At 34.8% G+C, this 72,089-nt stretch overlaps 3 protein-coding genes and 1 long non-coding RNA gene across 4 annotated transcripts; all 4 read left to right on the top strand.

The window, feature by feature from the left end:
- Positions 1–27,551: 27,551 nt before the first annotated feature.
- LOC145064166 (uncharacterized) lies at positions 27,552–28,298 on the top strand. The gene has a single exon (XM_079011671.1). It carries the CDS (start codon positions 27,552–27,554, stop codon positions 28,296–28,298), a length of 747 nt encoding a protein of 248 aa, XP_078867797.1.
- A 17,946-nt stretch (positions 28,299–46,244) lies between these two features.
- On the top strand, positions 46,245–51,958 carry LOC145063447 (PA-domain containing subtilase family protein). The gene is made up of 11 exons (XM_079011054.1): positions 46,245–46,777; positions 47,058–47,248; positions 47,350–47,494; positions 47,636–48,030; positions 48,264–48,359; positions 48,679–48,751; positions 49,104–49,389; positions 49,480–49,802; positions 49,917–50,184; positions 50,273–50,554; positions 51,153–51,958. The coding sequence occupies exons 2-11, from the start codon at positions 47,073–47,075 to the stop codon at positions 51,557–51,559; spliced, it is 2,451 nt and encodes an 816-aa protein (XP_078867180.1). The 5' UTR covers positions 46,245–46,777; positions 47,058–47,072; the 3' UTR covers positions 51,560–51,958.
- A 1,007-nt stretch (positions 51,959–52,965) lies between these two features.
- On the top strand, positions 52,966–55,236 carry LOC145064964 (Thioredoxin superfamily protein). Its single transcript, XM_079012322.1, has 7 exons — positions 52,966–53,075; positions 53,742–53,804; positions 54,032–54,151; positions 54,254–54,332; positions 54,405–54,491; positions 54,643–54,702; positions 54,978–55,236. The coding sequence occupies exons 2-7, from the start codon at positions 53,749–53,751 to the stop codon at positions 55,053–55,055; spliced, it is 480 nt and encodes a 159-aa protein (XP_078868448.1). The 5' UTR covers positions 52,966–53,075; positions 53,742–53,748; the 3' UTR covers positions 55,056–55,236.
- A 5,810-nt stretch (positions 55,237–61,046) lies between these two features.
- Positions 61,047–63,528, top strand: LOC145062667 (uncharacterized). Its single transcript, XR_013687655.1, has 2 exons — positions 61,047–61,325; positions 62,934–63,528. It is a non-coding gene; the product is annotated as an uncharacterized LOC145062667 (long non-coding RNA).
- Positions 63,529–72,089: the final 8,561 nt, after the last annotated feature.

A 72,089-nucleotide genomic window follows, 5' to 3' on the forward strand; every position in this document is an offset into this window, starting at 1 on the left:
TAGATATGGATATGTCTACTTTATCAAGCATAAGTCAGAGACTTTCGAGAGGTTTAAGGAATTTAAACAGGAAGTCGAGAATCAATTGGGCAGGAATATTAAGATGCTTCGATCCGATCGTGGTGGTGAGTATCTTAGTTCAGAGTTCCTCGACTATCTAAGGGAATGTGGGATAGTCTCACAATTGACACCTCCCAGGACACCACAGTTGAATGGTGTGGCTGAGAGGCGTAATCGAACCTTGTTGGATATGGTTCGTTCCATGATGAGTCGAGCTTCGCTACCAATCTCATTCTGGGGGTATGCCTTAGAGACTGCCGCCCATATTCTTAATCTAGTCCCTACAAAGAAAGTTGCCAAAACTCCTCACGAGATGTGGACTGGTAAAGTACCTAAACTAGACCACATCAAGATTTGGGGTTGCGAGGCTTTCGTGAGACGCGAGACTCATGATAAGCTCGAACCTCGAAGCGAGAGGTGTATTTTCATCGGTTACCCACAGCGATCCTTTGGTTACCTCTTCTACAGACCTAGTGACAATGTGGTCTTTGTAGCAAGAAGAGGAGTCTTTCGAGAAAGAGAGTTTATAAGCCAAGGAGACAGTGGGAGGCAAATTGATCTTGAAGAAATTCAAGAATCAAGCGGTGAAGGAACTTCAAACTCTAGCCCTCAACTTGAGGAGGAAACTCCTGTTGAGCCAATTGACAAATCTGTACCTCTGAGACGTTCCACGAGAGTTAGGAGTGCACCTGAGCATTACTATGGATTCCATATTACTGCAGAAGGTGAGACACTTATTAGTGATGAAACACTAGTAAGTCAAGATGACCCTAACAGCTACGAGGAAGCCATGGCAGGCCCCGAGTCTGCTAAATGGAAAGAGGCTATGGATAGCGAGATACAATCCATGTATGACAATCAAGTTTGGAACTTGGTTGAAAACGTACCAGGTCGTAAGACAGTAGGGTGCAAATGGGTCTTCAAGAAGAAGACTGACATGGATGGTAAAGTACACACTTATAAGGCTAGACTGGTTGCAAAGGGCTTCTCTCAAATTCCTGGAGTGGATTATGATGAGACCTTTTCTCCGGTAGCCAAGATTAAGTCTATTCGGGTTCTGTTAGCCATAGCTGCATTTCATGACTATGAAATATGGCAGATGGATGTCAAAACCGCTTTCCTTAATGGAAAGTTAGCTGAAGATGTTTACATGAGTCAGCCAGAGGGTTTTGTCAGCAACGAGTACCCTAATAGAGTGTGTAAGCTTGAGAAATCCATTTATGGATTGAAGCAAGCACCTCGCAGATGGAATCTTTGCTTTGATGAAAAGGTCAAGGAATTTGGCTTTTCTAGGAGTGAAGATGAATCTTGTGTGTATGTCAAGGCTAGTGGGAGTATAGTTAGCTTTTTGGTATTGTATGTGGATGACATACTACTCATAGGAAACGACATTCCAACTCTGCAGGAAGTAAAGTCCTGGCTTGGGAAGTGTTTCGCTATGAAGGACCTTGGTGAAGCTGCCTATATTTTAGGGATAAGGATCTTGAGAGATCGGAGTAAAAGACTAATTGGACTTAGTCAGAGTACCTACTTGGATAAAGTGCTGAAGCGATTCAGCATGCAGGATTCCAAGAAAGGAGAGTTACCCATCCAGAGTAACACCAGATTGAGTAAGACACAAAGCCCTAGCACTGAGGCTGAGATAGCAGAAATGAGTCGAACACCTTACGCTTCGGCTGTAGGATCGATCATGTATGCTATGACGTGTACTCGACCCGATGTAGCTTTTGCCTTGAGCATGGTTAGCAGGTATCAGGCGAACCCTGGCAAGGCACACTGGACTGCGGTAAAGAATATCCTCAAGTACCTACGGAGGACTAAGGACTGGGTTCTTACCCTCGGTGGGAGTGATGACTTGAGAGTAGTAGGGTATAGTGATGCTAGCTTCCAGACTGATAGGGATAATTTCCGCTCTCAGTCGGGCTGGGTCTTTACCCTAAACGGAGGAGCAATTTCTTGGAAGAGTTCCAAGCAAGAGACAGTGGCAGACTCTACTTGTGAATCAGAGTATATTGCAGCTAGCGAAGCAGCAAAGGAAGCGATATGGCTGAAGAACTTCATTGGAGACCTTGGAGTTGTACCAGCTATTAAAGAGCCAATGGAAATTTTCTGTGATAGTGAAAGTGCTGTTGCCTTAGCTAAGGAACCAAGGGATCACGGGAGATCCAGACACATCGACAGAAAATACCATTTCATCAGACATCGGATCGAAGAAGGACTCCTCGTGGCAAAGAGGGTATCATCGGATGAGAACCCAGCAGATCCCCTCACGAAGGGACTGAGTAGGGTTAAGCATCTTCAGCATGCTCGGAGCATAGGGCTGAAGGATGATATAAGTTTTAGTAGTTAGATAACCCAGAAATTTGTAAAGTGTAATTGACATTTGATGATGAATAAAAGGAGTTTTATTTATGAGTAAAGTGTTGCTATCTCTTGTCGATCGTTTACTATATTTCTTTTGCATGTTTTGACTTCCAGAATAATTCTGTTTGGTATAACATATTATTCAAACCTCCACAGTCGGTCATATGTTGGAAGTAGATATGAATCAAGACTGTCATGTTTGGTTGTAGAGGTCTTGGACAAGGCTACAACAATCATGAGTGCTCATAAGTTCTGAGCATTGGACTCAACCCACGCTCATTGGAATCACTTCATGGAATTCTATCTCGAGTGATCGTGAGACGGTAATATCATATAAGTCTTCAAACCTAGAGATATGATTTGTTACTTACGAGTTGGTTATGCATTGACTGTACGAAACCGCATTGGTAACTCGATGTTATAAAACGTACTTTTGTGTGTAATTCAATGAGTGGTAGAACAAACATATGAGTCGAAGTTTATCTGTTCCTTCTTGGATTAGAAGCTGATATCTGGGCCCCTCGATGATTTTGTTTTGACCCATGTACCGGGCCCGGTCAGAACTAAGTTGATGTGTTCAATTAAGTTCTATGTCAAACAAATCGGAAATCGAGAAACAAATGCTGGACAAGAAGTAAGACAATGTTCCATGTATTTGTCCGGCTGATATCTAGAACGGAGGATTATATGATCACTTATCTTAAATGGCGTACTATCATCTTCTCAGTTCCGAGAAACCTTGAAAGAGCTACGATTGCCGGTCGGTTCCTGAAGTACTAGAGATATAGTTATTAGACTTATCCAAGTGGGAGACTGTTGGATAAGGTGTCTAAGTCCATAACTATTTCGGGCTTGTACTTGACCCGACCCGGCATGGTCCATTTGGGTTGCATGGCACCATGCAATTGGATAGACTAAATGAGAGAAATAACACTTGGAGATTATTAATATATTATAAGTTCTAATATATTAATAATATTATTTGATTAGTTGATCAAAGAATTAATTTGGAATTAATTAAGTGATCAAAGGATAACTAATTAAATATATGGGTTGATTATGTAAATCATCCATATCTTGTATAGTGGGCTAAGAGGCTCCATGGATTATCAAGTTGGGCTCTACCCATAGGATACTCCATGGATGCTCCATGGGAGTTACAAACCCATGGGTCATGGAAATGAAGAGTCATGACACATTAGGGTTTACATGGTGTAACCCTAGATGTGTCAACACTATATAAGAAGCATATTCTCCACCAAAAATCGGCACTACTAAAAAACTAGAGGGCTTGGCCGATTTTGAGAAGTGTGTGTTATCTCAAGAGTCTTTCCAAGAGCATTTGGTGTTGTGTGAAGCATTTGAGGCATCACACTTGGGGTGCTAGGCTCACAAGGTTTCAAGGAACACAAGCAACAACAAGGTAAGTTATTCTATCTATGATTCAAGTTAAAATTGTTCCCCATGTATGCTAGATAGGAATATAACCTTGGAATTCAACTTTGCATGATAATTAGACAAACATAGATCCAAGGTTATTAGGGTTGCATGTACACTTAGGAAGTGTTAGAATGCTCAAAACCCTTCAGGGTTCACCATCCTTCATCCTGGTCGTTATCATGGAGGAGATGATTTCATACCTCTCTTGACGCGCACTCTGATGGTACCTATCCATCAGATCCAGGTGCATATCATAGGGGTAGAAATCTTCATAGGATTTCTAGAGTTTGGGAGTCATGGTAGCCAACATGATGCAGGACACTTTGGTAGCATCCCTCTCATGTGCAGTGTACTCCACAACCTCCTCAGGAGTAGCAGTGGACTCATTGATAACCCTATGCTCCTTATCAAGGACATATTCCTTGTTCTCATAGCGGGTAATCATCCTGATGTTTCTAATCCATTCATTGAAATTAGACCCATCAAAAGTGACTTTCCCACACAGGTTTATGAGGGAAAAGGAGCTTGTAGGGTTTGAGCCAGTAGTAGTGTTGGAAGACATCTGAAAGAAAGAAGGATAAGTTTAATTAGATGAAGAATCCTTAATAAGTCACCCAAATGAAATATTAAGACTAGGATCAAACAAACTATTTATAGTTGGAAGAGGGATGCCGTAATCCACACTATAAAGTATATGAAGATAGGTAAATGATGATTTACCAATTTCCACCATAAGAACGAAATACTTTATTATTAGGTTTTATTGGATTTGAAACTCCTAGATACTTTTGAGATACATTGACTTTTTAATGGCATGTTTGAATCTTGATTGTTCCCTCTCAAGTTTGTGACTGGGATGCCGAGGATCACAAACAAGGTGTGAATAACCATACAAATTGACTTGGTACCCTTAACTATATTACCTAATCGATGTGCCGGTTAACCACACACGCTCCACCGATCTATAATAAAGTCAAGTTACCCTTTGCCACACTTACTAGTCCTTGTTAGTGTGTCAGTTAACCACACACGCTCCACTAACGACTTGGTAAGGTACAAAGTGTAACTTTATGGGCTAGCACCTATTTCACATTTTCCCAAAGTAACTAAGATTGGAAATTAATAATGTATAGTTACTTTATAATTCATTATACTTTTAATGAGAGTTAAAGTCTTATCCTACCTGTTCGGCTAACAACCCTCCACCAGTCAAGGAAGCAGTGGGTGAGAGTGGACACCCATTAAGCTGTCATTTTATAAGCAACAACCTTATACCCCCTTATAGACCGGCTTCATGAATGAGGCCTACTTGCGGTAATATTGACTTATTCTTATACATATCTATATAAATAAGATTATAATAATAGTATAAGTGTTGTTTTTTAAACTTTTTAAAAAACTAAGGTTTAATTTGGAATTAAAGTATTAAAGTGTAAGACTTTACAAATTCCAAAACTTGAGGTCAAGTTTTGAAACTATTTCAAGACTCTTCAATTTGTAACTTATGAGTTTTAATGGTTCATAAAGTTGAAGACTCTTCATTTTATGAAACCTCCTATTCTTAATGACAACTTTTAAAGAAGTGACTTTTGGTTATCCATAACTTGACGACAAGTTATGGACACCATCATTAGCATTAAGATCATGAATTAAATAAGCATGTAGGTTACACACAATTCCTATGATCTTCTAAAACTCGTAAGAACAAATATTCATATCAAACAATTTCAAGAAATCATATTAACACATATAAAACTTGAAAATTGATAATAGTCATTTGAAATGGGTTAACATAATCATTACCATTTTGAAAAACAGATTTCACAAGTCCAAAACAGTTTGGGATAATGATTCTAGCCCATTTCCAGCAACAAAACTTGGAAAACTGCCCAGCACACACCTACTCGTCGAGTGCATGATCCTACTCGACGAGTAGGATGAATTTTGCCTTGGACTCGTCGAGTTCTCCCCTTGCACTCGGCGACTCCAGTCGAACAGTGAGCAGTTTTTCGATTTTTCAAGCAGTTTGCATCAAATATAAAAAAAAAATCCTAGGCTCTGATACCATTGATGTGTTTTGAGCATTCTAACACTCCTATGGTGTACATGCAACCCTATAAACCTTGAATCTATGTTTTCTCTAATATACATGCAATTTTTTTTCAAGGTTTACTTCCTAACTAGCATGGCATGGGGAATATATAATATAAAAACTAGTAGAAGTACATACCTTTCTTGTTGCTTGGATTCCTTGAAGACTTTGTGAGCCTAGCACCCTAAATGTTGTGCCTCAAATGCTTAACACAACACTACAAGACTTGGAATAACTTGAGAGAATACACTTGCCCTCAAAATCGGTTATGCCCTCTTAGAACTCACTGGTGGTCCGATTTTGCTAGCTATAGGGCTCCTTTTATAGTGTTGTCACAATTAGGGTTTACACATGAATGCCCTTAATTGTCATGATTCTTCATTTCTGATGATCCATGGGTTTGTAACTCCCATGAACTATCCATGGAGCTCCAAATGGTTATAACCCAACTCCATAAACCATGGATCATAAATCCACCATAAAAGATTTGATGATTGTCATAATCAACCCTATATATTTAATTAGTCTCATTTTGATCACCAAATTAATTCTAAATTAATACTTGATCAACACTAATGAAATAATACTATTATTAATTAATAGTCACAAGTGTCCTTTCTCTCATTTAGTCTATCCAAGTATTGCAATGCCATGCAACCTAAATGGACCATGTCGGGTCGGGTCAAGTACATACCAAAAAAGTTATGGACTTAGACACAATATCCAACAGAAGTATGCGTATAATTGGAATTGATCCTCTGAATCCCTTTTTATAGTAGAATATAAGTTTGAATTGGAAGCGGTTTTCGTATTAAATGTGGCTGACGTGTCCCCGAGAAAATTGCACCAGTCTCCAAAAAAAGTAGGCATGCGTGTACTTTCTAGCATCACTTTTGTTCTTGAACCCTGAGTTGGAACACCAAACATCACATCTCATAGCCAATTAACTTGCCCTAAGAGAACAAGAACCGTCAGTAACCTTCGTTATTGAGGTTGGGATCTTTCACTTTTGGGTTGTAAAGCAAAGTCATGTGCCAGTCTTGTGAAATCATCATCCTAAGTTGGTTTTACTCAGAACCTTAAGGATTTCGTGAGTGCAATGTGTGCCAAATAATAAAATAAGAAGAAAAAGTAAAAAAAAAAAATTGGGTATGTGATGTCAAACATATGTGACACAAATGTAGTTAGATCCCATGCATAGATCACTCCGTTATTCATCAAGAGAGATAACTAACAGCTTGTAGTTTCGTATGAATTACAATCGAATAATTATTGAGAAGTATCGAAGGGCTTCTTTTATCAGGTTTTCAAAGGTGGATTACAATTTCATTACAAAGCACATCTAAACATAAGAGTGACAAGTTGCAAATGAAATTACCTGTTTGACCGGTGTAGTCAGGGACAAGTAAGCGTTGGACAAATTTTGCAAGTAACGAAGGTTAATATTGTTACTCAATCGAAAAACATATTCTTTAACCAAAAATATTCTTGAATCTTGTTGGGTAACAAATGTCGTGGGTTTCGAACATTTGATCAAGATTATAACAAAAGAAAGAATATGTTTTTGAGTATCAAAAATAGGTATTGAAACAAAAGTTTCGTTAAAATCTGGAACTATGTTCCCCATCAATTCAGTATGTTTCGTAAGTTTGGGTTTCACATTCATCACGGTCTCATGATGTAAGATCATAAACATAGAGTTTTGAGATGTCTAGATCCTGATTGGTTGATACTAGAAATCTCTTGGACATATGTCATTGTGTGTGAATGTATAAGAATGTTAGAATGAAAAAGAATTGGTTCAACAAACGAAAGTACCTCTGCTATGTTTGGATCAAGCAGTAAATTCTTAACTTATATGAGAAGAGTAAGGTAGCTCAGTGACTAATGGGAATATAGCCTAATTGGGAAGAATCCTCAGCATGAGAAATTCATTAAGGCTTCGTAACCCATTGAGTCGTGGAGGCTTGGGGCAACATATTGAAGCATGCTTCTAGGGCCATCCTAACTACAACATAGTATCGAAAGTTTACCTTTCCCTGAATTAGCAAGCATGAACCACCAAAAAATCTTCGTGAATTCCTACACATGAAAACAAAAACAAGACAAAGAAAATATTTTTGGATTTTTGAGTTTTTGAATGAAAATAACAAAAATAATGAAAAATCTTTTTGATATTTTTGAATTTTTAATAACAAAAGACAAAAATGAAAATATTTTTGGTGTTTTTGACTTGATAAGAAAATGTAAAAGTAACGAAAAAAAATCTTTTTGGTATTTTTGAGTGTGAAATTGAAAAACAAAACTAACGAAAATTTAAGAAATGACTAAACTAACGAAAATTTAAGAAATGACTAAACTAACGAAAATTTAAGAAATGACTAAACTAACGAAAATTGAAAAAATGACTAAACTAACGAAAATTTTTGTCAAGCCAATGTGCGCAATTTACGAAAACGAAGCATGTTAAAGCGTTGACTGTGAACAGTGATCGCTGAATCATGAACAATATCCGTTGAACCAACATCTTTTCGATACTTTTGACTTGTCATTGTAACAAAAGTAGTCCAGGAACTGAATTTGCATCCAACATTCCTAATCCATGCATGATCCTTATGAAAGATTTCTCATCTAAAGGTTTTATAAAGATATCAGCAAGCTGATCAGTTGTCTTTACAAAATGTACTTCTATGTTTCCATCTTCAACACGATCCTTTATAAAATGATAATGCAGAGCTATGTGTTTAGTCTTTGAATGTTGTACATGATTATGAAAAATGTGTATTGCACTTTAAGAATCACAATACAATGGAATTTTCTTCATGTTGATTGCATAGTCTCGTAATTAACTTTGTATCCATATGATTTGTGATGTACAAGCTACAGCAACAACGTATTCTGCTTCTGCTGTTGAAATCGAAACACAAGTTTGCCTTTTCGATTTCCACCTTACCAGTTTTCCATCTAAAAATTGACATCCGCCACTTGTACTTTTGCGATCAAGATTACAACCTCCCAAATCAGCATCTGAAACTGCTTGAATAAAGAACCCTATTTTAGAACGATACCACAATCCTAACGAAGTTGTTCATTTGAGATAACGAAAAATATTCTTGACTGCAGTGAGATGTGGTTCCATGGGATTTGACTGGTACCTTGCACAATTGCACACCGAAAACATGATATCAGGTCGACTTGCTGTGAGATAAAGTAACGAACCTATCATGCTTCAGTACAATGTAAGATCAACAGCTGGTTTATCTAACGAAGGAGTCAATTTTGTTCCAACTGCCATTAGTACTCTGAGCTTTGAGTTATTTTTCATATTGAACTTTTCAAGGAGATTTTGTGTATACTTTTCTTGATTAATGAATATTACCTCTCTGTTTTGACGAATATTTAACCCCAGAAAGTTGTTGATTTTTCCCATCATGCTCATCTCAAATTGACTTTTCATCAAATTTTCGAGATCTCTTGACAAAGTAGGGTCAGTTGAGCCAAAATAATATCAACATAAATTTGAACAACATAAGATGATTCCCAACTTTCTTTCGAAAGAGAGTGGGATCAACTGATCCTTGTTTAGATTTCGATTTATTTTAAGAAATTGGTAAGAGTTGCATACCAGGCTCTTGGTGCTTGTTTTAAGCCATATATTGCTTTATCTGAGATATAACAATAATCAGGATGTTCTTTGTCAATAAAACCTGGAGTTTGTTCAACGTACACTGTTTCTTCAAGTTTACCGTTGAGAAACGCACATTTTACATCCATCTGGTATACATCAAAATCCTTGTGTGCTGCATAGGCAAAAAATATTCGAACATCCTCGAGTCTTGCGACAGGGGCGAAGGTTTCCTCATAGTCTATACCTTCTTGTTGCGAATAACCTTTAACTACAAGCCTAGCTCTATTTCATACAACATTACCATCTTTATCAGTTTTATTTTTAAAGATCCATTTTAAGCCCACAATCGAAACATTATTTGGTTTGGGAATTAATCTCCACACTTTGTTTCTTTCAAATTTGGCAAGTTCATAATTGCATAGAAACAACCCAACCAGGATATTCCATAGCATCTTTGACTGATTTAGGTTCAATCTTTGAAATAAAAACATTGAACATGCAAAATTCTTGATTTACAATAAGTACCTCATTCTTTACACGTAATTGAGCTCTTGTAAGCACTCCTTCATGAGGATCACCTAAAACTTATTCTTTAGGATGAATTTTTGTCCATCTATCCATTGGATGATATGCAGAATCAAAGTTTAATTATGCATCTTCAAACATTTCTTCAGTACAGATCCTTCACCTACATTCGAAAAGTTATCATTGATATCATGATAAACCTCAGTTTGATCATTCGAAATATTCGTATTATTTCCAACTTGCTCCCCCTCAACAATTGAATTAATATTTTGATGCTCCCCTCAACATCAACATTCATTCTTTCTCTCTTCCCCTCGAAAGTATGCTCCCCTTCAACTTGATCATTCGTCATATTTAGCAGACTTTCATTATTTGGGAAAGAATTTTTTGATGACAACAAATCAATTTTATCCTGGGTAAGAGTGGAATCATCCGAATGTTTCGATGCTTCTGGCATACAATTATCATCAGCATTTACTTCAGCATCAATGGCACGATCTGGAACACCAAAAATCAAATCATAATTAAAATCCTATGAATTATAATATTGAGATTCATTATTTGATTCATTCATTATTGGTTGTTGTTCAAAGATTTTATCAACTTGTTTAACATAATAATCATCAAAAGTGAGATTAAATGTTTCTTCGATTTTTCTGGTTCGTTTGTTTAACACCCTATAAGCAACTGAATTGTGTGAATATCCCAAAAAATCCCTTCGTCAGCTTTTGGTTGAAACTTCGAAAGATTATCCTTGAGATTTATGATAAAGTACATACATCCAAAAACATAAAAAAAAAAATTTAACATTTGGTTTACGGTTGTTGATTATTTCATAAGGAGTGATGTTAAAACGACGATTCATAAATGATCGATTTTGAGTAAAACATGCAGTAGACACTGCTCCGGTCCATAGATATTGAGGAAGCTTCGCATATGTGAGCATCGTTGTTGCTGATTCACAAAGTGAACGATTTCGTCTTTCTACAACACCATTCTGTTGAGGAGTGTAAGGTAAAGAGAAATTATGCGAAATTCCTTTGTCTGTTAAGAACGAATCAAGAGCATTATTCTTGAATGCAGAACCATTGTCACTCTTGATCTTTTGAACCTTTTTCTTCAAACTTAATTCAATGTACTTGATGAAGTCGATTCATGTTTGAGTTGTTTCAGACTTGACTCGTAGAAAATATACCCATGTGAATCTTGAAAAATCATCAACAATGACCAATATGTATCACTTTTTTTTGAGTGTCTCAACTGTTGAGGGTCCACATAGATCAATGTGAAGTAATTCCAAAGGCTAACCAATCTTCGAATCAATCACAATAGGAAGACCTTTTTGTGCTGCTTTCCTTGTTCACAAGCTGCACACAAAGTATCATTATTAAATTTTAACACAGGTAAACCACTTACCAGATCTTGTACCACCAATTTATTGAAATTTCAAAAATTCAAGTGTGATAATCGTCTATGCCAAAGCCAGCTAACGTCAGACGAAGCTTTTAAAAGTAAGCAAACTGAGGGAATCCCAACAATTGGATTGATATTGAGAGCAACCATGTCTCCTTTTCGTTTGGATTTGAGTAAAATTTCCTTTGTTTCAATTTTCGAAATCACACTGCCTTCTTCATTAAGCACTACTTGATTGCCAGTGCCCACAACAAGTTGTGAAACACTTATCAAGTTATATTGAAGACCTTCGACATATGCAACTATGTTGACTGCGAAATTCCCATTTGTGACTTTTTCGTATGCTCGCACATGGCATTTGTTGTTGTTGCCAAACTTTACAACTCCAGCATTCTCCAAAGTCCTATAATCACGAAGATTATCCTTTCGTCCAGTCATGTGACGTGAGCAACCACTATCAATATACCATTTGTCATTATATTGCTCGTCACTCATGACCTGCAATTAATGAAAGAATTTAGGTCCCCAAGGCTGTTTGGGTCCTTGGTGATTAGTTTGAAAGATACTGTGAAATGAAGATCCTGTGATCCATTTACGAAATTTAAACTTGAGACTATCAACTAAGTCTACTCCGTTAGTTAAAGGCACAGAAAGGTAAGTATTCGTAGGTTTAAAATCTTCAATAACTTTTTTCTTTTTCTTCTCAGTTTGTTTCACACTAACCATTTCCTTTGGAAGAGCTTTCAATTATTTGACAGAAATATTCGACTCTTGTGAGGAAGAACTGTCATTCGATGATTCATTCAAATACTTCTCATACTCCTCCTTGATCACCTCTTAATAAAATTTTGCAGATTCAAATCTCTTTCCCTTACCTTCTAACCAATTATTGATATTCTTCACATTTGTTTTTCCTCTAACAAATGAAGATTTTACTGATTATTTTGAGGTGGGTTTGGAAAAGGAGGTGGATCAGGTGTATGAGTTTCTAATTTTCGTCCATGAACTTGTAACTTCTCATAGTGTCTTGTTGATTTTCGTATTGATACATGAGCAATATAACGATTTTGAAAATGATTTTGATAACCAACATTATTTCTTTGAAAAACCTTTTGAAAGTTCATGAATTGATTTGGATGAGAAACACGATGATAATTCTTTTGTTCATTTGATGAAGTCTTATGAAAATTCTTTGATTGTGTATGTTGCACATAATTTTCAAGATAAGATTTCTAAACATTATAAGTTGACTTGGAAATATGCTCCTTGTTTATAAATGAATTATTTTGAAATTTTTGAGGAGACGAATTCTTTGAAATGTAAGTTAGATTTGGCTTATTTACTGGTTTCTTTTCAAAAGAATTCTAAACACTGTTAGACATTTTCTTTCCAGAAGATTTATTAATCAAAACATTTTGTTTCTTTCGTGACTCAATGTTTTGCCAAAAAAATTTCATCCGTGCTTGTCTCTTTGAATTTTTTTTTTCTTTTGAAATCGTGTCAACTTGATCTTTAAAAGCTTGAGAATTGATTTTGACATTTTGAGAATTAACTTCATCCTTTGTTAAAACTTCTTTTCATTTTTCAGATTTTTCAAACCAAAATTGTTTTGATTTTTCAGTAACTTTGACATTTGTTTGTTTTTTAACTTGATATTTGTCGGTTTTAACAATTCAAGTTCGACTTGGTTTTTGTCATTGAAAGGTGTAAGATTTTTTGGTCAGATTGTTTTCAATAGTACTTTGATTCGAAAAGAAGCCATCCTTTGAAGCTTTCCTATTGTCCTCTTCAACCAGTTTGTTTATTTCGGGTTTAACACTTTTCCATTACCCATTGTAACAAAAACTTGGTTTGGAAAAACGACATTATTCGAACACTTGAAGTTTGGATAAACCACAGAATTGGGTTCAAGATAGCGAGAACCTTTTTCTTTCATGATTTTGTCGATTTCCTTTGTCTCTTCGTACACATGATCTTCACTATGCGAGGTATGATGTTTTCTTTCGAAACTCTTGGAGCATTTGTCTCGGTTGACACTTCTTCATCATTTTCACTATCTGTTTGACTATTTTCGACAGTTACATGGTCATGATCAACAACTTTCGAAGTTGAAGGTTGGTCATTGTCAATTTTAACCTCAAAATCATTACATTTTTCTTTGCCTTTAGCCATTGAAGCGACATTAATGATAGACAACTGAAAACAATCAATAACTTCCTCCAATTCAATTTCACTAATATTGTCAGAATCATCTTCAATAATCAGCGTAATTGTTTTGAAGATCAGTTTTCGAATTCTCAGTTCTTTTCAAAGTCTCTTTTTTTGTTCATCTTTGGTCAAGGTATCATTTACAATATCAACTAATTCATTAGCATTCAAACATTCATCAATTTTTACTATTCCATATCCACACTTATCAAACTCAACAACTGTTTGTTCACAATCATAGGAAATAGAATTGATTTTCTCCCTTTCGTATGCTAAAAAGGGAAAAAGTTTCATATGTTGTTCTTTGCTAATGTCCGAAGAATGATGTAAAGCTGTTAATTTTCCATACAATCTTTTTGTAGAGTTATAATAGATATTTCGTTTTTTTAACAAAAGCTTAACATCTGCATTAAGACTATCCCTATCACACATTATATTTGTGATTTGCATTTCTAAGTATTCGATTTTTATTTTCATCGAGTCTAACACCTTCTGGATTTCTAAGAGTTGAGTAATTGACTTCTTAGCCTCATTACTAGCAAAAATAAGTAACTCATTAACGTAAGTAATGGATGCATCAAACTCAGATAATATTGAATCATATGCATTTGAAGGAATATTAAAGGATTGTAAAAGAGAACGTACCTGAGAAGTCGTTGGAGATTTATGCGAAGATGTTGTCACAAAGCACTTCGCCATTATCTTTTCTTTCTTTCCTTCCTCATGCACACAAACATCTCCACGTGAGTAGGGTTTCGCATCGCTTTATCGTCCGAGCCTGATGACCAAATTTGGTATGTGCCATCTTCTTCATCTACTCCCTTAGCCACCAAGGACAAATCCTTAGCTTTTGCATGAACTTCTTCCAGCCTCTCCACGTAATATGATTCATCTTTTACTTTGTTCTTCTTTTCATCACGCTTATGAAGCATACAATTAGATGCCATATGATTCGCCCCATTACAATAATGGCAGTCGAACCCAACATTGCCTTTAAGCTTTTTCTCTTTCTTATCCTCTTTATCACGGACCTCCTTCTTTTCTTCCTTCTTCTCATTACCTCCAGTTTTCCCAACAGTACTTCTTTTCACTTCATTATTTTTCGACCTTTCATTGAATGGCTTCTTAAAGAATTTCTTTACTTCATTGTTAGAGTAAAATGCAACAGCCTCATCATCGGAATTTACAATCAGCCCCTCATCATCCGAACCTTCCTTCTCATTAGCTTCTTTCTCTGCTTCACTTCCAACTACTTTCTAAACCAAAGCTAGCGGACCTCCCAAACTAATCTTCGATTCTTCGGCAATTTCATTGACTTCAGATTCATGAGTTTTCAACAGATTGTACAAACCATTCAATGAAAAGTTATCAAAACTTTGTTGAGTCTTCACCATTAAACTCACGTTTCGCCATTCTTTGCGAAGTCCCATAACAAACGTCAGATAAAACTCCACTGTTGACCTGGTGATTCCATATCAACTGCACTTGTAAATTAGCTTATTCAGACGATCGTAGTACAATTTGATAGTTTCACCATCTTTTTGTTTGAATTCTCTTAATTCATCTAGACAATTTTTCACTGAATTGATTTTTGTCTTTTCATTCCCTTGAAAATTTTCCTTCAAACTGTTCCAAATGTCTTTAGCAATTTTACAACTACGAACATAATTGTAAACAACAGGAGGTAGAGAACCTCTGAGTTCTCTCATGCATTTCTTCTCATTCTTCACCAATTTTCAGCAATCTCTTGAACATTTTGATTATTGGAAGAAGTTCCAATATTCTGAACAGCAGGAGGGGGATGAACATCACCGGTAATACACTTCCATAACTCTTCATCAATTCCATTCAAGTAATCCTCCATCCGATCAGCCTACTGATCATAATACTCGGGGATCAGCATCAGAATTTTAGTCGATGAACCAAGGAGATGAGAATAATACGTCATTGTGTTCATGTTGAAGTTCGTCATTAACGTACGGAAAAAATTTGAGAAAACTTTGAATTTGAACAAAATCAAATAGATAAAAACTTTTAATAATCACCAATCGAACACTCGAATTAGCAACTAGACCGTAGAATCGACTCACAACAGTAAATCTAGGATGAATTTCTGATGCAAAAGATCGGAAAATTGAAATCTAGAACGAGACTCAAAACTTTTGTGAAAATTCAGAAAAACATATCAATTATGTATGAATCATGCTCTGATACCAAATGTAGTTGCAAAGAAATCGAGATTGAATAACAAGATCAGAGTAAAGTATGATTGATGAACACAAGATGTAAATATAATCTGTTTGGCTCAAATTAGCTTTCAATCAATACAGAGAGTTTAGACAAGGTTACATGAAAAAGAAAAAGCGAAGTTCTTATCTACTCTGGTACACTTCCCTATTTATAGGAAAGATGAATGAGAACAAGAAATACAAGGGACTAAACACACTAGACTTCGTACATTAATATGCCTTTGTAATAAGTTTACAAACTAACGAAGCTATCAATAAGATTCGACACCTCACAACTAAATTTGACCTCTACAAATACTGATACTGATAAATTCTCTGAGCGTTCTGAAAAACATGTGCTTATTGGTTATTCTAATGTTAAAAAGGGTTACAAGTTATTTAGTCTTGACAATGGTTCTTGTTTCTTTTCCAGGGATGTAAAATTTTATGAATCAATTTTACCTTTTAAGTTCGCTTCTAAATCTGATGAAATTCCTTAATTTCTTGACTCAACTTAGTAAATAAAAATGACCCTTGGGACCCATTTTTTAGTGATGAAATTTTGATTTCTGAAAACTTTGATAATAATCAAAATGATAGGGTTCTGGATTGTAATAATCAAGATGGTGATATAGTATATGATTAATCTTTGAGTGCAACTGATACTGGTTTGATGGTAGTTCTAGTCTATATGCAACTATGCCTAGTCAGGAAGGTACTCTTGGTTGTCAAACTTCTCGTTTGAAACCCGAGTTAGTTGGATTTGAACCTACTAGCAGTTCTGAGGAAAATACTAACAACAATTTTACTTCTACTGATTCTCAGTTGTTAAGTGTTAGAAAGTCTAATCGTGAATCTAGATTTCCTCAAAAGTTTATTGATTTTGTTATAGAAGGCAAATATTAATATAGAAATGAAAAACTATTAATTATTCATTTCTTAGTTTTGATAACAAATGTTTTGCTACAAACTTAAATAAGACTGTTTAACCACAATCTTATTTTGAGGCTTCTTTGGATTTTAATTGGGTAAATGTCATGAATAAAGAAATGGAAGCTTTGTATAGAAATAAAATTTGGGAAATTTGTCACTTACCTGCTGATAGGAAGCCCATGGGTTATAAATGGGTATATAAAATAAAGTATAAATCAAATGGTGAATGTTAACATGTTGTTGCGGGCGTATTAAGAAAATAAAATTTCACTGCTGGTTGTACTAATAATATAACATAGGGAAGCAGGGTCGAATCCTCAGGAACACAGTCTAATGGTCAATGCCTTTTTGCATTAGGCACATTCTAGTCAATAAAACAGAAAATATAAAATGGTGATTTGAATTAAACTGAAAACCAAATTTTGCAACGAAAATAAACTAAACAAAACTCAGTAACAAAAATGATTTCAGTTCTGCTGCAACTTTCCTAATCATGCAATCAGCTCATATCTGCTTATTCAAAATGCGTTCTATCTAAGCTAGCACTGAGAAAAACTAATGAGTTCTAGTATAATCTTATTTACCTAATTAGTTAACCAAAACAAGCTCTTTAAATTAACCCTAACTTTTTACTGTTCAACTAAACAAGCTTTTAATTAAATCAGAATAGTTGCATTAATATATGTGTAAAATTTCTAGCAATATCTAATACTTCTCACAAGCTCGGGAGCATAAAGATATGAATTTTACAGTTTATACAAGTGTTAAATCCCTAACATACAACCAATCTGATACTTGTTACTTATTACTAGTTGACAAGAACAATTATGGATTCTATTAACTGATTAACTAGAATGATAGAAACCCAGGGATCAGACTAACAAGAACTAAAATCAAGCGTTCATTAAGTTCAAAACTGAAAAAACCTAGATAGAAACACAAAACAAAAACCAGATCTGAAAACTAATTATATGAAAAGTACTAGTCTATGCAGAACTGAAAACTAGGGTTTTAGCCAGACATGGCTAAAAACAAATCTAAACTAGTAAAAAGATCAACTAACTGATTAATTTTGATACCTAAATGTAGGATATGATCTTCGGATTTTAGATCTTCAGAAATCGCTGAAATCAGAGAGAAATTGCCTCAGAAATCATCTTTTTTGTCTTCTGGTGCTTCAGGAATCGTCCAACCTTCAATCTGACAAGAGAGGCGTCTTATATATACGAGCCAGAGTCTTCCGGATCAAGAAACCCAAAAATTCAATCGAATTTTTGGTCAAACGATCGAATTTTTTGAGTTCTGGTCGAATTTTTCATTTTTCTGATTTTCACACTTTCTGAACTTTAAAGTGTGTATTTGATAGAAGTTTTGGACAGCACGATCGAATTTTTCAATTCGATCAAATTTTTTCATTTTCTGAGTTTTTTCATAAACACGTAAGTCGTCCGAAAATTTTTCTACTTTCTGGAACTTTAGAATCATGTCAATTGGGGTTACGAGTCATGAGATATGGTCAAAATACTAATACGGGGTCAAAGCTCTCAGCGACATGATCCTTTAGGCTTTAGAATATGACAATCTATCTTCGTATGATCAATTTGATCGAATATTTCTTGACCAAAACATCTTCCAAGCATTCCTTATAATCCTTAATAAGTTACAAGCTCCATTTAGACTTCAATGCTCCATTAAACACATCCAAAGCTGCTCCCAAAGTACCGCTCCACTCGAATTATCTAAAAATGACATAAAAACATGAGTAGTATGGGAATTCAAACGAATGACATGAGATGAACATTATTTAAACTAATAACATGAAAACGTACAAAATATGATGATAAATGATAATAAAAACTAACCTAAAAGATGCATAAAATGTCATCTATCAGTAAAATAGAAAGATTTAAGGCTAGACTTGTTGTTAAGGGTTATAATTAAAGATAAGGAATAGATTATGATGAAACTTTTTCACCTGTTTCCAAAATGGTTGCTATCAAAATTCTTATTTCTATTGCAGTCAATTTTAATTAGAATTTATATCAGCTTGATATTAATAATGCATTTCTTTATGGTGATTTAGATGAAGTTGTTTATATGACTTTACCTCTTGGTTATAATGATAAAGGTAATAGTAAAGTTTGTAAGTTGCTAAAATCTTTATATAGGCTGAAACAAACCCCCATGAAATGGAATGAAAAATTGTGTGGTTTTTTATTTGAGTTTGGGTTTGTTCAAAGCATGAATGATTTTTCATTATTTGTAAATTCTTCTAATGGTAATATTGGTATTTTGCTTGTTTAGGTTGATGACATTATTTTGAGTGGTAATTGTATTGAAGAAATTGACAAGGTTAAGAACTTTTTGAAATCTAAATTTTTAATCAAGGATTTGGGAAAATTAAAGTTCTTTTTGGGAATTGAAGTTGTGGACATAAATAAAGGTATCTGTTTGTGTCAAATAGAATATTGTCTTGAATTATTGCAAGAATTTGGAATGTTAAGTTGTAAACCTGTAAAAACTCCTTTAGATTGTAATGTTGTCGTTAGAGGTGATGGGATTGATGTTAATGATAGTCTTGTTAAGAATATTGCTCTTTTTCAAAAAATAGTTGGGAAACTTATTTACTTGACCATTACTTGTTCAGACATTTCATATGATGTACAAGTTTTGAGTCAGTTTATGTATTCACCCAGGAAATCTCACTTTAATATTGCCATAAGATTACTTAGATACTTGAAGTCTAATCTTGGTAGGGGTTTTTCTTGTATAAAAGGCAATATAAATTCAAAAAGCTTATGCTAATTGGGCTAAATGTCTAGTATCCAGAAGGTCAGTAACAGGTTATGATATGTTTCTTGGTAATACTATTATTTCATTGAAAAGCAAGAAACAAGATACAATTTCACGCTCCTATACTGAATCTGAGTATCATGCGCTTGGTGTTATTTCCTGCGAAATTATGTGGTTTATAAAAGTATTGTTTAATGTTGGGTTCGAAGATCTAATACCTGTTCCTATTTATTGTGACAATGAGTCAGCAATAAAACTTGTTCATAATCATGTGTTCCACGAAAAAACCAAGCATTTTGATGTGGATACCCATTTTATAAGGGACAGGGTATCTAAAGGAATTGTTGAAGTTCATAAAGTTGGTTTAGATTTTAACTTTGCTGATATTTTTACTAAATCCTTAGGTGTAGTTCAACATGATTGGATTTGTAAAAGTTTAGGCCTTGTTGATATTTTTCAGAAGAAGTGTTAAGCTTGTTTTGAATTATTTGTTTGAGGAGGACTTATTGTGTAAAATTGCTATTACTTTTGGATTGGGGATCACATTGTGGTAAACTTTCAGAACACGCGGGGTTATAACTAATCCAATTATCCATGGGGGATTTGGTTATTATGTCTGGATGTATATAATGTGTTTAGTGTGTGAACTGGACACATAACACACACAACTTCACACAATGATTAATTCTCTATCGTTCTTGTACAAGATAGGTTAGTTGTTCTTGAGTTTCATTCTTGATCTTAATCTGTTTCGGGTTTAAGAGTAGTGTAGGTGTGTAATTCTGTAGTGAGGTTGATTGTAGAGTCTAGAGTAATTCTTGAAGTAAGGTTGGATTGTAAGTTCTCTTGAACACCAACTAGTTCTTAATCAATAAGAGTTGTTGATTTTGTGCAATCTTGTGTGTTTGAGTTTCTTATGAGTTTGTATTTCTTTTGAATAAGTTTAGTATTAAGAAAAATAGGAAAAATCAACTGAATTGTTCGTAAATTGTAAAAATGAGTGTGCCAATATATATATATATATATATATATATATATATATATATATATATATATATATATATATATATATATATATATATACTGAAAGTATACGTCGACGTGATCCCAAAAATATAAATTCCATAGAAATTCGAGTTTATATGAAGGAGATATGAATTTTATAAGATATAAAAAATCAACCACGTAATTAAAAATTATTAACGTCAAAAGGTACGAACAGAATGGTTGACTTTTGGGTAAAGTCACCAAAATGAAAGTTGTAGTACTCTTTAAAATAGTAATTTTGGTAAGAAACAACAAAATTGAAGTCCGTACGAGAGAATTATGATTTTTGAAAAATCATTAAATCATATAAAAATAAGGGCTAAAAATAAAGTCAAAATTAGCCTATGGAGCGTAAAGAAAAGTTGTAGTACTCATTGCAAGCTACGCGTGAAAAAAATGTAAAAAATAGAGTTTGTATGAAGAAGTTACGGTATTTACAAAATCTGCATTTTACGCCTCGCACAGTGCACGCCAGGTGCACAAAGTGTAACATCCATAAAATTTCAATAAAATTAAACCTTTCAAAACAATCCATTTATTAAAGAGATGTTTACAAAATCATTGTTTCCAAAAACATTTATTTATAATTGGAATCATTTACACATAGTTTTCAAAAACATTAACGTTATCAGAGTATCCCAGAAACCATAAGTTCTGAAAACATGAGGATGTGTACGGTCACGCCTTCACCTTGCCACGATCCACTGAAGTACCTAAAAGCATAAACCAAACTGTAAGCACGAAACTTAGTGAGTTCCTGCAACGTACCAACACACAAACAATAGCACATATACAAAACAACATACTATGGGTCCAATCAACCATCGGGTTGGAATACCTTAGGCCCTCAACCATCGGGTTAGAATGCCAACATACTATGGGCCCAATCAACCATCGGGTTGGAATACCCTCGACCCTCAACCATCGAGTTAGAATGCCAACATACTATGGGTCGAATCAACCATCGGGTTAGAATACCCTCGACCCTCAACCATCGGGTTGGAATGCTAACATACTATGGGTCCAATCAACCATCGCGTTGGAATACCGTCGGCCCTCAACCATCGGGTTGGAATGTCAACATACTATGGGTCTAATCAACCATCAGGTTGGAATACCCTCGGCCCTCAACCATCAGGTTGGAATGCCTCGGCCTGTTGGCTTACGCACAAAGCAGAGAAGCCTCAGCCATCAATCAAACATATGCATGTACAATAGATAATCATATAAGAGTCTACAGCCAGTCAAACAGATCTAACAGATGACTAAGCATAGCATCATCCTATATACCAGGATACCGATCTAACAGACCATAACAACACAAGAACATGCATAACATGATATCAATCCACTGGTCTGGCATTGGTGCCTTCGACCCGCAAGTACAGTGAGGAAAACTCACCTCACACTTATGAATCATACAGACGATCCCTAGCTGCAAATACTAAGCCAACACTCCATCAATAGTTGCGCCCTCGAATGATATCTTATTGCAAAACCGCTAGAGCTCGCGCTATCAAATACCACAAATGACAACCCATCAATAACTAGCTCCTAACTCACACCATGAGTACAATTTAGGGTAAAAGACCTTTTTACCCTTCCTCAAACTTGGCCTAATAATTGGGCCCAAACTAAAAGACCAAAAGTCCAAGATCCAAAATAAGCCTCTAAGCCCCAATTATGGCCCAATTTTCCGAATTAGGCCCTATCCCTTTAATGGACTTCACTCAAGAAAATCCAGCAAGACAAAATCCCAAACCATAAAATCCAGATGGCCCAACATGGCTCAAGGCAAACCGAGTACATAACTGAAGCCCAAAACAATGAAGCCCACTACAGTCGTGTATGCGGGGCGTACACCGGAGGTACGCTCAGTGTACATGAGACCTCACATTGACCAAGATACTGGGAGTCTGACCAAGTACATGGGGCGTACCCTCGTAGAGCCCAAAACCAAGATAAGTGCTTAATGGCTTAAGCACTTAAGCCCAAACTTCAGATCCATGGTCCAAATGTACTAAAAAATCATAAAGTCTCAAACTTTAAGACTTTAGACGTCCAAAAACAGCTTAATACATGTTCTTAATCCATTAAGACCTTTCACAGAGAATATGGAGCCAAACTAGCTCAAGGGACCTCATTTTTATAGCTTAGAACCCTTCCTAGGGTCTGAAAGGACAACTCAAATCGTCCAAAAGAAAACATGCATGACAAGGGGACTTTTTGGGACCAAAGAATGCCATAAAGCTACCAAAATGAGATCTAAGCAAACCAAGCATAAAGGTATGAGCTTTATACCTTTGGATGATAGAAAAGGAAGCCTAAACTCCAGATCCAAGCCTTTCTTCACGTTCCCAAGCTTCTTGATGCAACTTCTTCCTCTTCAAACACACAAGGATCACCTCTTAGCTCACAACACACACTTATGGAGGTTAGGGTTTTGCCAAAATGACCCCAAGGACTTGGAGGCTAGAAAAAGAGGAGAGAAATGGTCAATAAGATGCTTAAATACTCCGCAAACCCTAAGAATTAGGGTTTTCACTTGGACACACGTATGTTGTGCATACATACTGTTGGATTAATGTCTAAGTCCATAACAATAATTGGTAAGACTTGACCCGACCCGGCATGGTCCATTTGGGTTGCATGGAATCATGCATTTGGATAGACTATAATGAGAGAAATAACACTTAAGGTTTGTTGATATATTATAAGTTATAATATATTAATAAGATTATTTAATTAGTATTGATCAAGAATTAATCTAGAATTAATTAAGTGATCAAAAGAAGACTAATTAAATATATGGGTTGATTGTGTAAATCATCCATATTTGTATAGTGGGCTAATGCTCCATGGATTATCAAGTTGGGCTAAAACCCATAGGATGGTCCATGGATGCTCCATGGTGTATTTGAACCCATGAATCCAAGGAAATGGAAATCCATGACAATTAGGGTTTACCCTAATTGTAACAACTATATAAGATCATATTCTTTGGGAAAAATCGGCCACTAGAAAAAGTAAGAAAGGGCTAGCCGATTTTCATGAAGTGTGGTGTTTCTCTCTAAGTCTTCAAGTGCATATGATGTTGTGTGAACCATTTGAGGTGTCACACTTGGGGCACTAGGCACTCAAGCTTCATGAATACATTATACATCAAAGAGGTATGTATTTTATCTTGTTATATTCATTGTTTTGTATGCTAGATTAGGATAATACCTTGGATGTTCATATTTGCATGTACAATAGAGAAAACATAGATCCAAGGTATTTAGGGTTGCATGTACACTTAGGAGTGTTAGAATGCTCAAAACCAAACACATACGTGTACGCCCAACGTACTAGGCGCGCCCTAGTACGCTTAGCATACTCACATGTATGCCCATGATATGTGCATATTTAGTGTGTATTTAGTATAGTTTTTTATTCATATATCAGCTAAATTATCGCATATTATGGACAAAAGGTACTTAAAAGTGTTAAAATATGTTTTTCAGTCCAAAGATGAAGCTTGGAAGCAAAAGGAAGCAAGAGAAGCGGTTAGGAGCTCGAGAGTGGAATGAAGAAGGAAAAACACTTAAAAAAAGCTTCTACTCATCGAGTCAGATAGCTACTCGATGAGTCCGGTCGAGGAATCAGAAGGACAATGACTCGGGATCCCAGATAGTTATCGCAATACGGGGAATGTGAGAGGGACTCGACGAGTCACCACTTGACTCGACGAGTCGGATCACTTATTTAAAGATAATTCCACAGATCGATAAAGGGGAGTTCTGGGACGATTCAGAAGTATATTGCTACGATTGAGAAGCCTGAAAAACCCTAGAAGACGAAGAAGGAAGCTAGAATTCAATTCCGGAGAGTAATTAAGGCAAAATTTCATCATTCCATTTATTCTTTTATTTATTCATCATGACTAAGCAATTTGACTTTGATTGTTTGCTGTTATTTACTTTAATTATGAGCTAAAACCTTTAGACTTCTGTTTGGGGATACAAAGTTGACAATATGGTTTGATTGATTGGTAGGATTAATTCTAAGTTGGTGAATTTTTGTTATTTTAGCTTGCTAAAGAACCTTGTGTGTGAATAATAATTAATTTTCTGTTAATATGAAGATAATTGATTAGCATGAACATCTATTGATTATTGTCCTCATATGATATATTGTGACCACATAGTTATATGTCTAGGATTAATGAATATGAAACTAGAATTAATAAGAAAATTGAGTAAATTCATGTGCAAGCTTGTAAGATGACTATCAAACAAGAGGTTAATTAAAAAGACTAAATTAGTTAACTATTGCAAGTCTAACTTAACCCGAATAATTAATCTAGTAAATATAATTAAATTAGACAATTGGCCATTGTTTGAGTTAGTTTATTTGCTAAGGATTAGGGTAGTGAACATGAACCTAATCACTTGAATCGGTAACCAACGAAAGAATTAATCCATTGCACTATTACTTTGAAAGTCAACCATAGAGTTAACCGAGTTGAACTAAACAGAAGTTCCTTTCCAATTATTGAATCTAGTTAAATCGTTATTTTCTAGCTTTAAATTAGTAATAATTAGTAAGTTTCTAGTCTTGTAAAACTAGAGAACAACCCCTGCTTTTTTTAATTAGCTTAGATTAAATTAGTTTTTAGTTTAATTTGTCGTTCCCTGTGTTCGATACCCTGCTTATTTAGCTATACCACAATCGATAGGCTCACTGCCTTTTGTGTGTTATTTGATAATTAAAAGTAGGTTTAAAACTAGTGGGTTTTACACACATCAAGTTTTTGGCGCCGTTGCCGGGGAACGGTTCTAAAATTAATAATAAAGTCTAGTTTAATCGATCCTTTGTGTGGGATTTATCTTACACAAAGTTATTTACAAAGCAAATCCAGTAAGTAGACTTAGCTTTATTACAATTCCGTTTTTTTTACTAGAAATTTTTATTTTCTGTTTTTGCCTTGCACTCGCCGAGTGCACTCATGCCGACTCGGCGAGTCCATCGCTGTTTTAGTCTTTATTTTTTTTTATTCCGTTTTTGTTCCTTTTACGCGTTTCGTTTCTTTTGTTTCGTTTTTTTTAGCTGTTTCATGACCCGAGGATCGGACACACCTCTAGTACCACCTTTGGAAGACCCGGAATCCGCACTAAAGAGAAGCAAACGAAAAGCCGTAGGAGAAACCGCAACCTCAAAGAACTCACCACTCAGGAACTTGAAATCCGTTTTCAGCAAGAAGAAAGGCAGCAAATCAGGAGCATCCAGTGCCTCGTTAACAATTGAAGAACCAATTCACGAAGATATCGAGTACGAGACCGAGGAAGAAGAAGAGCATATTTCCGAGCACGAAACCGATTCCGAAGAAGAGTTAGCTATCACTATGGCTAACATCGATGAAGTCCCCATGGGGAAGTGGAAGAAAAGGATGCGTGATGACACCGGGCCAGGACTTGTGCAACCCGCAATTCCCGCAACCGCTACGTTTGAGCTAAAGGGTCATATTCTCGCTCAACTCAAGGAGATCCCTTTTTACGGGAGAGATCATGAAGACGCTTACAAGCATTTGGACGAAGTTAATGATGTGGCCGATTACTTCAACGTGCCTAATGTTCCACGCGAGACCCAGCTTCTTCGCATGCTTCCTGTCACGTTTAAAGGCGCTGCAAAAGATTGGTTGAAGTCACTCCCTCCCGGATCGGTCACCACATGGGCCAAGATGAAAGAAGAGTTCATTGACCATTTCTGCCCACCTTCCAAGATAGCCAAGCTAAAGAAAGCCATTGCCAACTTCGAGCAACAACCCGGAGAATCTCTTTATGAAGCTTGGGAAAGGTACAAGAGCCTACTTAGAAATTGCCCACACCATGATCTTAATAGCCAACAAGAGGTCTCCATCTTTTATGATGGAGTTAATGTCACCACAAGGCAACTACTCGATTCACAAGGCCCGCTCACCCGAAAGCCACCTCCGGAAATAAAGGAATTAATAGAAGAATTCTCTAAGCATTCTAGAGAATACCACAATCTGAGGAATGAAGTGAGTCGTGGAGCAGTCAACTCGGTGAACGATGGCATGGCGGCGGTAATAGCTAAACTCGATAGCCTAGACCGAAGAATGACGAAAATGGATCAAACGATCCATGCTATTAGGGTAGGATGCGAAAATTGTGGCGGCCCCCATCTTACCAAGGATTGTGATCGAGACGAGAATGGAAATAAAAAGGCTCAAGTATTCTATTCCAGTGGCGATAGATACGATGAAGACTGGAGGAAACCAAATAAGGAATGGCTCCCATACGAAGAGTATAAAAAGGCTAAGGAGGAGAAATACAAACAGAGGGAGAGGGGATTCTATCAAAAGGAAGAGCCGGTGACGGAAAAGAAGGCAAATTTAGAAGATATACTCACAAGGTTCATAACCGCGTCCGAGAAAAGGCATAATGATCACGATGTAGCAATGCAAGAAACCAGAAACATGTTGAGGAATCAGCAAGCTTCCATTCTCAACATTGAGAAACAGCTGGGACAGCTTGCACATCAAGTGAATGAAAGAAGACCGGGTCAACTTCCGAGCAACACCGAGCCCAATCCAAAAATGGAGAACGTGAGCGTAATAACCTCCAGCAGTGAAGAAAAACTTACAGAAGCACTAAGGATCTCCAAGAAGAAGGAAGAAAAGGTAGAAGAATCGGAGCCAACCAAACCCGACCCGACTCGCCGAGTCACTCCTATGGACTCGACGAGTCTATGCGAAATTGAGAAACCCATCAGTTCTTCGAAACCTTATAAGCCTCCACTGCCATACCCAACCAAAGCCATGCCTGCAGAAAAAGTTGAAGCATACAGAACCTTCATGAATCATGTTAACACTTTACAAGGTAATGTGCCATTTGTGGACACAATACTTCAAACGCCTAAATACTTCAACTTGCTTAAGGGCCTTTTTGCTGCTAGGAAGGATTTGGCTGAAGTTGCAGAAGTCTTGATGAGTGAACTGCCTAAAAAGAAGGGTGATCCAGGAAATATTGTGCTTCCGTGCCAATTTGGTAATAAAGTCTTCACACGAGCATTAGCTGACTCAGGGGTAAGCATCAATATGATGCCTTTGTCATTCTATAAGAAGTTGAATCTACCAGAACCAAAACCGGTGAATATGAAGATCCATTTGGCAGACAAGACAACAATCCATCCAAAAGGCGTTTGTGAAGATCTCCTTATAAAAGTTGACAAGTTCATTTTCCCAGTAGACTTTGTGGTTGTTGATATGGAAGAAGACCCCGAAATTCCAATTATTTTGGGGAGATCTTTCTTGAACACCGCGTGTGCTTTAATTGATATAAGTGAGTCTACATTGACATTAAGAGTGGGTGATGAGGCTGTGACGTTTAAAGCTATTCCAGAAATCAAGCAAGAAGAGGAAAAGATTGATGAAGTCTCGATGATCCAATTGGATGATGAGATATTAGAACAAGAGCTTGCACGTTTGATGAAAGAAGACCCAAGCAAGTTTGTGATACACTCTGAAGAAGAAGGAGATGTTAACAAGGACTTGGATGAATTATAAAAGCTACTGGAAGGAGCCCACTCAGAAAAAACCCAAGATTTTATGGAATTCATACCGACTCGCCGAGTCACTTTAATGGACTCGACGAGTCCAGTCGATTTGGGCAAACACTTGGCCGACTTAGATCTGCTTGTTACTAGTCCTTCACATACCTTGGATTTCAATAATATACAAGATTCTTTAGAAGAACAAACAGCAGAAAGAGGAAAGGAAAGGAGAGTCCAATACGCCGATGTAGCATGTCTTCATACGGTTCATCTTGAAGATGGGTTAAGCACTGAAACGAGCCAAGAGAAAAAGGAAAGGAGGGAGGAAGCTGATCACCTATTCACCACTAAACCTAGAGCACGGACCATTATGAAATATGAAGTTATTAAATTTAAAGAGAAGGAGGTTCAAGAGTTGGTGAAAAAGGAGGGGGTAAAGAAGAAAAAGAGAAAAAGGGAAGCCCAAGCAGCTGAAGATGAGGCAATGAAAAGAAAAAGGGATGCATTAAAAAGGGCTTACAAGAAAAAGATCCACGCTTACAAGACCAAGTACAAATCACAAAAAGTTAGGCGTGCGTTCCCGATACTCGAAGATGACAAAACGTAGATGGGAAGGAGTCTAGCTAATGACTCCTCAAAAAGAAGCGCTTGGCGGGAGGCAACCCGTTATATAGAGTTTGCTTTCTTTTATGTTTTAGTTTTCTTTTTATTTATTTATTTTCCCTTCGTTTGTTTTTAAATTCTTAATCTTCCAAATCATCGGGCATGTCTGCTTGAGAGTGTGCATAAGCTAAGTGTGGGGTGAAATGATTTACAATACATAACAAAATTTTGAAAATTATGCATTTTTTTAAGCGACTCGCCGAGTCTGACCGCGACTCGTCGAGTCCACATGAATTTCAGAAAAGAATTGACTTCGCGACCAGACTCGCCGAGTCTGACCATGACTCGACGAGTCGGTATTATTTACAGAAAAAAAATAATTTTTCGAAATTACTTTTACATTGGGTAAGTAGGGTTTTAACCCTAAGAATCAGATTTCACAAACCACACTCGTCGGGTGCCGCAATTTTCATTCTCTCTCCAGCATTCATCATTCTTCTTCAAGTTCTTTCAAATTTCTCAAGCCCAATCCAAAAAGGTAACAAATTTCTTCCTATTTTCTGTTACGAGCATGATTATAAGGCCATCCATGGTAGTAATTGCATGAAAACCCCGTTTTTGAGAAGTATTAAATTTCTAGGGTTTTGATTTTTCATGAATTAAGTTGTTTTGAATGTCTATTTTGGCCTTAATACATCAATACTAAGTGTTGAGACAAAACCCTTGAAAGAATTTACAGATTCTATGGTCCAATTTGTAGTGACCCGTCGACCGACTCGTGCAGGTTGCGCGACTCGCCGACTCGGGCCTGGATTCGACGAGTCCAGTCGAGTAATAGACAGGAGACATTTTTTTTAATTATATTCTGTGTTTTCTGGGTTTTGTGTGTTTATTTTGCAGACATCATGCTCAGAAGGGGACAAACTTCAAGTGGCAACCAAGGGGAGTTTCCATGGCTAAACTTCCCGCAAATTGAGTCTGCCTCAACAATGCGGAAATGGAAGAAGAAGCTATCTGATATTAAGAAGAAGGAGGTGTATGTGCCAAACAGGATTGATTGGGAGTGGCTGCAAAGTGTTCGATATGAGGAGGAATTAGCTCCTTACCTTTTAAAGGAGTTCCAACATGAAGGCCAAACAATGATCTGCGACGGGTGGAGCCCGGTCTTCCGTATACAAGAGCCGGTCTATTTAGAGCTTTGTTTGGAGTTTTTCTCCACGGTGTCTTTCATCGGGGGAGTGGATGTCTTTCACCCAACAAGCTTCAGTTTTTGCCTTGGGGGAGAATTTCGTCAATGCTCGGTAGTGGATCTTGCCTGCCGACTAGGGATCTACGATCAGCCCTTGGTTTCAACAAACATCTTTCGGGCCTTTTTAGCACAAGCACATATGGCATTTCCTGATGGAGTTACCAGCACGGGTTGGTGGAATACCATTGGAAATAAAGTTTACATCCCGAAGTCTGCACAGGAAGGGAGCATCCGATCCCCAACTCACCGCCTCATTCACCGCCTTATTTCCTCCACCATCAATCAAAGAAAAGATGATGACAAGGTTTCCAGTCTTGACGTCTTCTATTTATGGAGTATAATTACACCCGACATCTTTTGCAACATCCCTTGGTGTATAGCTTCATACCTTTCGGAGGGTGCGGTCAAGGATCGCAAAACCTCCCGTATTAATGGTGGGATGTTTGTAACCCGATTGGCTAACTCATTCGGGTTGATGAACCGCGGTGCATGGAACTTCATGACATTGATCCCGACACCTCCATTCAATCCCATTCTTTTCCGAAGAGCACGGATTATTGAAGACTATGGTGGTGGCCATTATGCCATCCCAAATGATGACCCCGTTGTTGGTCCCGAAGCACCGGGAAGGAGGGTAAGATCAAGAAGAGAGCGGGATGTGGAGGACGAGCCGCCAGTGATTCCGGTCGAGAATGAAGACGTACCAATGGATTGGTACAATGTGGAGATGAGGCGGATGCAGGATCAAATGGCGAGGGGGCTGAACTTTTGCAACCAATACCATATACGACTTTTTGACCACTTCAATATCCCACATATTGATGGTGGAAATTACCCCTTTATTCCATCTTGGGATGAGGTGATTGCTGCGAGACGAAGTGGAGCCGGAGGAAGTGGAGCCGCCAATGATGATGAGGAGGACGAAGATTGATTTTTGTGTTTTAATTAAACAATTTTTATTTTTGTTTTGTTTTTATTCTTATTTGGAGTGTATGACTTGTTTGAGATTTTATTGTGTTTAATGATTGTATGCTTTAGTTATTTTTCAGGATTGGATTAGGATTGCTTGCTTAGGATGGTTTAGAGTTATAGCTTGGATGTTATCACGAGTGAAAGCGAGTCAAGGAAGTGGAAATTTAACGTCAAAGTGTCGAGTCCGGTCTTTAGGGGGTATGAGCAATTGAGTCTAAACATGGGGAAGAGTTAGAGACGTTTTTAGAGGCTAAAACAGTTGCAAAATACCAAGTTTTTTCGTTCAGTGGCCTACTCGACGAGTGCACTAAGCTGACTCGATGAGTCGCCTTGTATTTCCACATATTCTGAGAAGGCGCGCTAGTACTCGACGAGTCCACCATAAGACTCGACGAGTCGTTCAATTTTTATACCGACGGACTGCTGATTTGATGCTGCTACTTGTCCCACTTGCTCACTTATTCTTCCATATCCATTCTTGAAGATCTTACACTGATTTCCGCGTATTTGGAGCGACCCACACGAGACGAGACACCCAAGGCATGGATGAGATGTTACCATGTCTAAAGTTGAAGTTGGAGCTTAAATGAGTGTGATCAGCCTATCCATTGCTATCCCAGGGGAGTTTGTTCCAATTCCCTCTTTAGTTTTTATGTTTTTATGCATCATGTGCAATGAGGGCATTGCATCACATAAGTGTGGGGTAGGGGGTTGGTTACATAATAGTCAATTTTAAAAAATTTTGCATACCAAAAGTATTATTTAGGACTTAATTAGAAAACTTTGGTAAAAAAAATTAGGATTCCATGTTAGGATTGTGTTAATAATTGCATGAAAACCCAAATGTTTAGTTGAGCCTATATACGTTCTAGTGCATTTGTGGCTTCCTTATTCTAGTGAAATCATGAGACAAAAATACGACATTGCTCAGCTTGAGGGATGCAATATGTTTAGCAGCCTAAACCTGAAATGTATCCAGGAAAATTTTTATCATTAGCCAATAAAGGTTGAGATTGAGCGCCCCTGCTTAAGCATGTAGGGTTTTGAGTGAAAAAAAAGTGAGGTATACATGTAAAAAAAAAAAGAAGAGAGAATTACAAGAAAAGTTGTAAGAATTTTTGAGCAAATAAAGTGAAGATCAAAAGATCAAAATTCCAAGAAATCCAAAAAAGTTGAAGATGCCAAAAGTCAATACAAGTTGGTGAATTCAAAGATATCAAAGATCAAATTATCAAGAAAGTGAAGAATTCAAAGAATTCCATAGTGGTATCAAAATTGTAATTTTCTAGAATATGTATGCTTGGGTTGCTCAATTAAAAACACCTTGAGGGTAAAGAGGTTTTCTGAGGATGGATTCGGAGGATTGCATAAAATGAGCATAGTTCAGGGTGAGTGGGCGAATGTTTATGAGGATTGTGAGTATTTAGAGTATGGGAGGTTTATAGGAAAAATTTTAGACACAAATGCATGCGTTGCGGTCTTGGCATAATGGCTGGGTTAGATTGGAGTTGTTATACATAATTCTAATGTGTTAAAATTCAGTTTTGCTTGAGGGCAAGCAAAAGACAAGTGTGGGGTATTTTGATATGTGCATATTTAGTGTGTATTTAGTATAGTTTTTTATTCATATATTAGCTAAATTATCGCATATTATGGACAAAAGGTACTTAAAAGTGTTAAAATATGTTTTTCAGTCCAAAGATGAAGCTTGGAAGCAAAAGGAAGCAAGAGAAGCGGTTAGGAGCTCGAGAGTGGAATGAAGAAGGAAAAACACTTAAAAAAAGCTTCTACTCGTCAAGTCAGATAGCTACTCGACGAGTCCGGTCGAGGAATCAGAAGGATAATGACTCGGGATCCCAGATAGTTATCGCAATACGGGGAATGTGAGAGGGACTCGACGAGTCACCACTTGACTCGACGAGTCGGATCGCTTATTTAAAGATAATTCCACAGATCGATAAAGGGGAGTTCTGGGACGATTCAGAAGTATATTGCTACGATTGAGAAGCCTGAAAAACCCTAGAAGACGAAAAAGGAAGCTAGAATTCAATTCCGGAGAGTAATTAAGGCAAAATTTCATCATTCCATTTATTCTTTTATGTATTCATCATGACTAAGCAATTTGACTTTGATTGTTTGCTGTTATTTACTTTAATTATGAGCTAAAACCTTTAGACTTCTGTTTGGGGATACAAAGTTGACAATATGGTTTGATTGATTGGTAGGATTAATTCTAAGTTGGTGAATTTTTGTTATTTTAGCTTGCTAAAGAACCTTGTGTGTGAATAATAATTAATTTTCTGTTAATAGGAAGATAATTGATTAGCATGAACATTTATTGATTATTGTCCTCATATGATATATTGTGACCACATAGTTATATGTCTAGGATTAATGAATATGAAACTAGAATTAATAAGAAAATTGAGTAAATTCATGTGCAAGCTTGTAAGATGACTATCAAACAAGAGGTTAATTAAAAAGACTAAATTAGTTAACTATTGCAAGTCTAACTTAACCCGAATAATTAATCTAGTAAATATAATTAAATTAGACAATTGGCCACTGTTTGAGTTAGTTTATTTGCTAAGGATTAGGATAGTGAACATGAACCTAATCACTTGAATCGGTAACCAACGAAAGAATTAATCCATTGCACTATTACTTTGAAAGTCAACCATAGAGTTAACCGAGTTGAACTAAACAGAAGTTCCTTTCCAATTATTGAATCTAGTTAAATCGTTATTTTCTAGCTTTAAATAAGTAATAATTAGTAAGTTTCTAGTCTTGTAAAACTAGAGAACAACCCCTGCTTTTTTTAATTAACTTAGATTAAATTAGTTTTTAGTTTAATTTGCCGTTCCCTGTGTTCGATACCCTGCTTATTTAGCTATACCACAATCGATAGGTTCACTGCCTTTTGTGTGTTATTTGATAATTAAAAGTAGGTTTAAAACTAGTGGGTTTTACACACATCAGCCCAACGTACATCTCCTACTCCATAAATTACCTTTTTTCCACTAGGGCTTCGCATGGCCACTTCATTCTAAACCAAGGACCAAAAGTGACATAATTACAACTCAAGGGATGGGTTTAAAATTACTTAAAAACTAGGGTGTTACAACTCTCCCCCACTTAAATTCGATTTTGTCCTCAAAATCATCCCTTACCATCCCTGACATGCCCGACATCCTGAGGGACACACCCACAACCTTGAACATACCATGACCTTTCCAAGGTGACCAAACCCAACAGAAAATTTTCAATTCAAAGAAAACAAATCCATAATCCCACGCAGCAAACCAACCCTACTTCACCTGAAAATCTGCAATCTGGAATCCTGAATTCGGTTTGACTCCCCGATAGACCGCCCATGATAACCATCACAAATTCCATTTCCAGTTATCCCCTAAACTGACTGCTCAACATTGAAAACCTGAGGTTCCCACTAGAACACTAAATCACAAACCATACACTATTGCTGACAATTCTTTACTTAACAAAAGATTAGATATTCGTTCAAGAGAAAGCTCGTTCTGATGTCCAAATTTCCGGGGATATAATGGACAACAGGAGACAAACTAGGAGATGAACCTTTTAATGCTAACATGACAATGCTTCCTTTAACTCCCGAACCAACATACATATAAAAACTAGCTCACAAGCATGAACACTCATACCTAGCCCAATCAGCCTCGGGCTGGAATACCAGGCATGCCTACGACGGGTCCAATCATCCTCATGATGGAATACCCTCGTATCATGCACATGTTTGTCCCAATCAACCATCGGGTTGGAATACCAAACATGTCAGGTCCAATCAATCATAGGGTCCAGTCATCCTCAGGATGGAATACCCTAGATTGGAACACCATTATATACATAACTCGGGTCTAAACTCATAACCCGAGATCCAGGACCTACCCTTGCATTTCACACAAATCTTCTGATCCAACGCGACACCTCACTATACCTTGATACAAAGATTTCCTCAACCGCCGTTGAGACTACCAGTCTCATACTTGGTCCAGCCACCAGGTTCCCAAAAAAACTCGGAAGACAAGAACATTCTATACCAACAACCTTCGATTTCATCATCGATGACATTACACCTTTCGCCTGGAACTCACGACTCGCCCAACAAACCAAAAGATTCTCCACTTTCCTCACAGTCTCCCAGAATACAGGCCTTGCACGGATACACTCGCGATTCCCTAACACAAGTTTCCACCAAAATTCCACTCGAAAATGCCACTCATAATGTTCTTGAAGACCTTTCCTGACAACTGATGAAAATCCAATAATTAATCTACCCCCAGTTCCAGACTGGAGACACTACCAAAAACATGCAGAAATGGTCCTTAAAACACACCGATCGCGAACCTTACCCAAAACCAAACCATATGACACACCAAAACCTAATACACTCGACCCATGACATACCATTACTAACCACTGCCTTGATGACCAAAGATGACCAGACCCAAATTTTTTTGAAATACCACAAACTCCTATCGGCTCAGGTGTACCCCTACCCGGGCAACCACACGAGACTATCATAAAGGACTTTATGACTTGCAACCTCCCAACCAAATCCCAACTTGAAATCCAAAATCTCGACAATAGCTTGCGAACCAATGGAAATAATATGCATACTTCCCATAAATACTTTCTAATACTCCCCACAACCCTTACCGCTCCCATTATCCAAACCAATTGATTGAGAAATTTTCCCAAATTCCTTTTACGACAATCCTAAAATTAGCACCTACAGGAGAAATGAGCAATCATGACTTCTGGGCCCACAGCCCATAAACATCCCACTTGGCATCATAACTTGAACCTATTACAATGCACAACCTAAGAAAACCCTTAACCTCAATCATCCCAAAAAGAATTTCCAGGGTTCCAACAAAACAACAGTTCTCAGCATAACCGGAAAACATCTCCATGAACTATCGGAATAAGACCTCATACCTTGATCAAGAATAAACATATTCCACCAATACGCATCTAGCTCCCGAGGGCTTCCCGAATGCTACCAAAAACCTGAGCCTGCTAAAAACCAAGATTTCACACCCCTGATGTGGGTAATCATACCCGAGGCCAAGGGGACATAATGTTGGATTATGTGTCTAAGCCTATAATTATAATTGGTATGTACTTGACCCGATAGAAGTATGATCCATTTTGGGTTTCCTTCACCAGAGCAATTTGATAGGAAGGATTTTTGAGAAAGAGGTTATTTGTGATTTATTAATATATTATAAGTATAATGTATTGATTGAAAAAATCATATTATTTAATTGGTATTGATCAAGAATTAGTTTGGAATTAATTTAGAGATCAAAAGAGACTAATTAAATTAATTGGGACTGATTAGGTAAATCAGTGATATTTATAGTTTAGGCTAATGATCCATATTGATTAGGATGGACTAATTCTATGTGGGAGTCCATGAAGAGTTAGTCTAAAGGGATTATCATATGGATTATTGGATTAAAGGCCCAAGGAAGTGAATTAGGATTTACAAGTTAGACCCTAGGAATTCCACACTATAAAAGTAACCCCTAGACTCCCAAAATCGGCACTTGTGATCATAGATGAAGCCCTAGCCGGATTTAGAGCTTCATAACCTCTCTCTCAAAGTCCTCCTCTTGCTTTTGGTGTTTGTGAACCATTTGAGGCATCACACTTGAGGTGCTAAGCTCTTGAAAGGCCAAGTTCTACAAGCTATATAAAAGAGGTATTCATCTAACTAGTTTTTTTTTATGTTGTATATCTCCAATTTAATGCTAGCTAGGGTATATGCTTTGGATAATATGAAGTTGCATGTATAGTTAGTGAAAACTTAGATCCAAGGCATTAGGGTTGTATGTGCACCATAGGAGTGTTATAGTACATAAAACCCAACAGTGGTATTAGATCCATGGGTGTTTTCTGTTATATTAATGCATTGGTTAATTGTTCAAAGTTGAAAAAATTGGAAAATTGATGTCTGAGTAGTGGACTCGACGAGTCCAGTATCCAACTCAACGAGTTGGATCACTTGTTTGCAGTTTTTCGGGTTTTTTTTTGCCAAAATTGGATTAGGATCATTGCTTTAAACTGCTTTGTATCATAATATCCGATTTTTCTTATATGGTAGTGTTTATCCTCATCCAATTAAATAATGATTATCAAATTTTAAGATAATTACTTGATTTTGTGAAAAAACTAATTATTTGTAGAATTTGAATCATTTTGCTATATGAGTTAAGATTAGGTCAAATTGGTAAAAGATAAAGTTATATGATTATTTTATTAGTTTAAATTTGATCTAAATGTTTCTTGAAGAGTTTCATAACTTGTCCTCAAGTTATGGAATATGAAAAGTCGTATTCATGAAATATTAACTCCTTAAATTATGGAATTCAAGAGGTTTTGAAGAGTTTCAAAGCTTTCCCTCAAGTTTTGTAATTTGAAAAGTTTAATTAAAAGGTTTTAATTTGAAATATTTAATTCTAAAACCCTAGTAATTTGAAAAGGTTCAAAATGCACCTCTTGGTTTTATAACTTAAAATTTAATTAAAAAACACTAATTGTGAAATCTTAAATGTAGAACCTTGATGTTTTGAATAGTTCAAGTTACACCCTTATAGAGTTTATTAAATTAATTAAGTATTTAATTAAAAAAGAGAATTAATAAACCCATAATAATATGTTTTAAATTTAATTAAATTAAAAGTCTAATTAATAGTTTAAACCACCTAGTATTTTAAATGTATAAAATACATCCTTATACTATATAAAATTAAAAGTCTATTATATTATATATGTATAAGTTAAAAGTTAGTCTTATCGTTAGTATGCCTCATTCATGAAGCTGGTCTATAAGGGGTGTTTAAGGAAGCGGCCTGTAAAATGACCGTCATTGGGTATCCATTGTTACTCACCGTACTCTTGACTAGTAGATGGTCGTCAGCCGAACGGGTTTGATAGGACATTTAAATCCTCATTAAAAGTATAATGAGAATATAAAGTAAATAAACCTTTTATAAATTCCCAATCTTAGATACTTTAGGAAAAATGTAAATTTGATGCTAACCCATGAAATTGCACATTGCACCTTATTAGTCGTTAGTATAGCGTGTGTGGTTAACCGGCACACTAATATGGATGAATGAAGGATGACAATGGGTAGCTCGTGAATTATCATTGATCGTTGGAGCGTGTGTGGTTAAATGACACATTGATTAGGTGATTAATGACATCGAGAGTACCAAGCTAATTTGCATGGTTATTCACACATTGTTTGTGATCCCCGGTATCCCAGTCACAAACTTGAAGGGCATAATCGAGATTAAACATGCCATTGAAAAATTCAATAAATCTCAAAAGATCTAGGAATTTCATTTAAAACCTAATTCGTTTAAAATATTCGTTTTCATGGTGGAATTGGTAAATCGTCTTTTACCTACCTTCAAATAATTTGCAATTGCATTACGACATCCCTCTTTCGAATTGTGAATTATTGTGTTGGATCATAGCCTTAATATTTCATTTGGGTGCTATATTAAGGATTAAATCAACTTACTTGAATTTCTCCCCGTGTAGATGTCTAATTTTGACAACTATGGTCTTCCTTATCTTTTTGGAAAAAGCTTTCCTCATGAAGATGATGTTCTACGTTTCGATCGAGGAACTAGAAATCATACTTCATTTCCTCCACCTCCTCAAATAAATCTCCCTGACCCGCATTTTCGTTGACTTGAAAATTTCAAGGTCACTCAAGCCCTATTGGCCAATAAACACGAAGATGGAAAGTATGTATGTACTCACGTCTTGGAGATGAAGTTGCATATTGACAGGCTAGGAACGTTAGGTGTCGTTTTCCCAAGGAAGATGGTTGTTGACTTGGTTCTTCAATCACTTCCCGAGTCGTATGGTTAGTTTGTTAAAGACTACTATTTGACAGATCACAACATGACCCTTTTTGATCTTACATATTTGCTAATTGCTACTGAATCAACAATGATTTGGCACATTGGTCAAGCGAATTTGATTAGAAGATCTACATCCCAAATTGCCATGGACATAGGCAATGACATAGACATCCCATAAATTATTCATTTTCCTAAGGGAAAGGAATTGGCCATGGCCAAAAGATTTGACCATAAGAGAAAAGATAGTTCTGAGATAGTTTCATATGCGAATGCCAAAGAGTACACTTGTTTCTACTGCCATTTGAAGGGACACTAGAAGCAAAGTTGTCCTGACTACCTAAGAGATCTAAGAGAGGGTAAAATCAAATTGTATGGTTCTACTCCAGGTAAGTCTACTACCTAACTCTATTAAGTTCCTATTTTTATATTCTTAATACATGATGTGATAAGATTGCATTTTGATGTTTTATAGGATCGAAGAAAGGAAAGGAAGCTTAAAGGAAATAGTAAGTTGAGTCTGGTTGCGAAGAGATGGACTTCGATCGCATGGTTCGATGATCAGATTTTTGAGCTGCTGCTTAGGAGTTATGATAGATTGCTTGGGAATATTTAGTAACATAGTTTTCATTTGAATTTTATTGTAAGGAAAAGTTTTTCCGCAATTTTATAAATAAAGAAAATTTTGATTTTGTCTTATTTTATGTTTCCTTGCAATGACATTTGTGAAAATTGTTGTTTATATGTGTTTCATTAATAGCAATGTTGAAAATGATTCGATTCTTAGATATATCAGTTGTGGTAGTGTCGTAATCTTTTAAGTAAGGAAAGATTCTCATCGCCCAAGTTTCAATTGGACAGAAACCTAGAATCATATGACTTGAATCATGTGATGTATAAAAATCTTGATACTTGGGAAACTAGGACTAATTCCTTGTTTACATGAGTATGTAAGTCAAGTGAAAGATAAAAAGATCTTGTACACATTGATCTGAACTGGTCAGATCCACCACAAAGAATGATAAAGGCTATTCATCATGATTTACCGATGGTTCGGTAAATATGGTTATGCTTATAAGGTTAAGTGTAATTTTGATACATTGAAAAGATTCAAAGTATAGCAGAACGAATAAGAAGAATCAAATTAGGCATAAAGATAAAAAAAAAAGTTTCTCCAATCTGAAAGGAAAGGAGAATACTTTAGTATCATGTTTTATGATCATTATATTGATTATGGAACCATGTCACAATTGATCCTCTAAGGACACCTTGGTGCATTTGTATAGCTAAGAAGAGGAATTGTGAATTGTTGAAATGGTTAAATCAAATAGATGAATCATACTTCATTCCAATATCGAGTCTTAGAGTCATACCCCAAGATTGTGCCTTGAGTGACATAATCTTAAGTAGGTTTATAACACATCATGACATGTGAAGTTGAAATGTTTCTTACTATTGCACATTTGAAATTAGTAAGTTGTGATGTTTTGGACAAACAAAGATCAACTAATACCAATTACATGAAGTGTTGTCTTGATAGGATCTCACACTAACTCTTGAATATTTGTTTGTCAAGGAATGTTTCTTGACAAGAGAATCTTATATTTCAAGAGGTCAGTGGGAGTGTTAAAGATCTTGAAAAGTTTCAATAACTAATCAAGAGTAAACCTATTGTTAATCACTATGATTTATTAATGTATTATGAAAATAATATATTAATTAGAAATCATATTATTTAATTAATATTTAATCATAAATTAATTGGAATTAATTTCGGGATTAAAAGAATTAATCGAAAGTGCAGGGACTAAAGTGCAATTGTTCAATAGTTGAGCAAGAGGTTCCAGAACCTTCCTAGAAGGTGGTGGACGGTTTTGCTTAAGGATAATTAGGGTTTTATATTATCCTAAGTAGATAATTAAGGAGGTGGATAATTACCAATTTGAATTAATAATATTTTATTTAAATTAGGGTTGTCCAGTGTATCCTATTTGCACTATAAATAGACCCATAGGGCTTCACATTTTCGGCCACTCTTAACCCTAGAAGAATAGCCGAATTTCTCAAGCCTTCTCCTCATCTCTCTTCTCTCATCCTCTTGCTTAGTTTGGGTGTTAACCATTAGAGGTGTTACACTTGGGACACTTGCTCTCAAGTTTCAATAAGTCTTGGATTCGCATTGTTATTACTACATAACAATTAAATGTATATTTACTATCTTTTGTTATAGATTTCGAAAATAGTATATACCTCCTAGGGTTTTCCTTTTGATGTTTAATTAGAGAAAACATAGATCCAAGAAAACTAGGGTTGCATGAACACATAGGGATTGTTTGTTATGCTCAAAACCCATCAGTGGTACCGAGAGTTCAACAACATAAAGCCACCTGAGTTTTATGGGACCCATGATATGATCACGGCTATGAGATGGATCTCTGATATTGAGGGATGTTTTTACACTTGCTCCTGTCTGGAGAATCTGAGGGTTCATTTCGTACTGAACCTGCTTTGCTTTAGAGCGAAGGATTGGTGGAAGTTTGTGACAGCTGATTATACTATTGTAGAATGTTCTGCAGTGACCTGGGATGGGTTTATTGAGATGTTCAGAGATGAGTTTGTTCTAGTGGTTAAGAGAGAGAAAGAGAGAGAGAGAGAGAGAGAGAGAGAGAGAGAGAAAGGTTGTCCCAGGAGTTCCTATCTCTCAAGCAGAAGATAAAGACGGTGACTGAGATCACCCGGATGTTTCATGAGAGGGCCTTGTTTTTCCCTAGGCACATGTATACTGAACATGCACGTGTGAGTCGGTATTTGAGTATTTTGAGGAGGGATATCCATGAGTTTGTGGTGAACACTACATATCAGACATTGGCTGAGCTACAAACCAATTACAGGAGGAGAGAGATTGAGCTGGAGACCCAAGCTAGGGAGGAGAAGGAGACCCAGGTGAGAGATAGGAGGCCAATATAGTCGCAGCCAACGACTAAGCGGCCCAAGTCAATAGACCAGAGAGTTGGAGGCCATAAGGGACGCACTTGTGGGAAGTGCGGCAAGGGATATGAGGGACCCTATCGATCAGGAATGGCCTGCTACCTGTGTGGCAAAGAGGGGCATTTGGTTAGGGATTGCCCCAAGGGATTTCAAATTTGTTTCAATTGCAGCCAGACGGGTCATATGAGGGCCGAGTGTCCTCAACTTGCATCTAGGGGGTTCAGACTCTGACCCCCAGGACTCTGCGTATTACTGATGGCTGACAGAGGAAAGTCGAGGCACCGAGGGCTCAGGGGAGAGCATTTTAGTTGATAGCACAGAAGACTCGAGCAGCTCCAGACGTCATGGCTAGTATGTGTTCTTTATTACTATGCTGATTTATTTATGGTGCTTATATTATTGATTGTGTAGGTACTTTTTTTGTGAATTTTGTACTTGAGCTTATGCTTTTTGACTTGGTTGCGAGTCGATCTTTTGTGTCATCATCTTTTTATTGTGATTTTAGTATTACGTGAGAGACTTTGAGCAGGCCTTTGAGAGTCTTTATACTTGATGAGTGTCCGGTCTCCGCTACTGATATATACTGGGTTTATGTGTTAAAGATCTTCGGTGTTGGTTATCCGATAGATCTTATCCCTATTGCGATGGGAGATGTCTGTGTGATTTTGGGTACGGATTGGTTGAGCCGGTTTGAGACCCTAGTGGGGGAGTGTTGACTATCTACAGTGAGGGTATTAGGTCGGGACCGCCTTTCTGTTCTGTCGCCAGGGCGAGACAGAGTTTCAGCATTGGTGTATGTGTTATTTGGGAGCTTATTAAGTGGTTTTGGTGCATATTGTTAAAGAAGGAGGCTAGACTATAATATGTAGGATGCCATGTCTTTGTGATACTTACATGGAAGACTAGGATTTGGCCCCTGACATTTGTGTGAAATACCAGGATCTGGCCCATGGCATTTGCATGGAAGACCAGGATTCGGACCCTGATACTTGTATATAAGACCAAGATTTAGCCCATGGATTTGCAACGAAAGACCATGATTTGGCCCATGGCACTAGCTGATTGTCAGACTATGATTTTTCCCAGAGCTTTCACTATGGGTTGGAATAGACACGTTACATGTATAATATATGGTATTTTGGGAAACTTACTAAGCTTTGTGCTTACAGTTTTGTGTTTAAAATTTTCAGGTACTTTCGGTTCTAAAGAGAAGGGCCCGACTTTATCGCACTGCATCCCTTGGAGATTTTTTCCACATTGTTGATTTCTGATTTTTATTATGATGTTTGAAAACATATTTTATTCTGATTGCCTTTTGAACCAATAGTTGATTGGTTTTGGTAACTGAAAAATGAAAATTTTACTTTATATTATTGGGATGTTACATGAAAATATGAAGTGCATGTGATCTTTGAATACAAGCAATGAAATCTTTATAGTAAATATCTTCTTAGAACCAAGGCTTGTGATTCTCTGATGCTGAAGAGTGAGATCTAAATCCACAAAACTGATTTGTCACCGACTCCATATCAAGTTCATAGTTGCACCATAACTGATAAATGGAAGATCCCATAATCACATCACACCCTTTCTTCGAAAGTCTAAAACATCTATTGTTCTCGAATCATAAAACACCAATAATTTTTCATAAGAATAACATGTACATAAATATGAAACATCATGAAGTAGAGCATAAATAGTAGATAGTCTAGATCTAGGAACTAAAGTGTTTCCCCATGATTTTCAACTGAGGATTTGTCGACTCACAGGATAAAAAGCTTCGTTATTAATGAAATCAAACATGATGCAAACACGAAATTGAATATTATAACAACTTACAAACGAAGTTTAGATTCTTCAAACTTCAAACTGTTATCGAAACTATTACATGCAACAGGTGGTTAAAAAATGAGATTGTATAAACCCTCTAATTCGAAATCAATGGATTTACAAACTTACAAACATGATGTTTGATTTGGATGTTTTTGCATAAAGGTGATAAAAGTCTCAATTCACTCATAACCGTTTTGTTGATTTTGAAGGCCTTTGAGAAAAGTAAAAATTGGCCCATAAATTTTCGGATTAGTGAAGAATAAGCAACAAATAATGACAGATTAGCACTGATAGCGACATATTAGAAACAAAATGGTGACGTATTAACAACATATTAGCAACAAATTAGTGACAAATTAACAACGAATTACTGACATATTAATTTTTCAGGCCCTTCAGGATACATACACTATGGGGTTACACACCCGATGCCTGCCCTGGTTTCACTCTTTCCACATTTCATTGTATAGACACACTCAACAAATTTTTAGCGACAATTAGGGGTGTAAATTAGTCGAGCCAAGCCCGAACATACCCAAGCTCAGATCGAGCTCGTTTATATTCATATGGGCTCGAGCTCGAGCTCGGCTCGTGGGAAAAATAAAATACTCGAGCTCGTCTAAGCTCGGGCTCGTTTTGTTTATTATGTGAGCCTAAATGAGCATAGGATCGACTCGAGCTCGTTTGTGTTTTTTGGGCTCATTTGATTGTTTATCAAACATTCAGGTGAATAATCCAACATCAAAACATATATTCATACATTCCATATTTCCATTGGTTTAATGTTTATAAAATATAACCAAACATAAGAACATAAAGCGTAAAAGCTCAAATTACAAAAATAATAGTTAAGCTTCCAAATTAAAAAGCAACTAGAAATAAACAAAAATTTCTTCTATGCAACTTCACTACTTAATACAAAACCCTAGATGGCTAGATGTTGTGCTTGTGAATGTATGCTCTAAAAATTGAATTGGAAAAAAATTAAGTGAATGGGCCAAATAAAAGATATTAAGAAAGCTTATTACTTTATTAGCAAAATGTAGCATATAAAGTAAAAAACAATTTTATATTATAATATATAGGCTCATTTAGGTTCGCGGGCCCAATCGAACTCGGTAAGAGAAACTTGGGCTCGAGTTCGTTTAATAAATGAGCCCTATGTTGAGCTCGAGCTCGGTTCGGGCTCGTTTAACTCGAGCTCAAGTCGAGTTTTTAACGAGTCAATCTCGAGTAAATCACGAGTAGCTCGACTCACTTACACACCTAGCGATAATTATAATGCAACTGGTAAGCAGCTACTTAATCAGTAGCAATCAGGGTCGGTCTTATGTGTAGATAAACAAAGATAGGGCTTAGGGCCCCCACTTAAACCCATGTTTCGATTACCTTGTCCATATTCCATTTGGTTGTTCTTAAAAAAAATTGAATTCCTTGCACGCCTTTTCTAAAATCGTTGCATGTTTAACGCATTAAAAGAATTTATGTTCTTCTTATTGTACAAGAAACGATTACCGGTCTTCTTCTTCCTTCTCCATTCTCGGCTTGAACACTCTGAAGTGTGAACCGCTAAAATACGTTACATGATGTTCTTCTTCTTCTTCCTTCTCCATTCTCGGCTTCTTCATTCTCCATCGAAGGTTGTCACAGACTCATAGTATCACTGAAACGGTAATATATTTGCAGTTTTTTTCACTTTTCACTTTTTATTTTTCCATTATCTGTCATGTTGTTATTTGATTATCTAATTAGAGTTAATACTTAAAGCTGATTAGGGTTATTGGCTTTGGTTTGTGGAATTGGAATATAATCGGAATTTACTTTTTTTTTCGATCAAAATTATGTTTGCTTTAAAAATCCCGATTGAAGGCAGATTGGTAGCGACCATGTTCGATCAAAATCGTTTCTGAATTGTCTAACTATACAACATCTCTTGTTCTTTAGCAGATTCAAACGAGAATGAATCTTTTTTTATTTGATTTTTTATTCCATGAGTAAATACTTTTCGGTTCTTATTTTTTTTCATTTATCTGATTTTTTATTCCATTGTTCATTGATTACAACAAATTACAATATACAATTAGTGAATCAAGTTGGATTGTTGGAACGAATTTGAGTTTTCAGTTTTCCAGATTTGACAAGAAGGCTCAAAATTTTGGTTCGTTTCCAAACACAATGAAACAGTCCTGGTGGCAATTATAAGGGATCTTCAAGTTAAAGAAGCAAACTTTATAAAAATAAAATAAATAAATTAGAGCTGAACCAAAAATGCATGTCAGATTAAGTGAATTTCATGCCATTAAATCCGGCCCTTAATAAAATCATAAATTATTAATAGTTTTATTTATTGTTAACATTTTTAGAATAAAATGAAGGTACATACATACAAAGACTCACTTGTCAACACGACTCCACCTTGGTTCGCTACCTTGTCTGGCGCCTTCCCAAAAAGTGAAAAACCCTAACCACCACCACCACCACCACCACCTCTCGAACACACATTCACACACACTGTCCTTTGCTCTATCTACACTCATCCCTTCATCCCAAATATGCTCTCATTGCCAAATTTCCCCATCATTTAATTTCGATTTTACTCTACTTCATGATTAGTCAGTAATGTAGCTGTTCATTTCACTTGTTTCTGAAAACAACTCAAGTTTGCTACTTACCCACTTACTGTAGATCCCTAAAGACTGTACTGGGGTTTTCATTTGATTCCTTTCTTGGATCAATGTGAGTAAAGTTGTCAACTTTTTCGGGTTAATCTTTTCTGGGTTTTGAGTTTTAGTGTTGATTCAAGAAGTGAAGTTCACAAAATCGTTCTTTTTATTCCTTTCTTCTACACATTGTGATGTTTTTGTGCGTATAAAACCCAAGGATCGCATGTAATTCAAAGGGTGTGTTGCATATTGAATCAAACTGGTATGCGTCTCATCTCACTCTATCTTTCAATTCTTTAAAACCGACAGCATAATCGTTCTGAATGTGTCCGTTTCTTAATTTAATTTTGTGTTTTCGTCAACGAAGATTAACGATTTTGTCATGTGAATGTGGGTGGAGATATGAATTAATGTTTACCAACTAATGTTTGTACTAAAAAGTTTCCAAGTTCAGGAATCACGTGATTCGATTTGAATCAAGCAAAAAGGAAATGGGGTGCTTTCATTTGATTTAATTCACAGTTTTGTTTTCTTGGAAACAGATTTTCCTAGAGACGATGATGAATGTCGAGCATATCTTCACAATTTCGATCTTATTCGCCCTTTTGATCATAACAAAATCCGAAGTTTACATCGTAACAATCGAAGGAGATCCAGTGATAAGTTATAGAGGCGGCATTGATGGTTTTGAAGCCACTGCTGTCGAATCCGATCAGAAACTCGATGTCACAAGGTTATTTATTGTTCTTAAAATCTTCTTTATTTATCGTTATTACTCATTCAAGTGTGAAATTAATCACCTTTTTTTTTTCAAAATCTGTGCTCCATGTTCAGTGATTTGGTGACGTCATACTCCCAACACCTCGAAACAAGACACGATAATCTTCTCGAATCACTATTTGATGACGAAACATACACAAAACTTTACAGCTACAAGCATCTCATCAACGGTTTCGCAGTCCATATTTCTCCAGAACAGGTCACAATCCGGACTTTTTACTTCCATTTATGTTAATAACTTTTGATAAAAAGCGAAGAACATCTGTAAATATATACATAACAATATGGTAATTTCAATTTTCAATCGTGTTTTCTTATACATTTATACGTATATTAGTAGGCAGAAACGCTAAGGCGAACCCCTGGTGTGAAATCAGTGGATCAAGATTGGAAAGTGAGGAAACTTACAACACACACCCCTCAATTTTTGGGGCTTCCAACTGGAGTTTGGCCAACTGGAGGCGGATTTGATAGGGCTGGAGAGGATATAGTGATCGGATTTGTGGATTCCGGGATTTTCCCGCATCATCCGAGCTTCCGGAATTCTGATTCCGAACCTTATGGGCCACTTCCGAGGTATAGAGGGAAATGTGAAGTTGATCCTGATACCAAGAGGAGTTTTTGTAATGGAAAGATCGTTGGGGCTCAACATTTTGCAAAAGCCGCTACGGTTTCTGGCGCGTTTAATCCTTCCGTTGATTTTGCTTCTCCGTTGGATGGTGATGGACATGGAAGGTTTGTGTGATTATCTATTGTTTAAAATATATCTGTTAACATGACATGACAGAACAAGTTGTACTGTATTTTGGTGGACATGACTGAGACTGATGTCAATCAGACAACAACTGACAAGGCGTTACAGGACGGGGGAAGTGACGTGACTTGTTTAGGATCTTTCTGTCTGTGCAAAAGACGTAAATGCCCTTATTATTTATTTCTCTTTGAAGTGTTAATATTTTTTTTTACAGTCACACTGCGGCGATTGCTGCTGGAAATAATGGGATTCCGGTGCGAGTGCATGGATATGAATATGGAAAAGCAAGTGGAATGGCTCCTCGTGCTAGGTTTTTATCATCATTTAACTCCCTTTCATTTATTTGTGTTATTGCATCCTATTTTTTCTTAATAGGACATGATTCTTTGAAAATCTAACCAATTATAGCAATGAAAATTGTTTTGTATTTGTACGACATTGCTATAATAATATAATATGGTTGATTTTTCAGAGTACAATGTTGTGATAGGAAAAAAAATGAAAGTAAGATGCTGTAATAAAAAAAAAAAACCCAATGAAAGTATGATGCTATTTCTTGAATTTAATCATTTATTTGCAACAAAAGACAAAGCATGATGTTTGAAAAAAGTTAATCACTATTTGAATAGGATTGCGGTGTACAAGGCACTCTACAGGCTATTTGGAGGCTTCGTTGCTGATGTCGTTGCTGCCATTGAGCAGGTTTGGTTTTTTTGTTTGAATAAAAGGGTATTTTGGTCTTTTAATATAAGAAAGGAAAAATGGAATTGAATTCCTTCTGGCAATCGGAATCGTGAAATCCAACAAACATGGAATTTGAAGAAATCTGATAGAATCGAATTCCCTCCATTTTGACAACCAATTGGCAATCGAATGGAACCTGGAAATCAAATTCCATCGGAATTCACAAATCACAAACCAAAAACGCTCTAATCGATCATCAATATTTCATTCTTTTTGTAATATTGATCCAAAATAACAAAAGACAATCTTCGTTTATTTGATTATAAGTTATAACCGACAATCGTATTGATGCCAAATAATCCGATAACAGGCAGTTCACGACGGTGTCGACATTCTGAACCTCTCCGTTGGGCCCAATAGTCCTCCGGCCACCACCAGAACCACTTTTTTAAACCCATTTGACGCCGTTCTTCTCTCAGCTGTAAAATCGGGAGTTTTTGTCGCACAAGCAGCCGGAAACGGAGGCCCTTTTTCAAAAACGTTAGTGTCTTACAGCCCTTGGATCGCATCTGTAGCTGCAGCTGTTGATGATCGGAGATATAAAAACCACTTGACACTTGGAAACGGAAAGATCCTCGCCGGAATTGGCATGTCACGTAAGTTTAAGGCCCAACAATATTGTAACTAAAAGAAACGAACGTAAGATTCTATAATTTATTTCTAATATGATACTCTAATCGATGCAGCTGCTACACGTTTGAATCAAAAATACACCCTTGTAGCAGCCAATGATGTGTTATTGGATTCTTCCGGAAAGTCAAGTACATCTGATTGCCAAAAACCCGAAGTTTTAAACAAAAATATGGTAAAAGGAAACATACTTTTATGTGGGTATTCCTTCAATTTCGTCATTGGAACAGCATCAATGACTAAAGTCGCACAAACTGCAAAAACACTTGGTGCAATTGGTTTTGTTCTTGCGGTTGAAAACACATCTCCGGGAACAAAATTTGATCCTGTACCTGTTGGAATCCCTGGAATTCTCATCACCGATGTTAGCAAATCCATGGTACTTCACATTTTTTTTTTAATTCCGCTAAATGAAAGAAATTGCACTTGTTTCATTAATTTATTTGTTATAATAACATTCTACTTTGAAAAATCTACCAAATTATATTTATAGGACCTTATAGACTACTACAACGTCTCAACTTCAAGGGATTGGACAGGGCGCGTGAAGAGCTTTAAAGCAGTGGGGTCCATTGGAGATGGTTTGGAGCCGATTCTTCACAAATCAGCACCAATGGTGGCATTATTTTCAGCTCGAGGGCCAAACATAAAAGATTACAGCTTTCGAGATGCGGATCTTTTGAAACCCGATATTTTAGCACCCGGATCTTTGATTTGGGCTTCTTGGTCCCCGAATGGAACCGATGAGGCTAATTACATAGGTAAAGACTTCAACACATTGTACTTTAAAAATAGTTTCATTTATTTGTTTATTACATAAGTAAACCCTAATTGAATTGGTTTGAGTAGGAGAACACTTTGCTATGATATCGGGAACTAGCATGGCTGCACCACATATAGCTGGGATTGCGGCCCTTGTGAAGCAGAAGCACCCTAGGTGGAGCCCTGCTGCCATCAAGTCGGCTTTAATGACAACATCAAATACACTTGATAGAGCCGAGAGACCAATTCTAGCCCAACAATATTCGGGTTCTGAGACCATGACATTTGTTCCAGCCACCCCGTTTGATTATGGCAGCGGCCATGTCAACCCTAGAGCCGCCTTGGATCCCGGTCTCATTTTTGATGCAGGTTTGTTTGTAATTTTACTTTTGTTGTTGGTGCCAACTAACCGTATTTGTGCAAATGCCAAAAAACACTACCGTTTTCAAAGCCGATCAAATACGCTTTCTAAGGCTATTTTTGCAGAGAAGAACAGATATCGAGAGCGACTCCATGTCCTTCCTTTTTCCGCCTTTTTGGACGAGACAAAAAATTGCAATTTTTGTCTCATTGACATCTGTCTTAGTCTTAGTCCAAGTCCAAGTCCAATGTAAGCCAAACGCAGTATAACTTGTTTTGTCATGTACTGAGTAACAAATGGGCCTAAAGCCCATTTCTTGCACAAAATAAGACATGTCAATATTATACTGCGTTTGGCTTGCATTGGACTTGGACTAAGACAGATGTCAATGAGACAAAAATTGCAATTTTTTGTCTCGTCCAAAAAGGCGGAAAAAGGAAGGACATGGAGTCGCTCTCGATATCTGTTCTTCTCTGCAAAAATAGCCTTAGAAAGCGTATTTGATCGGCATTGAAAACGATAGTGTTTTTTTAGCATTTTCACAAATTTACAAATTCAAATACTCGAATTCCATATTCCAATGTTAAAAGGTTTTGTTTCTTGAAGGTTATCAAGATTATCTAGGGTTCTTATGCACAACACCCGGACTCGACTCGCACGAAATCCAAAACTACACACACCAGCCATGCAACTACACACTCGGCCACCCGTACAATCTAAACTCACCCTCAATTGCTGTTTCCCATCTCGTAAGAACTCAATCCATAACACGAACAGTCACAAATGTTGATGAAGAAGAGACATACACAATCACAGCTAGAATGTCACCAGCTGTAGCCATTGAAACGAGCCCTCGAGCCATGACCCTCAAACCGGGTGCAACCCGTAAGTTCACGGTTACTCTAACCGTCCGGTCAGTCACTGGGACCTACAGTTTCGGGCAGGTTTTGTTGAAGGGAAACCGAGGGCATAAGGTTCGGATTCCCGTTGTGGCCATGGGTTATGATCGGTAGTTTGTGTTTGTATTGTTTGTAAAAAAAAGTTGGAAGTACAATGTTGTTAAGTTTTGTTGGAGCCATTTCTTGCAATTGCAACTTTGGTTGTACTTTATGCCTCTTCGGTTGTGCATTGGTGGAGGCGAAATCGTAATTGTGAAATTTGGGGATTTGTGGTGTAATCGAGTTGAGTCTGACGGATTTTCTAGGAGAGGTTGAGTAGCTCAACTTTGTCTAGTGTCATTTTGATGTGTTTTATTAGAGTTATAATGATTAAGTTTAGTGTAGTGATGTTGTAATATTTGTATTTCATTTAGTAGATGTAATGATTTGTATTTCGTGTAGTAGAATTTATGTATTATTCTTGATCTAAAAGCTTGGGGTTGTTATAATAGCTTATATGATTCGGATTTCCAACATCAAGTTAGTTTTTTTCATTGTAGATGTATCCAATTACATTATTTTTTTGTTTAAGCAAAATTCCTTTTGATGTGACGATGTTGATGAATACTTGTATTTATAAGTATACGAGGCCATAAAAGTTATATACAGTTGTAGAACCAAATATTATATCCATATGGACTATTCTATCCTAAAAGCAAATTAATAAGGTAATTGTTAGTTAAAAATGATTTGGGTTGATTAAACTAATGAAAACTAATTTTGTTTAAAACTAAAATCAGAAAAATTTAACAAGCAACTGATATTTCTAAAACAAATTCAAATGATATTTGGTAACACAAAACTAAAAACCAAATTGACTAAAGAAACAAATGTACTATTTGTGATTTAACAATAAAAAAACGGAATTTAGTATGCAATTACTTAATTAACACAAATTAATGGTAATAAATTTGCTAACAACATTCAAAATCATCAATTACCTTTTAGTCTCATGATTCGATTGAAATCACTCATCTATATCTCTATCTAGTTCATGAAATTAATAAGTAATATATTCAATGGTTTTGTTAAAAATACAATAACACATATATGTTAATTTTAAGTGAGATCACGAAACCACGTACTCATGTTTAAATGATTTTCCAGTTAAAGCTCCTCTCGAAGTCATTAGTTACATATAATTACTTTGTGAAAGTTAATTTAATCTTGAACATTTGTTATTGGCCGGATAATAAACATTCGTCAATTAATCAAATTTCATTAAACCATTTAATACTAAAAACACATTTAAACATCAAACAACTACCACTTAACTAATGTAATTAAATTAACTACATTTTTGTTATAACTTAACCCAAGTCAACTAAATCCTATGAAAATTTATCCATGACAACTAATTGAACAAAAATAAGCCCAATAAAACTAATACTTCACATATTTTGTTCACATAACAGGAAACTGTATACTAGCCCAACAAGTAAATTGTATACTGGCCCAAAACGATATCATACAACCCACAAAGGAGATAAAACAGCCCACACGCTCCTCCTTCTCTCCGATCGTTCGATAGCTACAAAAATTCATAAAAATCGTAGAACAATCTCTTCCCTTCGGCTTGAATTGATTGCAGGTAGGTTTAATTGCACCCATCTTTTCTCTCTTTCTGAATCGATTAACATTTTTGAATGCTTCTCTATTTCTATTTATCTGTGTGTACTCTTAAATCAATACTTCTCTGCATTACATTGCAGCTTGAATGACCAATCTGGGTTTAAAACAAAGTGACCCTCGACATCTTGTTTTGTTTACGGAGTAAAATTAGGTTACAAAAAGGCGGATTTAGGATTTTGCACATACTACTGAGTACTGATTGATTCCAATTTTGTTTATTTGCTACAGAAAGATGCTAAACAAACAATTAATTAGAGTATATAACGTATAGCCCTAGAAATGGTTGGGAGCGATTTAAAGTCGAATTAGAAGTTAAACAATTACATATACATTTAATTGCTAAACAACCAAAACCTTGAAAAAGACCTAAACAATAGAACGCCATTTTTAAACTCAAAGATGAACCTACCATTAGTTAGAGTACATAATGTATAGCCCTAATATACATGACTAGTTGATTAAGATCATAGAGATATAGAGTTAAGGGAATGTAATAAACATAAAATGCTAGTTAAATTATATACATAGAATGGATTTATAAAGAGGTACACAACACAGTGGATATAGTAAGATTGCATTACACTTTTAAACTACAATTACAATTATTGTGTTTGATATTTTTCAGGATATAGATGGAGGATCACTCGTTTTTTAACAACATGATGCTAAATCTTCGTTCCACCTGCAAGTATGTGTTCAATTATTATCATATTAAACTTGTTTATTTTTTTGGTAAAAGTATTCTCCAATTTCATTAAATTTGTATCTGTATTCTTTTCTCTCAACTCCACAAACAATTTATACATATGAGAGTTTAGATGAGAAACAAGGTGTGTCTCAACTACAGATAAACTCTCTTTCTTGAAAAGTAAGTTGTTTATTGTAATTACCATTTTGCCATTATAATGTTGAAAGGTATTATACTGGATACCCAAAGGATCTTGGGCCATCAAGGGTTCTTCATTTTACTTCAGAGCGTGAATTTGTTCATCTTCTACATCAAGGTCACCGTGTGGTTGTTGCATTCACCATCAAGTAATTTAATATAATATATTATCCTTTTTTTTTTTCTTTCTTTTATGGTTGTTATTTTCTGTATTCTGTTTGTATTAATATCTTTTTTTTTAATATTTTCAGGAGTAATTATACAAAACATCTTGACAAGGTATTGGAGGAAGCTGCTGCTGAGTTTTATCCAGAAATTAAATTTATGCGAGTAAGTTGCTTCTTTCAACATTGTGTTAAAAAAGATAACCTTATTTATTTATTTGTTTATTTTTTTAATTAGGTTGAATGTCCAAAATATATTGGATTTTGTATGACACGACAAAAGAAGGATTATCCATTTATAGAAATGTTTCATAGCCCAGAACAAGTAAGTTTTCTATATTTTTCTTCCTTTGTGTACTCTTTGAGTTGTTCAAATAAATAACGTTCAAAATAGGGATAATCACACAAAAAAAAAAAAAATCATATTAATTTGTTCTTCTTGCATTTAGTCACATTTTTACCTACATTTGATGCAGGCAAATCAAACAAGGGGTGTTGATCCAAATGTTACAAAGTACTCCGTTAAAGTTTTACCTGTGAGTTTTTCAAACTATATATATATATATATATATATATATATATATATATATATATATATATATATATATATATATATATATATATATATATATATAATATAATATAATATATACACACATCGTATGTATAAACACACATGTCTATACACATGGCCTATATATATACACCCACACTCACACATGTCTATATAAATAAATACACACATGCTTAATATATATATGGCTATACTGAACTCATAAGATTTTATTTATTTATTTTTTTTAATTTTCAGTACAACTATGATGTGAGCGCATATGGATTTAGAGAGTTTTTTAAACGACACAACATACAGTCGTCTAGTCACAAGTGACCTGGCATGCCACCTGGCTTTATGGGTTTTTTTGTAGTAGGATTTTATGTTTGCTTGTAACTTCAATTTGGTAGAATTTATATTAATATTATCTATTTTTCTATTTACTAAAATTCATGTTTACATGTAATATATATTAGCAATTACTATATACACTACAAGAAATGTTTTATTGGTTTTATTTTTGAACTGTTTATTTTTGTACTATTAATTCTTAAGTGTCCATGACTCTACGTGGCATATAATTAAATTCTCAATTGAGTAGTTAATATTATTGGTTTTATATTTTGTTAAAGAGTGGTTCGATTTTTTCAAGTAAGTTATAAATAATATTCGTAAGATAAGATCAACGCAAAGTGCCACTACAGGACGAGTTATAATTACTTTATACTTTACAGATATTCTTTTAATCAGGTTTAATCAACATTATGAGTTTAAACTTTATTATAGTATCCGTTATATATTTTTTATATTATAAAAGAATACATTGGTTTATGGCTGGACTCTTGATCTAACCTCGAATTCTTGAAAAAAAATGTCAAGGAAAAGATGCAATGATCTTTGATCACCAACTTAACTTTCCATTGGTATACACAAAAAAACTATGAAAATAAACATATAGATTAATGTGAATCTATTATAATAAGTGGACATGGTAAAATTAACAATATTTTAATTTTTTTTTTCTTCTTCTGATAATTAGCATCAGAATCAGTGTCATAAATATTGAAGGGATTAATCTGAATCTTATTAATGAATTTCTGAAAACAATAAGTTGAAAACAAAGAATGAAGTATTTCTTTTCCCTCTCCGTATTTCTTTCAAATAAGGAATTTTTAAATTTAATTTTATACTTTTTTTTTGACAATGAAGATGAAGGTAAAGAAAATGATAGATACAAAGAAAATAAACTAGAGTCACGTGTTGAATAGATAGTCTCATTAAAGATATCATGGACATTTGTACCACGTTAACCATAAAAGAAACACACATCTTACATTGCAACGACGCATTATGGAAATATCAACATATGACCATGGTTTGCCAAAATGACTAATAGGAATTTGACAAAAGGGTTCTTCATAAATGAAATATTTTGAAGATGATCTGTAAATTTCCAATAAAATTGGAAATTAAGTTTCTAGAAAAAACTGTTGGTTTTTGAAATCAAGTACAAGGTGAATTTCGAAAAGAACTTTATTAAATTTCGAATTTCGAATTCGTGTTAACATTTTCAAAGTCACTTAGATTTTAGGAATTTATTTTCTGACATAAAGCAATTTCGTAAATTGTTTTTTTTGGTAATTTCAAACTAAAGTATTATTTTCAAAGGGCTTTTTTCTTAGCAAAGAGTGTTCGAAAATTTTGAAATCGATGAGAATTTTTGAATTTTTTTCCTTGTTCTTAATCCATGTGATGATACATTTCCAGTCTATTAAATGGTAAATTTTCTTTTCTTGATATTATCACAAAAATGATAAAATAAAATAAAATTTAGTTTTTTTTTTCAAATTTAATTTTACAAAACAACGACAGTGCAACAAACACATCAATATCATGTCAATTTCATGTTGAATCTTGAACACTACACGACGTCGTACTTTTTACATCACACAAAATTTTATATTTATTTCTGGTTGAAATAAATAATGACACAACCAAGTTATCAAAGTAATAAAATAATGTAAATCCATAAAGCCAATTTGAATCATCTGATGAGAAAATTAACACATTATTTAATGGCCCATGTGATGATATGATTCATAAACGTCCAATTAATGATTTTTATTATTACATATTTTGTCTTATCAAGAAAAAAATTAGTTTATCCTAAATAAGTTAACAGTTAAAATAAGCCATGACGGACAAAAACATCAAAATGTGAGTTGGAATGGCCTAATAAATAACTATTTAGTTGGATTTGTTAAGATTGACTCGTAGAAAATTAGTGAATCCTATGCATTACAAGTGGAATGACAATAGAAGAAGGGATAAAAAGTTTCCCAAATGATAACATATAGTTCAAGTATTAATAGAAACTATAGTTGCATGTTTGATTTATAATATAGTTCAAGTATTAATGAAACTTGTGGACTAAATTGATATGAGCTACTTATGATAACAGTAACAATACCATCAATAATATTGTTGCCCTTCATGTGTGATTTTCAAAATTCCTTGAAAAATATTAAAGCAGATTCTTCGGTAAAAAAAACATTGTTATTTTCTTCAATAGAAGAAAAACCGTACAATCAATCAAACATTTTTACAAACCAACCAAACAATAATCTCAAACTGCTAATCTCTTAAATCAGAATCTCGTCGATTAAAGGATAAATCAGACTCTCTTCGATTAAAGGATATCTCTCTGATTGTAGCTAAAAGTGGCTTCCACGACAACATCTTGGTCGACCTATTGATATTACTATTTTCTTCATTAGTGCTAGGGTCTGAACCCTGACTCGATCCTCTCTCTTGTGAGTTAGCCAAATTGGTGGGCCTGGGCCTGGGCTTAGGCATAGGCCTAGGCGTAGGCCTAGGCTTGGACCAAGCGGCTTTAGCTAAGCTTCTCAGCTTATTCGCAAGACGAATCAAGTCTCTTGAGCGTTGATCATTGTTTCGTGGGTTTGAACGCCGACTCGACCTTGTATCTTGTGGGCTACCTGACGGGGTGCGATTGGGCTTGGACCGATGGTCCCTCACTATGCTTGTGAACTCCTTTGCTAGACTTAAGTCTCTTGAAGAGTCATCAATGCATGGGTTCGAATCCTGGCTCGACCCTTTCTCCGGTGAGCTAGCCAAACGGGTGGGCTTGGGCTTGGGCTTGGGCTTGGACCTATGGGCCTTGGCTATGCTTGTGAGTTTCTGTGCAAGACACATCAAGTCTTTCGAAGACTCATTCAACCGAAGGATCGAGTAGGGTAGCACAAAGTAGATCCTTCCCGGTTCGAGTAAGGCATCAAGCTTCATTAAGACCAACCCGTGCATAAGTTGTATCGGAGTGGTCATGAAGTGTTTGGGAAAACCTCCGATTATCTGTCCGACAGTGATCGGGGCATCAAATTCTTCTAAAACACCGTCCAAATGGACCACTCGGATGGTCGTCGATGTTGGTTCGGTTGATCTTATGCAAGGCTTACAAGAGCCCATCGGTTGAAGACATCCACAACGGTGCACAGGCACATGGCTCATGTTGATCAAACCCTAGCCGTATGCTTCGGTGTTGTTCGACCGATTTCTCTCTCTCCCTCTCTTAAAAGAAAGAGTTTCTATTTATGAGGTGATCCACATGATTCATTCTCTTATAAGTGTAGGAGACCTTTCTACTTATATGTATAGTGCATGTGTTGAATGAAAGGAATCTGGCCAATCACTCACTAGAACGTACTTTGAGAGCAAAAAGGCAGTATGCATTATTATTATAAGGTCTTTGAGCGTATACTTCACGACAAGAGATTTTTTTACTGGGTTATGAAACTATAGAAAACAGTAGGTTATACACAAAGTTTGTTCTCATGTTTTAAAACTAATTATATTATAAATATATAAAAGTAGAAATATATTCCATTTGCGTGTAAAGTGTGTTTAGAGAGAGGTCATCGATCCAGCAAAGTATTATTGGCATTGGTGCCTTGGTGGTGTTTTATCTTTTATCTGTCCGATGTTTACAATGATCTGGCCCACGAGATTTGCAGTCTTGTAGACGGCAGGTTGACCCCAGTCTTACCAAATCCACTTGTTGTCTTATCAAAACCTAACATACTTTCGTACTTTTGTTTGGATACGTATATTCTGTTTCTTAATATAATATTTTACAAAAATAACTTCATGATACTCTATAATCCATTTCTCTTTCATTAATATTTCCCACATCTTGTTAACATAAGCTTTTATTAATTATTACTTTTTCCCTTTATTTGTTTGCATCTAGAAGTTCATTGGCATTGACTCATTGGTGGTTTCCTTCCCAGCATATTGTTACCAGATTTGACCATTTTACCCTTGGGACTGATTCTTGCCTTACTGTTATCTGGGAATAGTTTATTTGCTGTTGCTATTCCTTTGGAGCTTTGCTGGTGTGACCATTTTACCCCTGGGGTCGTTTTGTTTGTTTCATGCTGTCTCTATAACTTTTAGTTCTCCTTAGTGCTATTTGGTGTGTATTAGTTATCTTCTTTTTATTCGTATCACAGCATTGTACTTTGAAGAATCTACTAATTATAGCAAAAAACCATCCAAACACAAAGCATAATTTATGGTCTTATAATAAGAAAAAATAAATAAAAATACAATGTTGTAATTGTGCAGATTTTTCAAGTGCAATTCTCTAATAAGAGAAAAATGGCAGGTGCAGTGTTAACAACGTGTAAAATTCTTCCGATATTATTTATAGGAGTTCTATTGAACTCATCAACTCTACTTTCCTAGTCTTCTGTATGTAGTTAGCTATTTCTCATTCTCTTCTGTATAAATACCGATGTATTCCTTGTTATATTCATGGAGTGAAATACAACAATTGTTAATCATTACATGGTATCATGAGACAACTGTCTCTATCAAGCTTTATGCTGATTGATGGAATCTGAAAATTGAGTTCAGAAGAGAGGAATTAGGACAACAATTTCCTCGAGTCCATAATATGCATCGACCTTGTGACTATTGACTTGATTGGTTGACTTGCTTTTGAACTTAATTGTTCATTAGAGTCTAATTTGATTTTAATGAGAACTTAATTTTTCATTATATATGATTTTTATTAACATATTTGTTCGATATAGATGATTTTGATAAGGACATGTTCAAAATAGATTATTAGCTAGTTCATGAGAGATTATTTCGACAACTTAATTTTTCATTTTTTTTTTTGTAGAAAAACATTTTTTCTATTGATAAATCCATCCATCCATCCCTCTATTTTTTTGTGTTTAACTTAACCTATAAATAAATTTTTAAAGAAAATGTTAATTAGGTAATTTTGAACATCGTCATCTTCGTATGTTCTTTACAAAACTTTCTAGGAACCATATATATATATATATACACACACTAACTTAAAACCCGTGGAATGACGGGTAAAAAAGAAAAACATTATTGATAATTTAAAATGACAATAAAAACTGAAAATTTTATTAAATTACAAAGATATAAGTTTTATCTGTAAGTTTATAATGATTAGTTAAAATTAATATATACATTATTTTGAATATCCCCATTTTTTTTAGCACCGACAATATCAGTCACTCTCCAAAATCCTTTGAAATAAAACATTTTTAAGTTATTTGAACAATTTTTTGTGTTTGTGAGTTGAGATTATGGTTTTGCCATACTTTGAAATTTTATTTATGCTTGGAACTGATTTAAATAATATAATCTTTAGTTTATTTATTTTAAATGGGTTAACCAAAGGTTAACTCATTTAATTAATATGTTGGGTCGATAACTACATAAATAGATCAACCCAATGACAACCCAATTATCTAAAATGTTTGGTTGGATCAGAAATATCAACCTATTTAAATAAACAGGTTTGATTGGGTTGAAATTTTCAACTCAATTAATAAATAAGTTAAACCTAAATCCAACTCAGATTGACCCATTGTCAACTCTAAAATATATATATTCATTTTCACAGTGGAAACTAATTATGGTGTCCTTATTCCTATTAACGCTTATAAAAAATTGCGCTTAAATTTGATTTCTTTCGGATAATGTGTACAATTCTTAAGCTAAATATTAAATACTAGGTTATAACCCGTGGAAACCACGGATGAGAAAGTTAAAAATAATTTTATTTAAATTATAGCATAATTGTTGAGCAATGATCATAAATAAAATTAATTATATAAATTGGGGATATATACCAATGAAAATTATGTAACTATTTTTAATAGAAAAAATGAGGAGAAAAATCATTTGAACAATTCTTATAAGTGTTTTTATGTGTATAATGTTTTTATTTAAAAAATATTTTTTTTACCAAAATACCCACCGAAAACTTATCAGTCATCCCTACCCCCTTTGGCTGTAATAGAAACGAAGACATATAATTATCCCCAAATCAATATTTCCGCCGGCACTTGGAACATCTCCCCCGTATTCATTTCAGAAAGGGTATGGAAGTTTCTCCATTGCTATCCATGAAGGCAGATACGAATATAAAACCATAGAAGAAATTTGAACTGAAGAGAAACTCATGTTGATTAATATCCGATGTAGAACTTAGAGAATGAAGAAACGAAACATTGGGGGTTGAAAACGGGAAAAATTTCGGTAAGAAATTCTCTAAATCCTTGTTAATCTCAATTTTTTTAACCGGACATATATTAGTTGGAAGATAATTTTACCTGATTATTTTTGGCAATGTTGTCTTTGAAGATGTTAGTGAAAACCGAAGTGGTAGTAAGGAATAACTTGAAATACTTTAAGACTGGACACACAATCAGATACCTTTCAATCTGCTTGAAATTTTGAATTTCATACTGTGTGAGTATTTGTTTGAATCAGGTTCCTTCCAAATTAGATTGATCTGGTAATTGTACAGATATAAGATTAAGATTTCACTTAAAAATTTCAGATTTTGGGTGTATAAGAATGCAATGTATGGAGGAAAAATCTTGAAATGGATTAATAACAATTTGTCCTATTATGCTTTTTTAAAATACAAAGTGATATTGATGGAAATGCCCCTGCACTGTTTGCAGGAACCATTTCTGTTATCTTATTATACCACAGGTTGAAACAGACACATGCATTTGAATCACCACATTGACTATTTTGAAAAACATTACACCAAACCTGATAATATTAATAGTTGACATGAAATATGGAAAAAATATTGTGTTTTAGTAGAATGTGATTTCAAATACAATGCCCATATACATAATGGACAATTATGCCCCTGGCCATAAACAAATGTCGTTCCTAGTTTGATTTCAGTTACATCTGCCTCTGCCCTTATTTGGTTAGATGCAAGAGAAAGCAATATATTTTACAGACTAAAATCTGTTTACAACCAAATAGATTAGTTGATAGTTCCAAGAAATGATGATACTTGAGGATGAGCAACACAAACATAGAAAGATATTAGTTTAGTCTAATTCATTAAGCTATGAGGATAAATCCACTTCTTCAGAAATAGAGAAAAAGAAATTTAAGATAAAAGGACGAAAATGACCTTTACCCAGATTCTCTGTATTGTACATTTTCTTTTGGTTGTAATACACAAATTATAAAAAATAAAATAAAAAAATGATGCTCCAAATGGAATGAACAACATGACATAAATGATTATTTATCAACTTTTATACAAATTACAAATGCAACTGGATATTTAATGCATTTGTAACCAAAACATTAGACAAATCAAAAAATGGCAGGAAGAGAAATCACTATAACATTTAACATCTTCCATATATTATGAGTCCTCCATACGACAATATAAGTCAAAATTGTTATCTTTTATTATTTTTTGTTAGTGATTCTTAAAAATGTGAATAAATAATAAGGAACTTCAAAATTTTCATTGAGCAAAAAATCTGGTGTGCCTTAGATTAATCATAATCTGGTCTAAATATTCTTTTGGGATGATTACTACGGGCAAGATATGAGAATTAGATTTATCATTTACATAATTGTAATCTACATCATCTAGAATTTATGATGATTTAGGCATTTAGGGTTATGCATATATGACGAATTCAATGTGAAGGCAAAATTGTCATACTTTTTTTAATATGTTAAAATTAGGCCATTTCAACAGAGATTTACTTAACCAACCTCGTTTAATGCCTTTTCTTGTAGCTATTTAACTGAAAAAAAAATACAAAATTATATAAATTTGATGAAAAGTATAAATATGATACAAATTACCTTATGTAGGTTTTTTTGGTGAATGAAAACGCAGACAGATGAACAGAAACACACATAAAAGAGATCGACCACAACACACGCTCATACACAATAAGTGTTAAAGTAAAGTGCTTTAAATCGGATGACTTTAAATGTAAGGTGCTACAAAATAGAGTTGTTCATTTTATTTTCAGAAAAAAAAAAAAACAATTGATTCTAAACAGGAACATAAATCTATAATCATACATAACAAGCGAGACACATATAGCGTATACAGATACATATAGGATAACAGGAGGAGAAGAACTGTAAGAGAAGAACAATACTTAGTGTAACAGAAGAAGAAGTATAAAGGAGAACGATTTACCAGGGTTGCAGAGAAGAAGCGTACAGAGGAACCAAAATTTGAAAGATGCAACGGTCAGAAAGCTTTTTAGATCTTGGATTTATATAAATGATAATATATGAAACATTATTTCATTCCTATTATAATGGAGATATAATGGGTAAAAGATATAGAAATTCAAAACGATTGGTATATTATGGTAACCGAGTTGCTAATTAGTAGGAGTTGATAATTCTGTTGTTTATGACTTTAAATTAAATTGATTTTATTGTGATTGTATTTTGACTTCCGTTAACAATTCATTGAGCGGAAAAAGTTTTGTGAGGAGACGTGTGAAACTGACACGTGGATTGAATGAGCTTATTAGAAGGACACGCGACACCTTATATAACGCTTGTGTTTCCGGGCTCGTCATTAATATTGATATAGTAGTCCAGGTTAACATTTGTAACCCGTTTTGAAATAATAGAAGTGTATTATTTGAGTATTATGTGTTATGTGCTTAATTGTGTATCTTAATTTAATTAAGAATAAAAATAAGCGTCAAAATGAAATGTTAGATAAAGCCGATATCTATGGATAGTGTTGTAGTAGTTGAAACGAGGTTTTTGAACATATAAAGAATGTCGAAATCCGAGTTATAACGAAGAAGTTATGACATGTCGAAGTTTCGCGACAGAACCGGCAACACTGAATGACGTAAAAAGTGAAATTTACGTTAGTGCGATATTTAGCCTTAGTGATCTAAACGAATGTTGTAGAGACCCTTAAATCGAGAGTGTGCATGAAAAGAACGCCCAAATCTGACTTCGTATGAGAAAGTTATGATTTTTCGAAGTTTCGACTTAGCGGTATGCAGCCCGAATACTCGAAATAGAGATCGAGTGATATTTAGCCAAAAATTTCTAAATGAGAATTGAAGATCTCATTGATAGTGGTCCAACGATAAAAAGACAGACGAAAACGGAGTTCAGATGAAGGAGTTATGAATTTCGAACAGAGTTTTCCTGTCCCGGCCTATTAAAAATAATATATAAGTAATATACTTATAATATATTAAAAATCAAGTCAAAATTAGCCAATGGAGTCTAAACGAGAGTTGTAGAGCATAATTTCACCTTCGCGTCGATATAAAGAACGTCGAAAATGGAGTTCGTATGCGAAAGTTATGAATTTCTGAAGTTTGGGGCGCGAAACCCCAAAACTGTCAAATACCTCGACGTGGCAAGCAGTGCCACGACGTGGCCAGTCTTCTGACACCTCCGGGAGTCCCCCAGATGCAACTTGCGATGACGCATGCAGTGACGACCAATCCCACAACGTGGAAAAAGGTGTCACGACGTGGCAAGGGCCAGTTTTGCCCTATAAATAGATTTGAAGGGCCAACCGAGTTTGGTTGCTCATTCTATCATCTCTCACATGTATTGCATTGATTTACGTGCAAAGAAGTACCCCCAAAGCCCTGGGATCAATCTCGAGCCCCGAAGCAAGTCTCGAAGCCCCGAAGATCCCGAGAAGTGCAATTCCCAAGCTGAAGCTCTGCTCGCGAGAAGCCCGTGTTTTTGTGAAGATCTTCCAGATCTACCGAAGAATACTACTTCTGCAAGTCGTAGTGCTGTTCATCTTCTAATCAAGTGAGTGTGTAGTTACTTTCTTCTAACGCATAACTATGAAGTATTTTATACGATATACGTGTTATGTGTATATTTTGTTGTTATATGTGTGAATGTATATTCACTTTCTTCTATCTCATAGATATGATTTATTCTCTATGAAATACGTGTTATGTGTATGTGTCTCATCTGTTGATTGGAATATGTATTGAATGAGAATGATGTATAGGTTTTAAACTATATATATATATATATATATATATATATATATATATATATATATGTTGGGTAGAACATGGGTAATAGTTGATGCATGATAAACAGATGAGAGGCCTCGATGTTGTTGTTGTTGATCTAGTTATTCAGCGGAGTATGGATAACGACCACAGACTCTTTCTAGACAGTCATGTGGAACGCTAGCAGGTTCATAACCTGTAGGTGTTGTGAACGATGTGTTCACCGGTGTACTCTATCCCCCTCATGGTTGCCTTTAGGATATCTATTGTTGAGGAAACCCCTTAGCAGTAATGTCCGTCCCGATGAAAATCCTAGATTAGGTCCCTTGAGATAGATGTTGTTTTAGGGACATAAAGTGAGGATAACGGGAATGGGTAATCGGGTTATTGTTGGTTGGTGAAATTAAATATAATTATTTATTGTGGGTTGAAAAACCTATATGCTCACCAGGCTCCCAAGCCTGACCCACTCAGTTTATTCGTATTACAGGTAGTGGCGCGATGACATAAGATGGTTGAATCATCAAGTTGTTTTGTTTACAAGTCTGTATATGTATATATTTGTTGAATGACTTGTAATGTTATCGTTTATGCTTTATGGTCTGTATCGGAACATGACATCTCGAGTTTTGATTATATAATGAAAATGCATCTCTTGATGAAATGCTTTGATAAATATTATTTTATCATATTTTGTTTTGGGAACAAATTCCGCAACTCTTTTAAATCAAAAGGATTTACTCTGAAATTATTTTAAAAAGCATAAATGAAATCGGTCTTTTATGGCCGTGATTTTGGGGATGTCACACCTTAGAGAGGCTTTTATTAAGTAGAGAGATGTCAATTTGGAATTCTAAAAATAACAACATTAGTTGGGTTTCTTAGCAAAAAGTAATACAGTAGTGGTTGCTCAATATTTAACTCTAGTGTTACAATGTTTTTGCATTCAACTAAACTTCAATGTCCCAAAACATTTTGTGCATTCTTTATAACTCATTTGATTATACAAACAAAAGAACAATACAAAATTTACTAAGGAAACGACGTTGTACTTTCTTGCATTTGATTATTCCAAAATTCTATTGTATTTTCATTACTTTGAACATTTTACCATTATTAATCTAATTAAAGAAGTAATATTATACTTTTGTTTCGTTGTAGCTTTAGCATCCTACTTTAGTTTTCATCTCACCAACTCTAGTGTTTATAAAATACCAATTATACCCTTCATTCTTTGAATTAAATTAGAAACAGAAAGAGAACAACTTCATCAACTCTTTAACTGTGAATGCAACATTTTCCAATTGAATTTTTCAAAAAAAAAAACCAAAAAGCCATTCCTTAGTAAAGCCCTTCAATTTTTTATCAAAAATTTTGTAAATATTCAATTCCTCCAAATCTAGTATTTGTAAAGTGCCACATATAACCTACCCTCTTCAACTTTTTTTTGATAGTGAAACTACTCAGAAGGCATCCATCGAGTTTCTCTCTCTCTCTCTCTCTCTCTCTCTCTCTCTCTCTCCATAAGCCACACACTTGGATTTCATTAATGCTAAACTATTAATTCATACTTTTTACCAACCAATGTCGTTATTGGCAGCAAGGTTAAGTGAAAGATTGTTCTTGATGGTACTAAAAGGACCTTCAATTATCATCTTGACATCATAGTTTCCATCAAAGTGGCATGATCTGTAGCATAATGGTTCAACCAACAACATCAGAAATTGAAGTATTAACTCACAAGAATATGTAAATGTTGATGTTTAAAGGGACACTCTTTTCCGTAACCTTTTTACCAAGATCAAAACCGAAATATAATTGCAAGACTAAACTACCATGGTATGCTAGGTTAAAAAGAAACACTAAAGGAGACAAATATAACATTTTGTGATACCATACACATCAAAGTTTTTCATTTGGGCAAATCATCGAACAGTCGACATGCATTATGAAATATAACTATAATTTACAGACAAAGCGGGATGATGCTATCTTGCCAATAGTCAACCCTACAGATTAAAACTCATGATTCATCAAATAAAACCCTAAGTCTAATTGAAAGAAAACGTTTCAATAAACCTGAAATCGGGTCAAACCAATCGAGGCTTAGCATATCTATTGACCAAACCGGATTTACAAGAACATGGAACAAAAATCAAAACAAATGTAGATTAGTTGGTGAAAAGTCAAATAAACATGCCATAATGGAACATAAATCAGGAAAAATCATACATGAATATATTTCTTAAAAAAACTCATAATCGAATCATTTTACCTTTCATGTCATTTCTCTTAATCTCAAGTTAAATATAGTTGTGGAACATTTTCATGCAAGCTAAGCATCGGAGAGAGGGTAGTTGTAAGAAGAGGATGTGATATCATGGACCAAGGAAGAAAAAAGATTATGTTGCCGATTGTACCCAAATTTGGGGATAATGCCATTTTCATATTTCAATATTTGAATATCCTTTAAATATCATATTGTGAGGAAGCGAGATTTAGGGAGAAGAAGGGTATTTCTAAGATTAAAGAATAGAAGGGTAAAGTGGTAATTTTAGTTGATGGTGAATGAAGTTTATTGAATGGACACGTGTCTAACAAAGATTCTTTTATTAGGAGTAGGATATATATATATATATATATATATATATATATATATATATATATATATATACACACACACTAGGCGAATGCCCGCGCGTTGCGCAGAAACACCTATATAGTTGAAGTCTTTACAAATATATGATTTTTTAAATATAACAATAACGTTGTTGTTAAATATGATATAATAATTTGTATATACTAAATTGATATAATATATTGATTATTTTGAATTATATGATAATATATACATTTATTATAACTTCTTAATCTCAATCGTTTGAATGACTTCTACCCGCGAGTTACACATGAATAAAATTAAATATAGTATATGATTTGATGTTATTTATAGTTGTTTTTATTGTTAATTAATTTTTTAAAATTTATTTACTTAATGTTTTAATTTTCATCATTATAATTATTTAAAACATCAGACATTGTTTTTTATTTTAAAGCTAACAATATAATCATTTATATAGAGTTGTTTTTAACTATTGTTATTGTAAGTTATTTTAAGCTAGTTATTTGGAAACTTTTAACAATTATAAAAATATATTTAAAAAATATTTTAGTTAAACTGAAATTACAATTTAGTTTTTGCTTTTATCACTACAATTTATCAATTTTAACTATTTATAAAATATTCTTTAGTTTTTTTTAAATGAAACTGAAATTTATATTTGAGTTGACATTGTAATGCGCAGAAACACCTATATAGTTGAAGTCTTTACAAATATATATTTTTTAAAATATAACACTAACGTTGTTGTTAAATTTGATATAATAATTCGTATATTAATTTGATATAATATATTGACTATTTTGAATTATATGATAATATATAAATCTATTATAATGTCATAATCTCAATCGTTTGAATGATTTCTACTCACGAGTTACATATCAATAAATTAAATATAATATATGGTTTAATATTATTTATAGTTGTTATTTTTAACTGATTTTTTAAAATATATTTGCTTAATGTTTTAATTTCTATCATTATAATTATTTAAAACATCAAACATTATTTTTTGATTTTAAAGGTAACAATATAATCATTTATATAGAGTTATTTTTAACTATTGTTATTATAAGTTAAGTTATTTTAAGCTACTTATTTGAAAATTTTTAACGATTATATAAATATATTTAGGAAATATTTTAGTTAAACTGATATTACAATTTAGTTTTTGCATTTATCACTTTTAACTATTTACAAAATATTATTTGGTTTTTTTAGTGGAACTGAAATTTATATTTAAGTTGACACTGTAATGTTATATTTAAATTAACAATTTAAGTATTTTGTCCAGACTGTTCAAAAATTGTAGCTTTAAACTGATAATGGTTTACATGCAACAGCATTTTAAATCTAATAAATTAAGTATAATATGTTAAAATTTAAAGACATAACTTTATAAATAGAAGTAAAGATATTATTTTAAAATTGAAATTTAGTCTATTTATGATTACACTTTAGGTTTGATATTTATTTAACCTTATTAACCAACTTACAATTATTATTAGAAAGACACTATAATTTATCACTTTTAATTATTTATAAAATAATCTTTGGGTTGTTTAAGTTAAATAAAATTTATATTTAAGTTGAGCCTATAATGTTATATTTTAATTAATAATTTAAGTGTTTTATACAAATTGTTCAGAAATTATACCTTTAAAATGATAATGTTTACATTCAACAATATATTAAAAGTAAAAATTTAAGTATAATATGTTAAAAGTTAAAAAACATAATTTTATAAGTAGAATTAAAGATATTATTTTAATATTGAAATTTAGTTTATATATGAATACACTTTAGATTTGATATTTATTTAACCTAATTACCAAATTATAATTATTATTATAAAGAAATTGAAAAGTCATGGGAGTTTCAAATACATGAGATTCAAGAAAAAATGCTAGCTTTATAAGTATATATATATATATATATATATATATATATATATATACACACACACACACACACGCCTTTTAATAACATTCAAGTAAATCGAGGGACCCCACCGGCCCACCCCACTGACCCCAACCACCACTTGGTGCACCACCCCAACATTGGTTTGCAGATGGTGGTGTCGGTGCACTGTCTGCCACCACCCTCATTCTTTTGGGTGGTTCGAGGTGCACCGCTTGTTGTGGTCCACCCAATCTATTCATTACTCGTTGCATCACCCGACCCAAGTCCACCCACTGTTGGTGGTGAACTACCCCGAGAACCCCAACCTTGTGATCCCTCTGCCACCCTCATTCTTTTGGTTGGTTGGTGGTCAAACGTTTGCACCGCCCATTCTGGACTGGAATCCATGGCTTCATGTTGTGGTCCACCCCAATAGTCGCCCATTGGTGGTGGCGGCGGCGGCCAATTCCGAATGGGTCTCGGTTACATTTCACCATTAGGAGCACACTGGGTTGGTGGTGGTGGTGGTGGCAATAGAGGTGGTGGGGCGTCCAATTTTGAATTGACTGTCTCGGTTGTATTGCACGATTAGGAGCACACTGGGTTGATGGTGGTGGTGGCGGCCAATTCTGAGTGGGTCTCGGTTGCATTTCACGATTATGGGCACAGTGGGTTATTGGTGGTTTTAGACCATAAGTTCATAAAGATTTAATTATTGTCATCGTTACTTTCTCTCGATAACCAAAGAAGAAGATAGATGGTCAAGCAAAATTCTTTTTTCATTTCTTTTTGTCCTTTCTCGGTAAGCATAAGAAAAAAAAAATTATGCCTATGTTTCTTTCTTGAAAGCAATTTAAGAGCCATGGTTTTACCAATTTGAATAATTAAATCTATTGTATACTCCTAAATTTTTATTTTCTTTTACGATCAACAACATCCTAGAAGATAGAAGTAAGAATTTATAATATTATTTAGACAATTAATTCATTCGTTCACAATTTAAAACAAAATTTTATATAAAATTCATAATTTAATACTGTAAATTCACAGTTTAATTCAGTCTATTAATAGTTTAATTTATAAAATTCACAACTTAATACACAGAATTCACAACTTAATATAATATATTCACAATTAATTCACACTATATTCACAACTTAATATATATTATTTTCCTCCTAAAATCATCAAATCCGAAGCTCTTTCCATGCTATAAAAATCATAACAAATTCTCCCGAACCCTCCTTTGCAACTCGATGCTAAAATACAAACGAAAAAAAACATTAATGTTTTGGTTTGATTGTTTTGTGATTATACAAAAAGGGAAGTGATTCGTACACAACAATTTTTTGTCATACACAACAATTTATGCATTATAAAGTTGTACAATATAAATTGTTGTGTACGGAGAAAAAATTTGTATACAAATCAGTTCCCATACAAAAATGTAGAAATAAAATATTTGTGGTTGGTAAAAACTTTATTTATAAGGTAAAGACTTAATTTAATAGATATACCATAAGTTCATAAATATTTAATTATTGTCATCTTCACTTTATCTCGATAACCAAAGAAAATGGATGGTCAAACAAAATTCTTTTTTCTTTTCTTTTTGTCCTTTCTCTATAACACAAGAAAAAAAGTTGTGAGCATGTTTCTTTCTTGAAAGGAATTTGAGAGCCATGGTTTTACCAACTTGAATAATTAAATCTATTGTATGTTACTATTTTTTAAACTGGAAAATTGGTTCTTATGGTGTTCAAATTTTTTTGGATAAGGTCTAAAAAATTTTCAACTTGTATGGATGATGGATGGTCCAAAATCAAGATTTTCCTATGATTTTGGTAGCTAACTTGAAAATACTGTACTATTTTACCCTTTTTATTTTTTTCTATTTTTTATATTTATTTTAATAATTTATTAATTAAAAAATAAAAATAAAAGAATTTGGCCCACCCCTACCCCTATTAGTACTCTCTCTTTCTCTCTCTCTCTCTCTCTCTCTCTCACACACACACACAAAGATATTTAACCCAAACCCAATTGATGTCTTTAATCTGGAAGAACTATGAAAATCAACTCAATTTCAAATGCCTCACTCTATTTGTTTTGGTTTTTATTCAAAAACATAAACACAAACACACACACACACATTTACAGATTTAGGTTCTTTATGGATATCCATATATGGTTCATCTACCATTCACGGTTTATGAAGCTTTACAGATATGGTTCATCAATCTTCAAGAACCGAAATCATGTTCAGAAATATACACATACAAATAGAAGAAATACAGTGACGATGGTGTGGTTGAAGACGATGGTGAAGATGAAAACAAATCAAATTTATAGTGACCCTTTTTATTATGATTTTGTGGTTTGAGGATTTTAGATCAGAGGATTTTTCCAGATTGGAGAAATGATGGGTTTTTCGATCTAGTTGTAGTTGTAGGTTTTAGGCAGTAT

This window comes from Lactuca serriola, chromosome 7 (genome assembly GCF_051521515.1).
Source record: "Lactuca serriola cultivar US96UC23 chromosome 7, Lser_US96UC23_V15, whole genome shotgun sequence".
In the NCBI taxonomy this organism is placed as follows: Eukaryota; Viridiplantae; Streptophyta; class Magnoliopsida; order Asterales; family Asteraceae; genus Lactuca; species Lactuca serriola.

Excerpts from the sequence above, each read along its gene's own strand:
- LOC145064964 (XM_079012322.1), top strand. The coding sequence starts at position 53,749 with ATGGAGGATCACTCGTTTTTTAACAACATGATGCTAAATCTTCGTTCC. Across the intron at positions 54,152-54,253 it reads GTTGTTGCATTCACCATCAA|GAGTAATTATACAAAACATC; the intron begins GTAATTTAATAT and ends TAATATTTTCAG. Across the intron at positions 54,492-54,642 it reads TGTTTCATAGCCCAGAACAA|GCAAATCAAACAAGGGGTGT; the intron begins GTAAGTTTTCTA and ends CATTTGATGCAG.
- LOC145064166 (XM_079011671.1), top strand. The coding sequence starts at position 27,552 with ATGCCTGCAGAAAAAGTTGAAGCATACAGAACCTTCATGAATCATGTT.
- LOC145063447 (XM_079011054.1), top strand. The coding sequence starts at position 47,073 with ATGATGAATGTCGAGCATATCTTCACAATTTCGATCTTATTCGCCCTT. Across the intron at positions 48,360-48,678 it reads GGAATGGCTCCTCGTGCTAG|GATTGCGGTGTACAAGGCAC; the intron begins GTTTTTATCATC and ends CTATTTGAATAG. Across the intron at positions 49,390-49,479 it reads CGCCGGAATTGGCATGTCAC|CTGCTACACGTTTGAATCAA; the intron begins GTAAGTTTAAGG and ends TAATCGATGCAG.